At 37.6% G+C, this 54,553-nt stretch overlaps 1 protein-coding gene across 1 annotated transcript; it reads left to right on the top strand.

Annotated features, from left to right (window-relative positions):
• The first annotated feature begins 20,012 nt into the window (after positions 1–20,012).
• LOC145996308 (acid-sensing ion channel 1A-like) lies at positions 20,013–51,493 on the top strand. The gene is made up of 4 exons (XM_083132741.1): positions 20,013–20,086; positions 28,120–28,139; positions 29,114–29,259; positions 51,047–51,493. The coding sequence occupies exons 1-4, from the start codon at positions 20,013–20,015 to the stop codon at positions 51,491–51,493; spliced, it is 687 nt and encodes a 228-aa protein (XP_082988867.1).
• The last annotated feature ends 3,060 nt before the right edge of the window (positions 51,494–54,553 follow it).

The raw sequence follows: 54,553 nt of genomic DNA, 5'->3' as shown, positions 1-54,553 counted from the left end.
CCGCTGAAATTCACCTACTACGTCACGGATTTGAAAACGCCCTCTCCACAGACAGGAGGTCCTCTGACGTCATCACTTAGAAATGCGTGCAGGCGGGGCTTCTGCTCGTCCCGTCAACTTAGCATGAGCCGCGGAAGCGACAGCATATTCACTTGTTACTGTGTAAAACAAGTATCTTACAACTTCCAGTGCAAAAATCTATGCTCCATTTCTTGAAGATGAATTATGCCCTAGCAGTATAGTAGTATTTACTATAATTCAGCCACTCGGTAGAGGGTTTTCCCATTAGGGTGACAAAGCAAACCTTGTAACAGTCAATGGCTGAACACGTGAACAGCCTTGTTCATTGCGAATACATAGGTTAGTTCTGACTGGCAAGAACTTAGTGTTATAGGAATGTCTTTTCTGGAATTACAATTATTTTCTTCACACATTTTAAGATAATACTTTTAGAACACACTGGTTTACACGCCAATTTCTGCAATATAAGAGGTGATACGGTATAAAAAGGTACGGTGAGTTTTTAAATTTCCTGCAGTAAATGACAGTTTTCTTCAGTTAATATATATATATTGCAAATTAACAATTAACAATAGAAGAATCCCCCTAGCTGTCCCCAAAGTCTCGAGCAAACATCCTCCCATGTAACAATTTTCAGTTCAATGAAATGTCACTCACAAGGAAACAGTCATGTCCAGGTCGAGAGTCAAACCTGGAACATGCGACTTCCTCAGATAAATCATGAATTTTGTGTATAATAATTACAACGCCAGTTCATTCCTGGTAATTCTGAATCTGCAGTTTGGTTTGCATATATAAGCAGGATAATATTTAGTTTTCGAGGGCTGTACCGTCGAAACGAGGAGTCAATAATAATAATAATAATAATAAAAAAATATTAAGAAAGGTTTATTTTGTATTTATAATGATAAGCCTTTGCATATGTTGTTAATTCTATATTTTTCTAGACTCGAGACAAGAACGAGAATTGCCCTCCCAAACCGAGACGGATGTTTATAAATTGAGACTAGACTGTCAATGAGAGATTTACAAATAAACACGAGACAGACATTTACAACTCAACGAGAACGAGACCAAGGCTGCCATGTCTCGTCTCGATAGGATCCTTAGTGGTGAAGTTGTAAACCAACCATTTAATGCGTTCGGGGTAACGAGATGAGGCGGCTTTTTTCGCAGTACAAAATTCAAAATAATTATATCGTACCATTTCAGTATGGGCTATTGTTATACACATGGGCGTATACAGGGGCTGTTTTTAAACAGCTATTATATTCCTCATGCAAATGAAATGTAACATGAAAAACGTGTGTCTGCTCATTTGTTTTTTAGATAACAATTAAAATTTTTATTTAAAAGTAGGCTATGTATTTACATTAAGAGGCCAACATAACAGTTTTATGCCGGCCTCGGTAGCCGAGCGTGTTGGCTGGTCGGCTCAACTCGCTTTCATCCGGAGGTCTCGGGTTCGAGTCCCGGCAAGGGCATGGGTGTGTTTTAATGTCCGCAACAGACTTGTAAAGAAAGGACATGTGACGGGTGCAAAGAACTTTAGTGTTGACGTACCCATAAAAATAGCGAATATTTAACAGTTTTATTTAATTATTTACATAAATGCTAACACAAATCGCAGGCAAATAGTTTTACCTCTTTGTTCTTGCTACAATATTTTACTTTTTAAATTTAATTTTGCAATAATAAATAAACACATAGCACGCCGTGCTTTAGCAATAATGGTGCCTTTGATCATAGCCGTTCCCGCTTTCGCAATACAGACTTTTCATAAGCTTTCCTTGCGTACTTTACTGCAAGCCAGTGTTAAATAAACTCAAAGACTTTAGAATTATTTTCCGTTTATTCTTTGGACTAGAGGAAGAGATTTCGAGGATAACTAAATATCGTAGATATCAATATTGCCTGAAAGTCGTGTTTATTACCTCAAATTGTTCAGAATTCACTAAACAACATACTGGTATAATTGTCATATCACCTCGTTATTTTGAAACTCTTTTTAGTAAAAACGTTAACAATACTCATAATTATATACTTAGTATATAGTAATAAGTCATGTGTTTTGCTGTCTCCGTTTATAGCCCCCCCCAAAGTTGATGGTTTAGCGGTCTCAGCCCCCCAAATTTGATGGTCTAGAACAGTGGTTTCCAACTTCAAAAGGTCCGAGGGCCAAAATTATATCCAGCAGTTGATTGGCGGGCCGCATTTTTTTGGGGGGGGGGGTGTTAAAAATTACAAAAATTGTAAGTACTGAACTGAAAATGTAGTACTTTCGAATGACCTAAATTTCTAAAATGAGGCAATAAAAACAATGGAATCACAAAATCAAAATGGTATAATTACAATTTATTTCACAAAAACCCGATACCTATGGATGAATTGAAAGAAATGAAAAACACACCTTACAAATAAGAGTCCTTCATAGTAAGTGTTCAATGTGAGAATTGAGGCCGATCTGCTTCTTTTATTAAAGTTGGAATGTCCACTTCAATTTCTGTATTTGAAAGTCTCAGAAGGTGAAGCAGTGAAGAATCTGCCAGTCGGCTTCTGTAACGGTTCTTGATGAACTTCATTGAAGAAAAAACACTTTCACACGTGTAAGTGCTGCCGAACATCGATGTCATTCTTTGCCCAAAACTACGAAGGTTTGGAAAGCGTTCCTTTGAAAGGTATTTGAAAAACTCTGGCCCCTTTTCTTGCCTAGTTTGAAGGAACACATCGCCTTGCAAATCACACAATTCAAGTTGGAGAGAAGCTTCTTGTTCTTCGATGTTAACGCCAAGAGGATTGCTAAATAGCTGGATGCTGCTTTTAAGTTCTTCAAAATCTTTAAATCTGGTGTCAAACTCATCCATTATTTCTTTAATATTTGCACTGAATTCAGAAAAGTCCAGTGTTTCTTCATCTTCTGCTAGCCGCCGACAGCTTGGAAAATGGACCAGGTTATTCCTCTCCAAAGTAACGTTGAAAATCTTCAGTTTATTACGAAACCCATTTATGTTTCCCATTAAATCTGACACCAGCTGGTTTCTTCCCTGCAGTTTCAAGTTCAGTTCGTTCAGATGGCCTGTGATATCTGTTAGAAACGCCAGTTGTTTAAGGAAGTCCATACTCTGAAACTGTTCCAGTTGTCTTGCGTCCGATGAGGCAAACTGTTCAAGGAACGCAAGGATTTCATTTCTTATTGCAAAAAATCTCTGAAGGCACTTTCCTGCACTCAACCACCTCACATGGTTAAAAAGAAGTAAGTCGTCATATTCTGCCTCCTTATCCTCCAAAAACTCTCGTAACTTTCTATGTAGAAGGGCTCTGTTCCCCCCTCGAATCTTGTTTATTATTTGTATAACTGTTTTAAATACTTCATTTAGTTTCACTGATTTCCCACACAGAGCCATTTGGTGAAGGATGCAATGAAACGCTGGACAATTTACTCCACTTTCCTTAAGCATTCCTACAAATCCAGATTTATCTCCTGTCATCGATTTTGCTCCATCTGTTACAATGCATGAACACTTATCAAAACCTCCGATCTTATCTACCGACATTTTTACCGCATCATATATGTCCTTCCCTTTAGTGGTTCCGTGAAGAGAGCAGAGGTCAAATAATTCTTCGTTTGTTGAAAAATCGTCTTGCGTTATACGTATAAATATCAAGAGCTGACTCACATCTGTCTGATCTGTACTTTCATCCAGACACAACGAAAAATAGGAACTACTTTTAACCATGTTATACATTTTTTCTGTTACTTGTTCTCCCATATCCATAACCCGTCTTTGTACAGTCTGGATAGAAAGTGAAACTGATTCAAATTTGCTAGCAACGCTAGAGTCCCCGAAAGCCTTTGCCATTTCAATTGCGCACCTTTTCACTATGTTTCCATCAGAAAAAGGTTTCTTTGCCTTAGCAAGTTCAAGTGAAACTGCATAAGAAGCATGCAGAGCTGACGTCTGCCCCTTTGTAAAACTGCTAAACATACCTGTCTGCTGTTTGACTTTCTTCTTCAGGTCCACAATTAACAAATCCCTAGACTCTTCTTCATATTTTCCGTATCTTTCTTCATGCTTAGTTGTATAATGTCTCTTCACGTTATATTCCTTGAGCACTGATATAATTTGCAAACACACCAAACACTGCAGCTTTCCATTGTTGTTCGTAACGAGGTAGTCCTTTTCCCAACGTTCTTGGTAGGTTCTATTTTCATTTTCAATCTTACGTTTTTTGGAGATATTGCTCATTTCGATATTTGCACAAACTTTAACAATTAGTTACAGTACAATCGGAATTGGAACACTCGAACTCACTTCGTACTTCGTGCGTAGTAAAACAGATCTCTTTAGCGCCGCTCTGCAGTTTGTTTCTAAACACACAGAGTGAAGCCTTCGCGGAAGCGGACGAGTTCATTCCGCATAGCGAAGGGGTGAACTGCATGATGTGAAGAGAAAGTTACGTCACTTTAGATTCTTCTGATGATCATTATTGACTGCAAAATAAATTCTATCTGTGATATTGTCTTTCTTCACAGAGCTTCCGTTCCTTCAGTAAAAATACAACGTATTTTAATAAAAATACATAAAATTAATGTATTTTGCAAACTGACTTCGCGGGCCGCAAAAAAGGGCACCGCGGGCCGCATGCGGCCCGCGGGCCGCCAGTTGGAAACCCCTGGTCTAGAACATTTCAAATGTGTATTTCAAGTTAAGTTCATGTTGCACAATTCAGAGTAAACTTTACAAGAGAAGCAAAATAATACATTAGATCCTCTTAAGCAAAATTATTTGAGGGGCTCTGCCCTCACATCATTAACATTGGGGGGGGGCTCGAGCCCCCCCCCCAAGCCCCATGGAGTCGGCGCCTATGGGCGTGTATATAGTTCACGGGGGGAGGGATGGATCAACTTTTGGTATGATTAGGGTTGCTTTTTTTTCGTAAGTGAAAATCCAGGACACTGCTGGCCGGAACCTTGTTGGGGAGCATGGGGGAGGGGATGTTGGACCCGACAAAGTTGACTGTTTGTAATCACGAAGTATTGATACTTTTCTGTTCATCTTGTGTCACTACGTTTTTAAGAACCAAATTTCTTTAATATAATTCAAGGGGGAAAAAAATAACTGATTTGACAGTCTCAATTATCAGAAAATTGCAGATATTGGTCTGCAGTCCCATCTGGTGTGTGGAATTACGAAATGTCCTTCCCATCCGTATTCCGTTCTATACGTCTCTAATTTAAGAGAATGAAATAAGTCCGAAGGAATTTTTTATGAGCAAGCGGATAGAACAAGGAAACTGGTAATTTTATTGAACCAAAAAAAGAGGGGGGTTGGACCCGTTGAATCCCCCTTAAATAGGCCCATGGTTATACACATTATTTCCTTGTAATAATTATACATAAACTAAGTATAGATATGTACTGTGCAACTAATGTAATCTTCTCAGTGTATTTTCTCTTATCTGCACAAAAATATTTGATCATGATTTGCGCAACAGAAATGGAACACAAACTGAAATTACTTTATGGAAAAGAAAGTTAAATAGGCTTTATAAATAAAGTGAAGAATGTGAAAATTCCTACTTTGCACTACATGGGTTATGGTAAATATCGATAAATATAAGTTTAAAAAATATTTTTGAGTGTCTGGTCAGCAACCAATTTTATAAGCAATATTTTTCGCATGGCCTGAGAACACACACGCAGCTGAAACCTTTCATTTATCTTGCACGTGAGCAGCATGGATATTTCATAGAAGAATGATCATTACAAAGCATAGCTTTCCTTTCTCCTATCGCTCCTTCTTCCATTATTTAAATCGGTACAGATTTGTAAAACTGCTGCACGTGTTCGCTCACCGTGGGCTACCCATCCGGAACTGGACGCTCGAAGCAGACGACAAACGAGCTCTCCCTAAGGAGTGACGTAGTAACATGGCGGCGGCGTGTTTTCAGCGCAACGCTAGCCTCGCAACTTTTGAAGTCTCTTTTCTGCCTTAAACTGGACGCAGAAAAACGCGAGAACTGGCAGGGGTCATTTTTCCAGGGTGTAGTTTTTAAAATTGGTGGAAAAAAAAATTGAGTGGAAATGTCCATGTCCATACTTTATCATACGTCGTCATTTATTCAACATTGCATCAATAACTTTTCACAGATTAAAGATATCTGAAAACTGACTTCATATTCTTATTTCTGGTGCAATTCTAGCCTAAAATTATGTCCACACATATACCTTCCCATGTAAAAAATTTGACCTCCGTCCAATATGGCGGATACCAAGATGGCCGCCGCCATGGTCACCCACAGCAATCATGTTCCCCCTACCCATACAGTATTACTATATACTCAAATCATGTCAATCTCTGCACTACACGTCTCTAGGACGGCTGTTAAGGGATGTTTGGGACACCCTGTATTATTTCAATATATGCTTTAAGATTGATAAGGGAGTATTCCTTCGTATTTTATTTTTACATACTCTTGCCTATCTAATATTCACAATCCCTTTTTATTCCTTGTGAATATTACACGTACGTCACTGTACGAAAACTGACCTTCTTTGTTTCAAATAAGCTCTCAAATCCGCATAGACGGCAGCACTATTGTGCCTGGACCTTGTCGCCGTCATGCGGTGGTAATTGAAACTTACTTCCTTCTCCCCCTCCCCCTTTTTTTCCCGATGACTTCGATCGGAGTTATCAGCAGTTCGGCACGAGACTCCCACGCAACAACACAGGAAGCCATCTACAGCGCACCAGTCCCTTTGTGTGCCGTAAAGCCCGGATTTCTATGTAATTACATATTTTTTCCTTTATATGTACAGTCTTGGACACAGCTGGCTTGTAACGACCCTATTGAAGAAGCAGTGAAACAAGCCATCCATGTCTGACCACCAAGCGCCTTGTGACTAGACAACCCAAACAGCATTGCAATTTTGCGGCTTGTATACCAGTCACGGGTATACATCTCTGTAAATTGAGTAGTGATGCCAAAGAGAAATACGAGATGAAGATTGTCGATCGTAATGTCTCGTGTTCTCGACATGGAATAATACTCGGTCCACGTTACGTTCCATTATTTAATGTTGTTTGGGAACGAACCTGACGGACTAGGTTTATATTTTCACTCCTTGCATTACAGTAAATTCCATATTTTACAATTATATTAATGCTTTGAACGAAAATAATGCCCAGAAAAACATCGAACACACGTTCACACCATTCTTCTCACACACATGCACGTGAAAACAAACACACAAAGCTAAGTTTTGACTTCCAAGTGAATGTCCAAATAACAGTAAATGGAGAAGCACGATGTGCGAAACATGGGATTTTTCACAGAAAGAATGCGTCTATTTGTGACATACGTGGTTTCTATTAATAGACAATGAAAAAATTATGAGAGAAATTAACATGCATTTTCGTCTTCAGGTGCTGAGGAAGAAAACAGACTGACTGGAAAAAAGAAAGCATGTTGCTATTGATAGGGTGTTGGTTAGCGTACAAAGTTTTCATCAGTGAGGTCTAGGTTCGATCCCCACCAAGGACATTTTTTTTATTCTTTTCTATTAGTGAAGAAGTATGTAATATTGTTTTCTAGGCATTTTGACGAAAGGATACGCATCAAATTTGTTCGTTTAATCTGTATTTTCATTCTTCTAATAAGTTCTCTATCGCAATGGGATATAGAGATTCTCTATCTAGGCGATGGATATTTTCTCAATGGTTACGTAGCTGCGATTCTCCAGTCCCTTACACCCACTTGTCTTATTTATTTACTTCATTTCATATCTAACGAAAACACACAAATAAGTTATAGTTAGAACAAGAAACACACCTCGCGTCGAAGGTTTCAGACTCGAGTTCTGGCTTTCTTTTTCTTTTTTTTTTTGCGAGGGTGATTATTCTTGTGTGTCTGTTTATCATCTTTGTCAAAAAAATATTCCTCATTATTGCCGTGATTAACTTAGGGAGAGACCAAAGCGACTGAAGTAACAAAAGTACAGAAAATGCAAGACATATCTGCCTAGGCATGTTATACCTTGGGAATTAGCAATCTGAAAATTAACTTGCGTTTCAGTCGACTATTTGCGAAAGAGTTTCGTGTTGTCTCGTTTGGAGTGTTGGTTATCGTGTCGGACTAGCATGCGGGCAACCCGAGTTCGAGCCCAACGGAAGGCAAGTGTTTTTTTTTGTCTAATTTTATCCAACCTTATTTATAAAACTGAGGTTTCTGCAAAACCTTTTGAATTGCATGCCGCTTCGTATGTTGGTAATCTGAAAGCATCAAAGATGAAAATTTGATGTTTCGAAGCGACGATGTATTTGTGTATGTGTTGAAAAAACGCAGTTATTTAATAACGAAAAACATGCAGCCACGTGATCATTAAGAACGCTTCCTAGTTGTCAGTGCTAATATGGCAGTAACTACAGTCTGTCAACACACACCAACTTTCACGTTTCCCGTAAAACGATTACCTTTCCACGTTTCAAAATCATGAGTGCTGTCTAAAGCAATACTTTGATACTTGCGTTTGCATGTTCGAATCTAAAGTAATACGAAACTTTTTCCCCAACAAATGACATTGAAACCATTAATAACTGTTTGAAATATGATACTGATATCATATATAGAAAGAATAAAAATGGAGAATTTCGCTTAATACAACTTATAAATAGGGAGCGGAAGTTGATGAAATGTCATCTCTTTTCTGACATCTCGGACACGATGCCCATTAAATATACACAATATTACACTTCATCTAGAACCCAAAAAGGTAATTTTAAAGTGCATTTATTTGCATTTGTTGCCATTTGTCAGGTTTTAGGTCATTTTCCCGGATTTTAGCATTTACCCGTCATTTTTTGCAATATTCATCATATTTTGTCACTTCTTTAATTTTGGTAATATTCTTGAATCTTTTCACCAAGGTATATATATCTCGCAGGATTGCAATTTACGAGCAAAGGAAATGCCGAACTGGTGACAGTCTTTGTTGTGTCGGGGGAAACCACCAGGTGCCCGTCTGGGGCAAACTCAGATTAAGATCAGATAAGGGGAGGCTTGAAATACATAGCTAGACCCCGTTTGCACTGAAAATCCTCCTTGCATATTTTAATTGAATGTGCATGTGCTATCATTTGGTGCACTTCTTTTTAAAGCAAGAACGCATTTTGTTTAATTTCATTTTCATTTCAATTTTTAAACTGAAACTAACAAATTTGATGGTCATTTTTTGCATTTTACGTCATTTCCCCCCCATTTTTAGGATATTCTATAGGTCATATACCTATATTTTTTAGGTCATCAACTTCCGCTCCCTACTTATAAATATATTAAATTATGTGGATACCTGATGTGAAACGTACGATGCACGATCAGAGAGCCTGAATGTTGCATTGAAAACTGCAGAGAACAATGACTGACATATGAACAGTGAAAGGTTTTTCCATGCTCCAATGGGATTTTATTTATAACTATAATTAAACAAGGGAGAAGGACACAGGTGGGTATGATGAACTAAATTGTAATCTAAAAGTTTTAATTGAAGAAACAAAACACGTTCGCGGTTAAAAATAGGGCATTCAATTTCAGACACATTACACTAACTGAAAGAGTATTTTCAAAATTAATAGTATCCTCGTTCTTCATCTTTTTCTCAGTTGTGACACATGTCAATCCTCTATATTATCTGTATTCTCATTGGAACAAACATCCATGCCCGAACCGAGTATTGGTAATATCGCACGCTAGCCAACAATTCCAGAGGAAAAGTTTGATACGCGGTTTAGTGGTTCCAAGTGGTTAAAATCCCACTTTAAACTATAGATCCAGTTTTCTTACTGTGCATAAAGTGGATTTAAAAAGAAGGAAGAAATCGAGGAAAAGCGCTTGAAGGTTTCGATGAGTTCCAAGTGCCTTGATGAGGCGAAGCTATTACATGATTTTCAAGTGGCCCCGTGGTAGCGGATAAGTTTCACGTACAGAAGGCTTTGAGTTCGATTCCCGTTCTATTGCCCTATGTTTTTTTATATAACTCGAGCAACTAATTATTGCATTTTATTTAATAATTTATTTGAGTGAAAGTTAAATACATTTTTACTTTATTTTTGGGTGGAAATCTTTACTTTACCGTTTTAAATTTTATTTGTGAAAATTTTTTTGCGATAGTTTTTTCCACATATCTCATCATTTTACAAACATACTCAACAAAATGTTATGCCTGGCGAAAAGTATACATTTATTTCGAGAAAATGATCCAGAAATACATATAATACTATTCACAAGAAATTATCGTAATCGTTTGGATAACAAAATTCAACAAGTCGCACAGAAAATAAAATAAGAATGAATAAATTCAAATATATAGTCGCTCGAGTTAAGAAAAAAAATTGGAGGCAATCAAAGGGGAATCGAACCTAGTATCTCCTGCGTGTCAAACTTACACGCTACCAACCCACCACCTGGTCTTCTGTCAGTCGGACAATCTAATCGTCTTATGAGTAACGCTTGCTAAGTTTCTAATCTTTGAAGAGCTTGTAATTGTTGTTGTGTGTCACGGAGTTGTGTTTACTGCAACATTTGAGCACACAATCCAAACATACGTAAATTTTATACACAGAAAACATGGGTTTTCTGCACATAATTACGGAGCATGCGCTCTGACAAGGACTAAAAGGAACCTCGCAAAAAAGTTATTGAAGCTTGTCTTCGGTGCTGACAGTCACGTGGTCTATCTCGTTATCAGTCGACATGACCTTGAGCCTGCAGAAGCAGCACACTGAAGTGAACGAAGGTATTTTACGTGATTTGTAAACTGGAAGAAAACATGCCACGCGTTACAACAGACAGAGGTTTGTCTTCAGCTTTGGGACAAGCAAACCACACTAGGCATACAGACAGAGTATAATGTAAGATAGAAGGAAATTATTTCTCTGTCTCCTCACACTGACAATTTTATTGCCTTTTTTTGGAGGTATTTGGCCACAGAAACGGGATTATATCATTGAAGTCGTATCTCGTGTGATGGCTTGGTTCAGTATGCTGATCAGGTTTTCTGACAAAAGCAGGAAGAGCTACCCAAGAACAGTAATTGTCTATCTTTTATATCTGCTTCCTTCATCATCCGGTATAAGGCAAACAAGCACATACCACAAATATGTAAGAGAACTATTGCTAATTTGGTAACTTGTCTTGCAATTGAATTTCTGTCATGAACAGCTGCAAAGAAACAAAGGCTTTCCTTTTAAAGGATTACACTGAATAATTGTTATTTGATTAGGATACTAAAACGACTTCAGTATTTACATGCAGTACACAAGAGATTCTAAACACACTCTAAAACATACTACTGTTCGTTTCAACGTATTATTTCAACAATCAAGACACAAAATAAAGGGCATGCACAAGAAAAATTATGTTTCTTTGATTATCAAGTGCATTACGTGGTTAACATCAAGTTTGGATTTGCCGGTTATCCAAATATTATTAATTCTGAAAATAGTCTTTCAGTTAGTGTAATGTGCCTGAAATTGAATGCCCTATTTTTAACCGCAAACGTGTTTTGTTTCTTCAATTAAAACTTTTAGATTACAATTTAGTTCATCATACCAACCTGTGACCTTCTCCCTTGTTTATTTATCTTCTCCCTATTTAAAAGTTGTATTAAGCGAAATTCTCCATTTTTATTCTTTCTATAAATAAAATCCCATTGGAGCATGGAAAAACCTTTCACTGTTCATAAGTCAGTCATTGTTCTCTGCAGTTTTCAATGCAACATTCAGGCTCTCTGATCGTGCATCGTACGTTTCACATCAGGTATCCACATAATTTAATATATTTATAAGTAGGGAGCGGAAGTTGATGACCTAAAAAATATAGGTATATGACCTATAGAATATCCTAAAAATGGGGGGGAAATGACGTAAAATGCAAAAAATGACCATCAAATTTGTTAGTTTCAGTTTAAAAATTGAAATGAAAATGAAATTAAACAAAATGCGTTCTTGCTTTAAAAAGAAGTGCACCAAATGATAGCACATGCACATTCAATTAAAATATGCAAGGAGGATTTTCAGTGCAAACGGGGTCTAGCTATGTATTTCAAGCCTCCCCTTATCTGATCTTAAATCTGAGTTTGCCCCAGACGGGCACCTGGTGGTTTCCCCCGACACAACAAAGACTGTCACCAGTTCGGCATTTCTTTTGCTCGTAAATTGCAATCCTGCGAGATATACAGTATATACCTTGGTGAAAAGATTCAAGAATATTACCAAAATTAAAGAAGTGACAAAATATGATGAATATTGCAAAAAATGACGGGTAAATGCTAAAATCCGGGAAAATGACCTAAAACCTGACAAATGGCAACAAATGCAAATAAATGCACTTTAAAATTACCTTTTTTGGGTTCTAGATGAAGTGTAATATTGTGTATATTTAATGGGCATCGTGTCCGAGATGTCAGAAAAGAGATGACATTTCATCAACTTCCGCTCCCTATTTATAAGTTGTATTAAGCGAAATTCTCCATTTTTATTCTTTCTATATATGATATCAGTATCATATTTCAAACAGTTATTAATGGTTTCAATGTCATTTGTTGGGGAAAAAGTTTCGTATTACTTTAGATTCGAACATGCAAACGCAAGTATCAAAGTATTGCTTTAGACAGTACTCATGATTTTGAAACGTGGAAAGGTAATCATTTTACGGGAAACGTGAAAGTTGGTGTGTGTTGACAGACTGTAGTTACTGCCATATTAGCACTGACAACTAGGAAGCGTTCTCAATGATCACACGGCTGCATGTTTTTCGTTATTAAATAACTGCGTTTTTTCAACACATACACAAATACATCGTCGCGTCGAAACATCAAATTTTCATCTTTGATGCTTTCAGATTACCAACATACGAAGCGGCATGCAATTCAAAAGGTTTTGCAGAAACCTCAGTTTTATAAATAAGGTTGGATAAAATTAGACAAACAAAAAACACTTGCCTTCCGTTGGGCTCGAACTCGGGTTGCCCGCATGCTAGTCCGACACGATAACCAACACTCCAAACGAGACAACACGAAACTCTTTCGCAAATAGTCGACTGAAACGCAAGTTAATTTTCAGATTGCTAATTCCCAAGGTATAACATGCCTAGGCAGATATGTCTTGCATTTTCTGTACTTTTGTTACTTCAGTCGCTTTGGTCTCTCCCTAAGTTAATCACGGCAATAATGAGGAATATTTTTTTGACAAAGATGATAAACAGACACACAAGAATAATCACCCTCGCAAAAAAAAAAAGAAAAAGAAAGCCAGAACTCGAGTCTGAAACCTTCGACGCGAGGTGTGTTTCTTGTTCTAACTATAACTTATTTGTGTGTTTTCGTTAGATATGAAATGAAGTAAATAAATAAGACAAGTGGGTGTAAGGGACTGGAGAATCGCAGCTACGTAACCATTGAGAAAATATCCATCGCCTAGATAGAGAATCTCTATATCCCATTGCGATAGAGAACTTATTAGAAGAATGAAAATACAGATTAAACGAACAAATTTGATGCGTATCTTTTCGTCAAAATGCCTAGAAAACAATATTACATACTTCTTCACTAATAGAAAAGAATAAAAAAAAATGTCCTTGGTGGGGATCGAACCTAGACTTCACTTATGAAAGCTCTGTACGCTAACCAACACCCTATCAATAGCAACATGCTTTTTTTTTTTTTACCAGTCAGTCTGTTTCCTTCCTCAGCACCTGAAGATGAAAATTCATGTTAATTTCTCTCATAATTGTTTCATTGTCTATTAATAGAAACCACGTATGTCACAAATAGACGCATTCTTTCTGTGAAAAACCCCATGTTTCGCACATCGTGCTTCTTCATTTACTGTTATTTGGACATTCACTTGGAAGTTAAAACTTAGCTTTGTGCGTTTGTTTTCACGTGCATGTGTGTGAGAAGAATGGTGTGAACGTGTGTTCGACGTTTTTCTGGGCATTATTCTCGTTCAAAGCATTAATATAATTGTAAAATATGGAATTTACTGTAATGCAAGGAGTGAAAATATAACCCAGTCCGTCAGGTTCGTTCCCAAACAACATTAAATAATGGAACGTAACGTGGACCGAGTATTATTCCATGTCGAGAACATGAGACATTACGATCGACAATCTTCATCTCGTATTTCTCTTTGGCATCACTACTCAATTTACAGAGATGTATATCCGTGACTGGTATACAAGCCGCAGAATTTCAATGCTGGTTGGGTTGTCTAGTCACAAGGCGCTTGATGGTCAGACTTGGATGGCTTGCTTCAGTGCTTCTTCAATGAGGTCGTTACAAGCCAGAAGTGTCCGTGACTGTACATCCAGCTGCAATACTACCTTAGCGTTGGTGGTCACATCCAGGGTACAAATTCTCATGGCGGAGGGGGGATCTCACCTTCTCACCAACGACCCTGTTCTATTAAAATTCACCCTCCTCTCAAGATTTTCCGAGAGGAAGAGTTTCTTATAACAATAAAAATAAGCAATAAGTTTTGACTACATACATACTTTACTAAGTATAATATCAGAAACACATAGAAAGAAGGAAGAACAAAGAATAATGTCTATGTGTATGTGATTGTTGCATACATCTCTCTCTCTCTCTCTCTCTCTCTGTCTGTCTTTCTTTAGAGCTGGTGACAGCATGCGGTTGAAACGTATATCTGTAGTCATAGACAGTGGCGGCTATAAGGGGGCGAGGGATGCAGTTGCCATCCCCCCATCATTTGCCACTTTTACTCCCACTCTATGAAAACTTTATCTATCAAGATAAACTGAACTGACAAACTGTCCTTGCCCCTCCCCCAGTTTTGGCACCTTGCCCTCTTAATTTTGGAACCCAATCTCCGCCACTGGTCATAGACAAGCTTTTATAATTATATCAAAATGGACTACTGAGGAACGTAGCCGTAGCTGCGAAGGGGGTTGTCATTATAATCACCCTAGGCCTCTCGAACACAGAAATTAGACCGACCTGATATTTCTCCTCCATTTCTCTCACTTCCTCTCGTCGGAAATAAAACATAGCACTTACATGTTAATTTATAAGGAAACTAATGTGCAGTGACGTACACTGAGGAGTAGCTAGTCTAGCAGAGATAGATCAATCAATCTCACATCTCGAATTATATTCAAATCACAATATTTATTGTCTTGTTAAAGCCACAGTTCATACGCAACACTTTGTTTTCGACGCGCGTTCATATTGTTGTTGGTTTGGTTTATTTTACTTCGCTTTTCTGCCAAAATGAGGATGAAATTGATGAAGAGACCTCATATGAACAATCCTGGCCAGGATTCGAACCCGTGATGAGTGCGCATTCTTTTCCTATGTGTTGTACTCTGCAATGAATAATGAAATAATTTGGAATAAAAAATGTATCTCAGAACTCAAGAAGCAATATGAATATTATTGAAGAAACTACAAAAAAGTGAGGTTTGTTATCTGTTTTGTTTCTGTGCATAAAGTGGACTTAAAACACCAAATCAACCAACTATGGGGAGTGGTTATCACAGTGCGTTACGACACCAGGAGTTCTGGGTTCGAACCCCGACCTGGGAATGGGTGTTCTTTGTGTTTGTCCCTTCATTAATTTTATCGTATCATCTTCGCAATTAACCAAATGTGACAAAAAATCGACGCTAAGTAACAAAAATGAAATCAAATCATTGATTGATTGCTTGATTTGGTTTATTTTACTTCGCTTTCCGCCACTTTTGGCTAATCGCGAAGATAATACGATAAAATTTATGAATGGACACACACAAAGAATACCCATGGGCAAGCCGAGATTCAAACCAAGGATCTCTGGCAAGTAGTCAAATCAAATACTTCTTTATTTTCGAATGTGGGTGGGGGTTACGTGTACTTTTTTAGTACTCATTCATCATTTTGAAATCTTTTCCTGTTATTGACATTCTTTTTTTTAGGAATACTGAGCCCTAATGGGGGAGGGGTGTGACCCACACCAACCCCCCCTCTTGAGCACGCCACTGACTGCTACCCCAAGTGTCGACGTCACCGCACGCCACTGCTAATGTGTTCTCAAAGTGTCTTATTTTTAGCCCCTCCACCTAGTTACGCATATCAGATCTTTGATTTGCAATCGAATTTGCAGATGTTAACAATACCACACACTGCTTGAATGAAGATGAGGTAGGATGGACAACCGACTGTCCTTTTATTAGCCACATTTCTTGAATGCTAACTTTTATTTTCATCGGATTCAACGGAAAAGATTAGGTACATAAAATTTCTTCATTGTCTAAGTATGCGAGCCTCATCTAGGCAGGGGGTGTGTGCAAATTCGGTGCAGGAGGTGGGAAAACCTATTCTCGTCCTGGGCGCTGAAATCTCTAGACACAGCTCTGATAAGGAAATATTTCCTTCCGAGAGACCATTAACAGATTTACACCATTATACAAACATACCACAATGACAGTATGAAATATTATTGGCCATTAATTATAGAAAGCAATAATTAAATAAAATCTAACACTTCTTAAAAACATTTCACCTACTGTCTAATTTCTCGACATTTTGAACCAGTTGTTAAAGTAATTAATTTGCTAGTTTATAAATGTACCAAATTATTTTATTTATTTATACATGTTTAATTATATTAATTAATTATTTAATATTTGACATATTATTGTCATAAAATATATATTAATATATATATATATATATATATACTCACACGGTTTCGGGCTTCCGCCCTCTCAAGAAACTCCTGGGCACGGGCCTGCTTGGACTGTAAGAAGGATGTGGCAATAATTCGCAGGTGATATCGTGCAATGTTTGCATAGTGCGTTGAGTGGTATGAGGTCTTGCATTGTCCTGCAGAAACAGAATACCCTTCGTGATCAAACCAGACTGTTTCCTTCCTCAGATTCTTATGTACAACATGCACAACACGACAGTACTGTTGACTGTTGATAGTGACACCACGGGGTAATAATCCTATGTTTGTCCCAGAAATCACTTGCCATCACTTTACCTGCTAACGCAATTGTTTTTGGTGCTGCATGCTTCCACTCCTTCGATGCTCTTTTCGATTTCGGAGTAAAATGGAGAACCCATGTTTCGTCACATGTGATGAGGTGATCCAGGAAATACTGGCCTTCCCTGACATAGCCGTCCTTCAGTTCAGTACAGACTTCAACCCTTCTGTGCCGGTCAAAAGCGGAAAGCTGTTTTGGTGCCCAGTGTGTACTGACTTTTCGGAATAAAAAAATGTCATGAATTGCGTTTACTGTTCCTACCGAAAGATTACACACCTTAGCAATTTCACGACAGCTTATGCGACGATTGTCAATGATAAGCTGTTTCACGCGCTGAATGTTTCCAGGAATGACTGAGTGAGCTGGGAATCACCACGACCGGGACTGTCGGTGACAGACGTACGGCCGTCTATGAAGCGCTTGCACCATTCAAATGTCTTACTGCGGTTGAGTGTTTCATCACCGTACTGTGCTTGCAGTCTTCTGTAAATTAAAGCTGGTTTTATGCCCTCGTTCACTAAAAACTTCACCACACGCTGTTCCGTGTACACGTTCACACTGTTGTCCACCATCTTGAATACTGGTCTCTGGACTGGCGTGTGCAATGAACACCGCCTACCAGTAACAGGGCACAGTGGCCAGTTCCTACTGCATGCACTACCTCCACACTGGGATTTGTTTCTAAACCTGTGAAAAAGAATGTACCGGATTGACTTGGAACTCGCTTCGTATATACTATGCACTGGATTTAAGATTTAAAATGAAGTGTTCTCTTACAATATATTAATATCTGTTGCAGTTTTTCTTCTGGAATTATTCTCCAAGTTATGCATACAACTGAAATTTATATATAATTATATTTCTTCATTTCCTGTTTAATGTACAGTTTAAAGTGGTACATATTTATATTGTATGTTAGGTTGTTACATTATTTGCGTGTTCTTGCAGTTCTATGCACTAAATAACGACATTAAGATTATAAAACACTCATCTACCCTTATACACAGAAGGATGGAATAAATGGTTATCTTATGTATTTTTATCGAAGATTAAATTATTACAACATTGTCCATTGTTGGCAAATTTCTGATGCTAGACTTGGTTCTGAGTTGGTGTTTTAAGTCCACTTTATGCACAGTAAGGCTAATCGGGACTGGACCTACAGTTTAAAGTGGAATCCGAACCACTATGTGCCTCCACAGGGTATCGAACCCGGGACTCCTTGATTACAAGGCGACGACGCTACCACTGCGCCATCGGGGAGGCTTGATGCTAGAACTAAATGTATGTATTACTAATTTTGAACAACTCTTGCGTGAATAATAGAAATAATCCCAGTCATATTGGATTTGATAAATAAGCTAAACATTGCATATCGCCATGCGTGCTGACGGACCAAAAAATTTAAAATCAATTAATAAATCAATCATCAATCAAAAACCTATTTTGACGATGTTTTTGTTGTTCATCAATCCTTAATGGCTACAGTACAAAACTAGCAGAATTCAGGAAAAATCCGATTATTTGCTTAATTGGAAACACCAGCGTCCCATAAACTCGTAATAAATCGAGAAAAAACAACTTTTATGTGGCGCAAGCCCCCTCAACTTGGGGGGGGGTCTGCTTCCGACTATCGATATCCTGCAGTCAGCGACGGCGATGTAATTAATCATCTAGGGGCGCTGAGAGGGTGCGGAATGAAATTTAGTGGATGCGATATTGAAAATTAAGCATGCTTGCAACTTTTAACAGCTACATGAAATACCTATGAACTGTTAGTAGTTAATCTCAATGAAACTGAAGAATACTAGTGACTTGCTTCATTTTTGCTTGATTTTACAACATACCACATGTTTTAAAATTTAATTGATTGAAATAGATAATTTTACGTCGTCTTTCTGCCAGTTTGGAAATTTGAAAGCAACAGCTTATTGAAGGCATGTCCAATAGAATGTCTTGTGTGTTATACTCCAAGAAAGTGGTCATGGAATGTAAACATTTAGACACAAGTTACGAAGAGGCTATAATACGACATGACAATATGATACTGCAGTAGTTATAAACGAGGGTCGAGCGGCCACCTTCCCAAAATCTAACAATTTTTTAGTGAGCTCTTTTAGTGTAATTTAACTGAAAATCATGATTTTAGCTGATTTCTAAGTGTAAAAAACTGAAAATTTGTTTTACGCAAGAGCTTAAATTTCAATTTTATTGTATAAAAATTCTAAGATTTAGATAATTTCCCTTATGACACCCAATTTTTACGTAACACTCACACCCACCCACACCTATACCTATACCCACATACCCACCCACACCTACACCCACACCCATTTACTTACGGTCTACTTCTGGTCCACTTCCGGTCCACTTCCGGTCTACTTGACAAACACCTGTGGGTTTTTTCAGTTTTTTAAGTATATAAGTACATATATTTTGCCGGTTCAAAGCCATACTTGGTACGAGGCCTATTAATTTTATTAATTTAAGCACAATGGAAAACCTATATTGACGATGTTTTTGTTGATTTTATACTATTGCAAATCTGTGATTTTTTACCTCGTACTTGGTACGAGTGTCATAATTTCTTTCGAGTTAAAGTAGGTAACACCTACACCCACCCACACTTACTACAAAAGTGAATACTCTTTTCGGTTGAAAATGGGTTTTGAAAAAGGGTTGCTGGGTGCTGAAGGGGCGAGAACACCTTCTCACTGCCCCTGCCTGCAGTACAATAATTTAAGGTCCAAATTTTAAGGAAATAATTAGCTGTACTCACACAACCACCAGTGTTGCCAGCTCAGATCCCTGTCCTTCTTCACAGAATCCGGATGATGATAGAGACCGGTCTGATGCAGCGACAGCAAAAAATCTGGTACAAATAGAAGCCGGAGTGTCTGAGTAGAAACGCAGAGATCAAAGCAGTGACCATCGTGGACTTCTCCATGGCCATGCTTCTCTTGGGTGCCGGCATTGTCGTTTCAGGGATTATGTTGCTCGCAGAGATCTTCGTGGGGAGGTAAGTCTCTACACTAGTGGCGTATTCTGAATATTTGACCTTGTTTACCACAACAATTCTCTTTTATTCTGTATATTTATTACACTGTCCAACAAAATTGAAGTTTTTGTCTGTTAAAAGAGAAGTTGGGGGTGATTGCAATTGAATTTGATATGCTGATTTCAAATCTAATTACAGAATTTTTCCATCACCCATGAAATTTGAGTAACAGGGTACATACAAAATATCAGGTACATACAAATCTTATATAGCCTTATAGTGATACGATGCAATATTATTTACAATGGCATATCTAGAATGTCTTCGAACTTGATTCAAGGCTGTACTTTGCCTGAGGAACATATCTTTTTAGTGTCCAGCAATAATCTGCCAACATATTGGGAGTCCATTTTCCCTGGTAGCGCCTTTCCATTTCACCAATTTCCTGGTGGAAACGTTCTCCATGTTCGTCGCTCATTGTCCCAAGGTTTTGTGGGAACAAATCGAGGTGGAAGTCTAAAAAGTGTACCTTCAGAGACATATTACAACCCAGAGCATGATAGTTCTGAATCAAATTACTGACAAGTTCTCGGTAATTTTCTTAGCTACTTGTGGTTACCGAGGAAATCTATGCAAACTTCCCTGAAAGATTGCCAAGCAGACAATTCCAGCTCATTTTGGCTCTTTTCAAATTCATTATCTTTCATTAGTTTCCTGATTTGAGGGCCAACAAATATTCCCTCTTTTAGTTTCGCCTCAGTAATTCGCGGAAACTTCTCTTTGAGGAACATAAATCCACTACCCTCACGGTCCATTTCTTTTACAAAATTCTTCATCAGACCAAGCTTTATGTGGAGAGGAGACAGTAAGATTTTGTCTGAACTTACAAGTGGTGGATGAACAACATTCTACTGTCCTGCGATGAGTGACACTCTCTTCGGCCAGTTCTTTTTAATATAATGATTTTTTCTATCTCTGCTGTTCCATTTACACGGAAACAGCAAAATTTGGTGTAACCTAGTTGCAATCCTAAGAGGATAGCAATAACTCTTAAATCTCCACATCTCTGCCAAGAGTATTTACAGTATTGGATATTTGTTAATAACAGTTTCATGTTTTCATAACTTTCCTTCATGCTCCAGGAATATGCTACAGGAATGCTTGGATATTTATTTCCATTGTGCAGTAGCACTCCTTTCAAACTTGTTTCCGAAGAGTCTAAAAACAAACGCCATTCTTCACTTTTATGGACAACACATAATGACTCTAATAGACCATCGATGTTACAACAGAAAATAGGGTCCTTATCTTAAAGTTAATTGTTGTCAAATTTTTCAGTTGGATTGTTTAACAAGTTTAATTGTCATTCATGCAGACATCAATTGCCTAAAGTTACTAGTGTATTGTTGGAGCAAAGACATAAAAATATTTTAAATATTGCCTAACAATTAGCTTATTATGGACTGCATGCTGCAATAATAATGCAGAATTATATTTTTATTGTTACAAAGAAATGGTTTGTGATTGACAATTTCTGACTTCTTTTTCGGAATCAGCAGGTGGCAAAACATAAAGAACAGTTGACATTTTACTTTTAACAAAATCATTGTTGGACAGTGTTATTAGAGCTCGGAAGTTGAAGACCTTAAAATAGCCAAAAAATACCCATAAAAATACCTAAAAATATAAAAAAATGACCTAAAAAGAGAAAAAAGGACGTATAAATGTGAACCAAATTAATTAATAACTTCAGTTTTAATTACATATTTAATGAATAAAAAATACAAAATTCTGGTGGTATGGAAAACAGTGCGAAAAGAAAAACTGAAAGCTTCAAAACAAGAGAAAGTTGCCAGTTACAGCGTGACCTTCCAGACAAGTTACGCTTAAAGGACCTTGTACCGTACCTGATTCAGTCTTCCAAAAATACATGTATTTATCTCTTTTTTATTATTATTTCTTTACTACAGAAAGGTTGTTTAAGAGGTGATGAACTGATGATGATTCGAATTGAGACTGGGCAGTGAAAACGTAGTCGAAGGAAGGTGCAGTTGTAAACAAAAGTCGTTAAGACCTAAAAAAAGGCTAAAAAAGGACCAATAAGCCAAAAAACGCCGAAAAAGGCAAAAAAGGACAAATAAAACCCACCTTTTTCTGGCCTACAATGACCCAAAATGAACATATATTATGTTGGGCCTTGTCTTCGGACACTAGGAAGAAAAAGGATTTTTCCTTAACTTCCGAGCCATATTTATTATACATCGATTAATTAGAAGAGGGTGGGAATTATGTGTGAATTATTGGCTCCGGGAATTCTGCATGAGGCAAGTGTTTCACAGTTTAGTTTATAATTTTATCGAGGAAGGAGAAAAAAGCTGCATGGAAAAAAATATCCCAATTCGTTTACTTTGTTAGCCTTCTTTGCACAACAATCTCTGACAGACAGAAGATATCTTGAAGTTGATTACGTAAAGTTGAGTGTGAAATTCTTGTACAATTAGAATTTTTCGTAGATTAGTATATCTGTAAGATTTGTGACTTGTGTTTGTAGATATATTTCGAGTCTGAGTATGTTAAATGGCAAACGTAAACTCTGCACCTAAAACTAAATATTCTAAAAATCTATACTGTTTAATTGAATTGAAATAGAATTTCTGGATACGTTGGAATCACACAGACCCTTTATATTCTTAATATGTGTGTGTGTGTATATATAAGTGTGTGGTTGATGTAAGGTTGAAATAGAGAAAACACCTACTTGTAACCTTGAATTTTTGGAAAGTTCGCCTTGAAAAACCGTTAATTATACTTGAATTTTATCATGGTCCTAGAGTGGCCACCGAGCAAACACCACTGCAAGCATGCAAGTGAAACAAAGGCAGAAGTCCGACAACATCAAATTTTCAGACAATTTCTATATTTATCATGAAATTCCCCTTTTTACCTAACATTGGACATAGATTTCCCAGCACCCAGGGGAATTCCCTTAATGTGGCAACACTTCCTCTGCCAAGCGCAGAAAGCAGGGTGGAACAAGCAATCGGCAATGACATTCTAATAAATTTACACAGCTTGATCTTGTACAGGGTGTCCCAAAAAACAAGGAAACCGAAATACTGACTACTTAATACTTTCGGTTAGTTTTTGTGGTCGCCCTGTATAATGCCAGTGGAAATGGGAAGTGAAGTAACTTCTTCATGGCAAATTTATTTCAATGTTGAGATGAGATTGAAGAATGAAAGTGTAGTTAGTGCAAAATGTTGTGTACACTGTGTTGCACAAAATAATATATAAATTGTTGTTGCGCTTTAATATGTTCTCAAAATATGTTTTCTTTCTGCAGGAAAAGGATACAAAAATATCCAATGAGATGGAAAAAGAAGCCGACGATAAAGATAGCTCGACATTTTGCGACGCAGAACGACACCCACACATCTCGGGCAGCGCTCAAAAGAATCAACATTGCGGAGTATACACAATGAACAGGCAGTAGTGTGAACCCCATATAACAAGCATTTGATTTTCACAAGTTAATTTATTGAACTTCAAGAGATTGTAGTACTGCGTTTTTTAATATAATTAAGCCTTTTTTTGTTGCTGCAGCCATAAACCTCTGGTTTAGGGAGGCTATAGAGTTAGTTAATATAATATAATACATAAAACAATATATACCTGAATAATCACCACCATGTAGCATGTTGTGAGAACTAGGAATCGTAAAACCTGCCTGAGGAGCTTCTTGTTGCACTTAACATTTAGCAAACGTTTTTTCTTTTTAAAATCGAAGAAAGCTTGGGCTTGGCTCTTCACTACCTGTATATCATTCTTGTAACAGTTGTCTTCAGTAGGAGCAATACGCTGTGTTCCGATATTGAATGTTCCAGTGTTGCATAGGGTACTTTCTAAGTGCCATTCTTCTGGATGTAGCGACATTAGCAGGTTTTACTTCGTCTAGCTAGAAACTGAATTCTAACCAGTAATGCTTGAACTTGAGATGAGTAATCTTATTGGATTTTCCTCCTAGAGGAACTCATTAGAATTGTTAATATCATTTTCATTACGTAAATGCTGTTGTGTTACTACTTTGCATAAGATGGAAATGTTTCCAAGTCCTTAAGAATCTATGTGATGAACCGAATGTTGGGAATTTAGTATCTCAGGTAATGAAACAAACATCATAAATGTCATTTCGACAGCAAACTTGTGACAGAAGTCAATGTTATGATGGAAGATCAAATAATTCGATATTGATTTATAACTTGTAAGCCATTTTCATTTACCAAATAACCTCAAGTAATTACGAAAATTGTCACTTGAATCATGTTGTCTATACCGGAATGGTTATTCGTCAGATGAACTTGAACATATGATTGATTCGATAACATGGAATCATCTAGGCATGAGTGTTTTTTTCTGAGTGTCCCTTCTAGTGTTGCCCACGGGACGAGACGGAATAGACTTTTAAAAATTCGAGACGAGACGAGATTGATCATGTGTCCCGAGATAAACGAATATTTTCGAGACGAGACAGCATTTCACAGTATTTCCACGAGACGAGACAGGCCAAAGTCTCGTCTCGTGGGCAACACTAGTCCCTTCCTTAATTCTATCATGTCATCACTCACCTTCATCGTCGCGATTAGCCAAAAGTGGAAGAAAATGACGCTAAATAATGAAAATCAAATAAGTTGTAAGTTTTAGATATTGTGACAAGTTTAACAAATACGTACATGCAAAGAATTTCAATTACTGTACATCTCTACCAGCTTGCCGATTCCAAGCTATGAAAGATAGACAGATATACTGAAGACAAAATACGTAATTCAACACAATCTTTCAAAATCTGCATTCACACTTTTTTCAATAGTTAACAGTTACGATTGATCGATTTGGTGTTTTAAGTCCGCTTTATGCACAGTAAGCCTAATCGGGACTGGACCTACTACAGTTTAAAGTAGGATCCGACCCACTATGTGCCTCCACCGGGAATCGAACCTGGGACCTCTTGATAACAAGGCGACGACCTCACCGCTGGGCCATCGGGGAGCCATAAACAGTTTCGAGTTTTCAATTATTATTTGCTAATATAGTTGAGACAAGTTGTCAGCATCATATTCCATGACGTCACATAATGACAAGTTGTAACAGCGGACAATTAAACCATGCTTACTTTTAAAATAAAATTATATAAAATTTCTATTGTTTATTTGGTTTGCGATAATTAGTGGTTATTAAAAGTTGTATTGTGTTCTTAAATGTGAGAGTCCTTGGCATATATTAACTCTAGATGCTGATTAAAAGGCAGAATATTGAGAATTATTCGTGACGAATCAGCATATGTATACAGGGTGATAAAAGTATTACCACTATATTGGAAATAGAAAATGTACTACTCACCGTCTATGTTTACTTCTTTGATTGAATTATATTGAACAAATTTACATGACACTGTTTTCACATGCTCTCAACGTGTTTACGTGTCCCATGTAGCTGTATAACAAGTGTCATTGCAGCAAAGTATCTTGCTGCAATGTTTGTTTGTGTGTGTGTGTGTGTGTGTGTGTGTGCGTAGAGAGAGAGAGAGAGAGAGAGAGAGGGGAGATTGACATTGTTTTTTTCTCGTCAGGAGTTCAACATGTCGCTAACAGGACCATTGGTTGAATTCGATTTTCCGTGGAAGAAAGTATCATTGTCAAGTTATTGGCGGAAGACAACATACAAAGTATATGATATAGTTAATATGGCAATTTATTATGTAGGACAACATGGAACTGCGATTGAAGGCAAGTATCTAAATTAAATGCTAATTATATTATACCTGAAATTTATTTTACGATCCCTAGATTCCCTGCAAGAATTTTTATAATGATTTTATTTAAGAATTATACAGCTAAGTCAATTATGGCCACTGTGAAAATTGAGAGTCACTTCTTTCTTAATACGTTACAAGACGGATGAAAATTAATTACACGGAGTGGGTTGCAACCCCACCTAGTGGTTGTATGACCTTGTACAGCTCACCGCTCACGAGAAGATCCCCAAATGAGGGGAGAGGGCGTGCAGAGGGACAGGGGAAGAAGGAAGTCTTCCGCTGCGGTCATTGTCGTTGTGGAAACAAAACTAGCAGATTTGATAGTAGGACTTGTGATTAACTCCAAAAAGCAAAAAGACCAAGTCACTGATTATTAACTCCACAAAAACAGACCCGTTTAGTATTGGTGAAGAGATTATTGGAAATGCGGATAGCTTTACTTACCTGGGTAGTAAGCTGGCAAAAGACGGAGGGGCTGCAGAGGATGTTTCTCAACGTATCCAAAAAGCAAATGGCACCTTTCTGAGGCTCTATCCAGTATGGAAAAATAAGAAAATATCTATGAAGACCAAACTTCGTATTGTAATGTTAAGTCTGTACTGTTATGTGGGTCTGAGACATGGAAGGTAACAAAAACGATCACATCTAAACTACAGACATTCATCAATCGCTGCCTGAGAAAAAAATTGAATATCTTTTGGCCAGAAGTGATTCAAAACCAAGAACTTTGGAGAAAGACTGGAGAAACCGAGGTGTCCATATAGATAAAGCGTCGAAAATGGAATTGGATAGGGCATACACTGAGGAAGGAAAATGAGGCTGTTGATAGAGAGGCACTAGACTGGAACCCGCAGGGAAGATGGAAAAGAGGGAATCCTAGACAGACGTGGCGAAGATCTGTTCACGCTGAGGAATTGGAGGAAGGAAAGAGCTGGAATACAGTGAAGGAAATTGCCGTCAGTAAGACCAGATGGAGATGCTTTGTTGATGCCCTATGTTCCACAGGGAACAACAGGAATTAAGTAAAGTAAGTCAAGTGAGTTGCAGGGAAAAATCTTCAACTTAACAAAGTATATACACGGCAGAACAAAGCAATATTAATTTCTGTAACATACTGCTTTGCTTAATATTTTACAAGTAATTTTACAAGTTATAAGCATAAATCTGTTGATGAACCAAATGCATTTTACTTTATAAATTTCGATCACTATAACCTTGACAATATGTATACTTTAGGGGAAATTGTTAGCATGTGTAGGTTTATTGCAATAATAATTCAATAAGAATAATGCAATAATCTTGTTGGTTATGAAGATCGTTATATGAATAGAACACAATGAATTATTCTCTTACCTTTTGTCGTAGGGTATACTAACATATTTTAGCCGGTAATTTCTGTAAGACATGTATTACCACATTAGCATATATTTCATGTTGTATATGTATGTTTCTTTAACCAGTAAAAAGTTATGACTGAATTCTTCTACCAATTTGCTCCTTTTCAAGGTGTTAGAAAAATGCCTTAAAATTTGTTTAGTGAATGTATCCGATTAAAATCGTGTGCAATGGCATGCGAACTTCTCTCCCTAGACATCACTTTGATCTCAATTCATTACCGATGCGCTAAACAAATTTTAATTTATTTTTCTAACACCTCGAAAAGGAGCAAATTGGTACAAGAATTCAGTCATAACTTTTACGGGTTATAGATACGTCGAAAAAACATTCAGCATTGCATTTCTCGTGAAATTCTAGCCTGATTTGATATATCATATCACCCCCCTTCCCCTTTAAAATTCTGAAGATGAATTCAAGATGGCGGACATCAAGATGGCCGCCGATCGCGCGGGTGGCGTCAATGTGGTCCCCCCTTGGCCTGATAACGTTTGGTCATCACCATTTCCATGTTGCGCGCTGCAGTGGCCTTGTACCGTGAGTGTTAAGTGACCTTTTGAGCCACCCTGTACAGTCAGTAACTATTCTCTAAATTAGGACAAGATTAGGTTTATAAGACTCATTCCTTTATGTCGTAAAGAGTAACGAAGAGAAGCAGGAAAGTGAAGTAAAATAACCAAACACAAATTCTCCCTGTAGAAGCAAGAAGAAGAAGCACGTTCTCTCTGACTGCTGGAAGATGCGTCACTGTTTCCAGAAACTATAGTTCGGGCATCAAATTGGAACTCGCCTTGGGAAGCTATGAATCCACAGACTACAGGGCTGAGTTTTTCATTTTCCTTCACAGCTCTGTTGAAGGATGGACAGGTAATATGACTTTCTATTTAAATTTCCAGTAAATTAAATTAAAATTAATATAAATATTTATTGATAGAGTACTTACTGGTAATTTTCAGCATCGAGAAAATGTATAGATCATTTATCTGTATATATCAAAGATGTATGCAGATGCATAATACCTATATACGTATGTTAGTAGAAGTCTTTGTGTTAATTTTCAGAGAGAAAATAAGCACAAATATTTATTAACAGAATTCTTACTGTTAATTTTCATTGTCGAGAATATTAATATAAATACGTACTACAAATATTTATTAGTAGAATTCTTACAGTATCCGAAAAATTCACATAAATATTTATTATTAGAATTCATTCCGTTAATTTCGAGATAGAAAATTAATATAAATATGTATTAATAGAATTCTTACTGTTAATTTTCAGTATCGATAAAATTAATATAAATATTTATTACCAGAATTCTTACTGTTAATTTTTAATATAAAGTAAATGAATTTATATATCTAATAGTAGAATTCTTACTGTAGATTTCAGTCCGTCCAGTCCAGGTTAATGAATGAGTTATAATCAGTCCCGCAGCAAAATATTTTGACGCCCTAGATAGGGTTGTTGTTCGCCCCCCCCCCTCCTTACCAAGCATGGATATTTTATGTGAGTCCTTCTATATTTTCTTCCTATGCCACGGTTTGCGATATTTACATCCTTCACATTTTGAAATGAGATGACAAAGAATAACTTAAAAATAATATAAGTTATATTTATGGGGATGGGTGATGGCATGATGAAATTCATGAATGGACCAGTCACAAAAAACACGGGACTCCTATCGTCGTAGCACACTGTGATAATCACTCCATCACGGAGGTTGGCTCCCGATACTGAAAAAATAACAGTAATTACAACAGTTGTTGGCAATTTTATAATAATTTGAGTTACTTCCACCAGTTGTGAAGAATGTAATATTAATTGCATTTCTGTTGTAGAGAGAGATATCGAGTGGGTAGAGAAAATACAGTACAAGGCACGAGGCGGCGAGAGCCTTAAGTTCGATATAAGGAAGCAGATCTACCGTACCATCAACCAAAACAGAAAACCATGTGTGGAAGATCCAAATTATAGCATTCAGCAGGTTAGTAACATAAACTTTTGACGAAATAAAATTAATGTGAGCTACAACATATCATTCAGTTCTATTTACTCTTCAAATTTTGCTATATCCTAAAATATTTTATTATTAGTTGTCCTTAAGGATATAACAGTGAAGTGCACATTACCTAGAAAACTTAGAAGCCTGTATTTAACGCCCCTATCACACGGAACTGGATTTCTAGTAGGAATGCCCTAGTTGGTGCTGAACTAACTTTCTAGGTAGGAATCATGGCCGCCTGGCTGACTGCTTGACTGGTTTGGAGGAATAGGACAAGTTCTAATTGCTACTTGCTTTCCTCGACTGGATTCTGTGGAACAGCCAATCAGACCAAAGTTTCGCTATGTGAAGATAATCTGTGAGTGTGCAAACGAGCATTTTGTCTGTGGTTTCCGAGTGTTACTCCATCAATGTATAACGTATACAGCATGAAAGGCGCGTTGAGTTACACCATATATGCTGAGTGCACGGTGTTTACATTTGAAACAATTCTTCCATACCTGTACAGTAAACGTTGTAAGGTATGTATTTAAGCAGCGCCATTGTTTTGTACCTAATAACGTTTTATACAAAACGCTATTCATCTCGGTTGAATAGTTATCGGCTTTTAAAAATGTGAAATGATACATTCTTTACATCTCACGTGGCCGCCTTTACAACTTTCCTCGTATGGGAACAAAAGTCTATCGACAAGTACGCTGATAAGTATCGTGTGAGGCGAAAACTAGCAAATTGGTAGCCAGTGCAGCGCCAACTAGGGCTTACCTACTGGAAATCCACTTCCGTATGATGCGGGCTTAAAACATGATTTAATGTATGTATAGTTGCCAATAGTTAAGGCTATGTGCTCCTCCGAAACTCATGATCAGTGGGGGACAATACTCTGAACAAATGTAGATAGATATTTGCCAGTTTCTGGTTCCATTCGTAAACTTGATGGAATTAGATTCATTGATTGATTTGCTTTATTTTACTTCGCCTTTTGTGCCACTTTCGGCTAATTTGCGAAGATGGGGATGAGTGATGATGTGATGAAATTGATGAATGAACACTTACACACATCCATGCCCAGGCCAGGATTCGAACCCGGGACCCCTGGCGTCGTAGCGCGAGGTGTTAACCACTCTGCCACGGAGGCTGGCATGATTGATGTAATTGAGTAGCTATAGGTATTGATCGACGTATTGACCGAGCAACTCGAAGAAATCCAAAGGTCCTAAGCATTCAGTACATACTGCTGTGCAGAGCAGCTTTTATGCTTCTGCAGCAAGTAAAAATCTTCTATAGAACATTTTACAACTTTCCCTGATTATAGTGCTATTTCTCACCAAGTTTATCTTAAGAGAAGAAATGCAAGACATATCTAAAGCGTTGTAGATTAGGCACACACAGGAGATGTACTACGTAGAAATTTTTCAGCGAAAAATGCAGGCTCGACCAAGGTTCGATATCTGAAGAGTGCATTGAAAAATCGACATGGTAATTTGCAAAAACTTAGTATGTATGGCACTTTATCACTTGAAGGACAAAATTAAATTAGACTTCACTTACTGTGCATGACACCTGGCGGACTTTCAAACGTTTATGAGATAAATCCGTTACCCATTCCACGCGCGAGTAAGCTAAATGAACTATAGAGGATAAGTTGCAACTCTTGCAGACACCTACAGTCTGGAAGGCAAACGAGATTTGTTAGCCAAGAGGCAATTAAATCCTTAAAAACTGGTAAAGCACCCGGTTGGGATAATATACATCCAGAATTTATAAAATATGGAGGAAAGGAAATAGAAATATGGATATGGGACTTATACGGATTAATATGGGCAACAGAGAGAATACCAAAAGATTGGGAACAGAATGTAATAATTCCTATACATAAAAAAGGAAGTACCCTCGATTGCTCAAACTATAGAGCAATATGCTTAGCGCCAGTGGGCCAGAAACTATTTTCACACATTATAGAAAAAAGATTAAGGCAACTAGTGGAAGATAAATTGGAAGAAGAGCAAGCAGGTTTCAGGCCTCATCGTCAAACTCAAGATCTAATCTTCTCCCTGAGGAACGCAATAGAGAAGATACTAAGCAGAGGAGGGGAAATATTTACAGCTTTTATTGACTTAAAGTCTGCCTTCGACAGAGTACCAAGAGGACAAATATGGAAGGCCCTTCATCAGTTCCAAGTAACATCAAAGCTGACTAGAATAATTCAAAGTCTATATAAGAACGTTAAAGGAACTGTTAGAATAAATGGACAATCCTCCAAGGAATTTAATATGGGAAAAGGTGTAAAACAAGGTGATGGACTTAGTCCTCCTCTTTTCATATTATTCATGGATCAAATTATAAAGCAATGCAAAAGAAGAACAAGAAAATGTAAAATTGGAAATTATAAGATGAAACCGGTATGGGTACAAACATTAGTATACGCTGATGATATTGTTCTTCTAGCAAAAGATAGCAACAGCCTACAAAATGCTGTCCTAGAGTGGGGCCGAGCATTTAAAGAAGGAAAGATGGAAATCAATGTTAGCAAGACGATAGTCATGCACTTCACTAAACAAGAACCAGCAAGGATGTGCATTCATTGGAATAATAAGACCTTAGAACAAGTAGAACAGTTTGAATATTTAGGAACCATAATAACTGCGGACGGGAAAATGGACTCTGAAATTAATCACAGAATTCAGAAAGCAAATAATCTGTACTATAATATTAGTAACACCATTATAGGTAAAAAGGAGATTAGTAAAGAAACAAAAATGAAAATATATAAAACAGTCTATCTCCCCACGCTATTATATGGATCAGAAAGCTGGTTAATGTAAACTAAATTGGAGAGCAGACTTACTGCTACTGAAATGAAATTCTTAAGAAAAACTGTAGGAAAGACAAGGAGAGATATGATACGAAACACAACAATAAGAAGAGAATGCCTGAATCAGGAACCACTGATTGAAATCATCGAGAAGAGGGAATTAGGCTGGCTGGGACATCTTATTAGGATGGAGGAAGAGCGTAAACCGAAACAAATATTTGAGGCCCGACCAGAAGGAAAGAGAGGAAGAGGACGACCCAGGTTGAACTGGAACCAGTACATTTATGGACTGGCACAGAAGAGAGGGAAGACACCGGACGAAGTGAAAAGACTGGCACAGGATAGAACTTCTTTCAAGAAGTGGCTGAAAGGACCCGACGCCTAAGTGGGCATAAGGGAGAAGAAGAAGAAGAAGAAGAAGAAGATTTGTTTTATTTTACTTCGGTTTTTGTGCCACTTTCGGCTAATTTGCGAAGATGGGGATGAGTGATGATGTGATGAAATTGATGAATGAACACTTACAAACATCCATGCCCAGACCAGGATTCGAACCCGGGACCCCTGGCGTCGTAGCGCGAGGTGTTAACCACTCTGCCACGGAGGCTGGCATGATTGATGTAATTGAGTAGCTATAGGTAGGGACAATGATTTATGGTAAATAAAATTCATGAATTTCGCATTTCAAAAGTTACAATTTCGGTATATAAAAGCGGTGAAAAAAGATCATTTCGTTGGAAAAGCGGTAAATAAAATTCAAAGTTAAGTAGTCTGCACTTACCTTTTATCAGTTAAAGTGTACACTTAACATAAACTCTGCATTGCATGGTTTTAAGTTGTATCTCTGGTTGGTCATTATATTACCATAACCTGAAAAAATACGCTCACAGTCAACATTACTTACAGGAAACCACAACACTTGCACAGCTAGTGACACAAAGCTTTCGTGATCTTTAAGTGCTAGCAGCATATTAATTAAATTCAAAGATACACCTGACTCCTTCACATCCCTCTTTACCATATCCTGAAAAGCTTTGTACCCTCTCAAAAAATTTAATTGTGAACATGCTCTTAGAATAGGCACATTCTTGCAAATGTCGTACAAGTCTTCATTGACAATATTTCTTGCATACTAAATAAAACATTAACATTTAAAAAAAAAAATATTTCCTGGATCTTCGCGGAGCAAGTCATTTAATTTTGTACAAGCCTTGTTGCCTCGAACTCTCGAGCACGTTCAAATACTGAAATAACTTTGGGCATTGTAATTCGCTAAAGAAACTATGAGCAAGCGCACAAGAAGCACGGACACGAAAATCCTTGAAACTCGCATTTTTGTGTGGCGCGTAATGGAGACACAGACTACACACGATCTTCTGTAGGCCTTTGATTGGAACTTTTTGGACCGCAAACTTTGACTGAAAAAAAATAGTCCTACAAAAACATAACATTAACAGCAGAAAACTAATTTCCGTATTTTCTGCATGACAGCAACGTATTTACGCATTACGTTGGAGCGAGATAAACTGAGATGCAGGAATGTAGAAATGAACGAACGGAGAAGAAAGAGGCTAAATACTTATCATTGACACCGTTTGCACTGTGCGACATTGCGCTTCTGATGATGTAAAACTACTTTACGCAGTCATTGTCACCTGTAATGAAATGTTGAACTTTCACGAGCAAAATATCATTCCAATGTTATGAAAGAAGGTAAATTAATGTGTTTTTATTTGTTTTGACAACTGAATTTCGGTGTTATTTCGTGAACTTCGACACTTTTCGTTTCATTTCGCATTTTGATTTGTATTTCGCGGAACTTCGTGAATAAATTGGAGCCGAAAATGGTCATAACTCTTATCCACATGTTTCGAAACAAAATTATACACACTTTAAAATAATTTCGCGTTTAAAGCGTTCGCGAAATTTCAGTGTCCCTAGCTATAGGTATTGATCGTCGTATTGACCGAGCAACTCGAAGAAATCCAAAGGTCCTAAGCATTCAGTACATACTGCTGTGAAGAACAGCTTTTTATGATTCTGCAGCAAGTAAAAATCTTCTATAGAACATATTACAACTTTGCTTGATTATAGTGCTATTTCTCACCAAGTTTATCTTAAGAGATGAAATGCAAGACATATCTAAAGCGTTGTAGATTAGACACACACAGAAGATGTACTACGTAGAAATTTTTCAGCGAAAAATGCAGGCTCGACCAAGGTTCGATATCTAAAGAGTGCATTGAAAAATCGACATGGTAATTTGCAAAAACTTAGTATGTATGGCACTTTATCACTTGAAGGACAAAATTAAATTAGATTTCACTTACTGTGCATGACACCTGGCGGACTTTAAAACGTTTCTGAGAGAAATCCGTTACCCATTCCACGCGCGAGTAAGCTAAATGAACTATAGAGGATAAGTTGCAACTCTTGCAGACACCTATAGTCTGGAAGGCGAAAGAGATTTCTTGGTCGCGTTTGAACTGGTCAGAGCCCTGCGTAAACGTATCAGACGAAACGTGGAAGAACAACATAATTTCACGAGGAGTAGGTTGCAAGCATTGACAAGGCAAACGCGAACAGACAATCGCGTAGAACAAATGCGGTCGAAAGGAAAGCAGAGAAGCATTCTGAGTAGAATCGTGGCTCTTTTCATAGATCATGCAGAAAACAACACATACATTAAACATTCTTTGAGAACTTCGCTACTGGTATGAAGTTTATGTGCGGTCAACTTTATACATAAAGGGTTTTCACACTTTTTGCTGTAGTGGCTTCCCTCAGCTGCCAAAATCTGCACGCGCCTCCTCCCAATAACAATAGATAAATACACGTGACCATGAAAGACCAATCTGTTCATGTGTTTATTTATTGTTGATACACATAGAAGTAATGAAAATACAAACATAATGTGTGATTAATGCAGATTATGTATAATTTTTAATGTTTATAAGCTGGTGTACGATTATATTAGTAAAAAGGATAAATACAGGCAGTAAGAAAACCTAGATAATAGATGTTAATAACAGACATATTAAGTAGTGGGGTTTACGGGGGGGACAGGACCGGAAAGTATGAACCCCCTCTCAAGCAGATTTGCTATACTTAAAACTAGGTTAACATGAGCATATGAGCTTTTTGCTCAAGTGTGGAACTCTGATTAATCCAAGATTTTTGTGAAAATGCCCTCGGGAATTTCCTCAGAAAGTATGACCCCCTCAGATTGATGAGGCTACGCTTACAAAAGGCACTTCTGTGAGATTGATGTCTATAATTCTGTCAAAAATATGCCCCTCTTGAGGCCACACTTAAAACTTGGCCAAGACACACACACACACACACACACATACACACACATACATATTTATTTCTGGTTTAAGTTTAATTGGATACCAGGCTCAATTTGCATATCTAGTATTAAAACAATATAATTCTTCTAGAACTGCTCTGTGACCCGCTCATTTCTTACATCATAAATATATGATTTCTCACCTATGAGAATGACACTACAAATGGTGTCTTCAGGTAAAGCCTCATGGAATTCACAGATAATTTTAATGTTTGTTCTGTCATTAACCACAACTTGTTTTCTTTTTGAAGCGTTGATGACAAACATGGGTCTCCGTGCTTTGAATTCATCTGGTGTGTAATACATGTCAGTACTGCCAGTAGTGACCCTCTTGAAAGCCGAAAAAGCTTCATATAATTTGAGGAAATCATCCTTGGACATGTCTAAATTATAATTTTCTCTAGGAAAGACCTCATTTCTGCCATTTTTAAGATATATGTTCTTGATGTTGCAGTTATCAAATTTACTCGAATTTTTTTCCTGATTGTTGTGTTTCCCAGTTTGAAACAGTACCACCACAAAATCAGGCATGTCATATTGTATACTGGAGAATGAATTTGTGGCATCAAATTCATAATAAGTACCAGCGGCAGGCTTTTGTACGCATTGATATGTATAAAATTGTAAAGGTATTTGTGGATTTTTTAGGATATCAGCTTTGTATTTAAGAGCATAACTGGCCTCATATTCAACAACAGGGATTCTTAGCTCCATAGTCTGAATAATGCATTTGCCTGCCTCTGGTAAGGTATTAGGCATAGCTTCTCCTGTAGGGTTTAATGTGCTGTACCTCATCAAAGCATTATTATCATTTGCAGCTCTTCTAAATGTAATTCTTAAACCACCCTTCCACATAATATCTTTGTAATCTGAGAAGAATCCTGGCAACAGGCGCATGGGGAACAGCACTGTGTGGCTCTTGGTTAATATTTTATCACCAGCCTCAAATCCACCGATTCTGTAGTATGAAGCCTCGGTTTTGGATAATTTTAGTGTGGCCAAAGCTGTGGAGGTAATGCCGGGATAATCTATTCTGTTTATAACAACACCATGCTTTCTAATCTCAATTTCAGAGAACAGATGCGGCACAAAATTGTCCACCAATCTTATATTTGAATTTGCTGCATAATCTGTACCATCGAGCTTTACAACATCAAATTTGATGTATAGATCTGCTCTGTGGGGGTGTATAAAGCCGTCCCCTACATCAAGATCAACCTCTATTTCCGTGTTGGGTTGATTTAAATTTGCAAATGTCCTCCTGTTTGGAGGGAATGATTGTAGCTCATAACTCTCAATATTTTCCATTGTATGTATTTTTATTTAAATGTTAATCTCTATGATTGCAGTTGTTGTGGCTCCAGCAAAATCAACTAATTCTTCTTTTTCATTAGTGACCATCAATTCAATGTAATCTATTCTGTTGTGGCACACAGGAAAATATAATGTTGGGGATGGATTGTAGATGATTGGCTCCATAAATTCGGAATTAGGTTTGAATGTTGCAATGATGCCAGTTTGTTTGTGAGTGCCTATGCCATTTGATTTGGTGATCATACCCTCGGCCACATTACAGTGAATATTCAGAGTCTCTATGGCTAAGAATTTAGGTATATTCATAGCAGTGTGTTTGATGCCTGCTTCAAGTTTTGTGTTGTTCTCAAATCCTAACAGCTCTCCTATAGTACCCAGATCCACTGTTTCTGTAGCAGATACAATCTCTACTCTGTGAGTGACAGAATTTTGACTTAGCACTACACCTCTGGGTAATTGAGCATTTAGAGTGGACAGATTATATTGCCCTGGAGTGATGACAATTTTTTGATCCCCTACTGCAATTGTGTTGTTGTGGTGTGTAATATTAGGGATCAGGTACATGCCGTAAAATGCTCTGAGAGCTATTGTTTTGGGATACACTATGTCATCATGCAATTTGAGTTTCAATATTGAATTTTGGCTGGTGAGATGGAATACCCCCATGATGTTTCAAATACCACAAGGCTTTTTGAAAATTTTCAATTGATGGTTTATTTATTTGAGACATATATCTGAGAACAGATAAACACAAATGTCCGCAATTAACATCTTTAAAGTTTTGAACACGGGCATTATTGTAATAAAGATTAGGTGATTTTAGATATTTTATTAAATTTTCAGGTGGAACACCTCCAAATGAATCAAACACAAATGCCTCATTGTTTAAATATTTAAGATAACAGATCCAGTGAGTGCCCTGATTTTTGTACTCATCCAAATTAACAATGCCACACTCTTTGTTGAGTGGTTGTTCTGGTAAAGAATCAGACATGTACACACCTCTAAAATGTTTGATGCCCAGTGGCTTGATTAAAGCTTCAATATCTTGGTTTGTAAGCGGCTCTTGTTTTTTTTAAACTTATTCATGGCTCTCTTAACACCTTTGCCTTTTTTCTCCATGGCCAGGTTATGGCGCCTCTGCTCATCTAATTCTGCCCTATTTTTCTTGGCATCTATTACTGTTTTTGCTATGGCAGCTGATCCCCCAGCCAAGCTCCCAACTGCCCCGAGAGCAGCTAAGATGGCAGGGATGGTAAATATGAAACCCCCAGTATGTGATTTTTTTCTTGATTGCTGTAATTTTTTTAATTGGGGGGTACTAAGTAACAATTTCATACCATGTCCCTTTGCAATACAAGAGCTTTTTTTCTTGCGCTGCTTTTTGGTCAAAAGACTGTCAATAGTTTTAAGAGATTTAAGACCTGCATAAGGTATTTGATACATAACACCCTTGGCCTTCATCCTAGGTTTATTATATACATATTCACAGCCCCCACCCCAGTTTTTGTTTGGTGCTCATAGCTATGGTGGTTCCCAATGCTGATATTCTCTCACTCAAAGAAGCATCTTTGCTTACAAATCTACCAAATGCAGCCTCTTCTAATTTCTTGTCTGCAACATGTCTCTTGTCAAGATCAGAATGTGTGTTGTATGCAATATCATGGTCTCTACAAGCAGCATCTAGGGGATTTACACCAGGATTACCTCTGTTTAATCTATGATCCAATTTTGTGCCTGGACCACAATACTGATAGCCTGGAATGTGTAGTTCAAATGGCAGCTTGTTTATAATGTCATTAACAAGCCCCCGACCCTCAGAAACATTCCAAAATTTAGGTGGTAGAGTATTAATAATTTTTATGAGATATCCAATCCCCTTAGGGTCATTCACTATAAAATTAGATAATTTTGTGCTTATCATGTCCATAATTCCAACCTTTTCATTGTAAAAATTGTGGTTGCCAGCATTTTCCTCCCCAGCTATCACCAATAACCTATCTACAAGTTTCCTGACATCATCAACCCACACAAATTCTTTGGGCAGGGTGTTGTATTGTTTGATTCCACTGCCAGTCTTAATTTGTGACCATATGGGCTTGATTAAATTATTGTATTTTGCCCCACTGCTAGACTTGACTCTTTTTTGTGTGGGATCATTGTTCTGGTATAGAGCATCTGATTTTATTAATATTTCTTTGTAATGTTCATAATCTTGATCTGTATAGCTGCCAGGCCTTTTCCTAGTCATCAGTTCCCACAACCCAGGTGTGCCGGGATATTTAACAAAACCACCTTTTTCTCCGAGACGAGATTCTGAATAAACAATTATATCATCCCCCATAAATGTTACTCTGAAATTGCCAATTCTATGAATGATGCTCCCATCAAGCTCTGTGTCAGCATATAAGCCAAAGACCTCATCTTTGTTGTCTTTAGGTGTAGTTAAATATTTTTGAGCAAGAAGACCCAATTCAATAGGATCCTGAGTAGCTTCAATTCTTCGAGGAGCAACAGGACTAGGTGTATGAATACTGGAAAGTGGGGTGAATGGATAATCTAATATGTTCCTTGCAGCTACAGGTACAAGCTCCGTGATCAAATCTTGATTCTGCTCTGTAACAGTTTTGATATTCTTACCTAAATTATTAATAGCATCAATTACAGGCTGTTCTGTTTGTTTGTGTTTTTCATAAATTCCCCGGTTCTCTGATTTCCATCCCTTAAATCTTTTTACAAGATAATCTCTTAACTTAAGATCGTCAATGACTGGTCGTTTCATGGTTATTTATATATGTTTCAACGTCTAGAAAATCGTTGATTTTATTTCTGTATTTGCCACTACTGGGTGTTCTTGTCATATCAATTGTGACAAACCCATAACTGTCCTGGTTCCAGCACCTGCTGCAAAACTTGGAAAAATCATTGTAGCTCAAGTCCCCACCTACATATTCATCATGTATGTGTTTGAGGTTGGTATGATCTTGATGAAACACACATATAAAATTGCTGTTGTCTCGGATCAGTTGCTTCGGTATTTTTGAAAAAGTCTGTGCAAGGTAGAAGCAATCAATGTTTTTGTGCCGGCCCTGTGTAAAGAAATTTCTAACCTTGTTTTGATTATCCAGTATAATGTCATCAAATACAACAACAGAATTATCGAGACATTCGTGAAGTGGCTTAACATCTGTTTCAAAAGTAGCAATATCCAATCCATCATATAGCTTCATCAGCTGCTGATATTTTAATTGTTCCAAGCTCTTAGAGAAAACATACAAGTGCCTGTTTTTCCAGTCTAACCAGTTGGGGGCTAATAAAAAATTATCAACCATTAGTGTAGTTTTACCACAAGCTGATGGCCCAACAATAAGACACCTAATATTATCAGGCAGCAAGTTGCCATTTCTCTTATTCTGCTGTTCAGGTTCTGGCAGCCTTTTTATAACATCCCAGGTGCTCATATTATTATTTTGTCTGCATCGATCCAGCTGTTTTCCGGATGACCCAGCCATTTGACAAGTAACTTGTTGCCTTTTCTGCGGATGACTTTTTCTATGAGATATGTGTCAGGCTGTTTAGTTTTGCTGAGCTCTTGTTCATAGAACCTGCCTTTGAGAATTTCTCCTCGGTGATCCTTTATTATATATGTGTTAAGGGTCCCGGGTTTAACTTGAACCACTGTAAATAATTCAGTACTCCAGTTTCTTGTAAAGCCTCTTTTGAATAAGTGCTTATATTTACTGATTCTTACTTGATCACCCACCTTATATTTGGCCCTTCTTGTTGTTGGCTGGTATCTAGGATAATAAACAGTCCTGATCAATTTTTGCTCATCAGATGAAGTTACTTCGGAGGGTTTCATGTTGATTGTGGAATGGACCGAGTGGTTATATTTATGTAGAAGTTCTGGAAGAATATTAATCCATTTATAATTACCTTGAAGTGTAAATTGTTTATACATAAGATTTTTTAAGGTTCTGTTGAATCTCTCTACAATTGAGGCTTTGAGATCACTGTAACTCGAGTAATGTTTTATTGCCTGGCTTTTAATAAATTGTTGAAACACTGAATTATAAAATTCTTTGCCATTATCTGTTTGCAAATAGCGCGGTGATCTTCCTGAATGATTGATGATTGTCCTGATGGCTTCTGTAACACATGTTCCAGTCTTGGATTTGAGTGGCACAGCCCAGGCAAATTTTGAAAATGTGTCTATTACAGTGAGTAGATACTTGTAGCCCTTGTTGATTTTGTCTAAGTTTTTCAACTGCCCACTTGCCATTTCAATCAAGTCGCTCTGCCATAAATCATCTATGCCCTTTGTGACTACTGGGAGTCTCTTATAATTATGTCTGGCCTGTCTGTGTAGTTCATCAACTATAATTTGTCTAGACATAATATGTAAACAGGAATATTGCAACTATGGGGTGTTCAGCAGCTGATACTGCAGGATTTTCTAAATATAATTTGTCCCCTATTTGTATTTTAAATTCCAAAGTGCCATCATCTTCAGCATAAGATGTTTCTAATGTATTGGGGTCTGTAAAATCTTCTAACTCTACACTGGTGATTTTTACTTTGTTATCAGCATTTGTTATTGATAAGGTAGGGTAGTGGTGTGCCTGTGGCTGATGCCAATATTTGATCTTGATTGGTCTCAATGTACCCCCAACAAAAAATTGGTAATAAAATTGTGCAGGGGACAGCATATATATTTTGCCACCTGGTGTAAATGGTGAATCATATTCTTTGTTGGGGATGCTGTACAATTCAAGAATTACTGTATGTTTTGGATTCTCGATTATGCCCGTTATTTCCTTTTCTGCTGTAAGCAATCTGCTTGTTACAGATTCAAGGTGCTCATTGATGGTCCTAACAACATCATCGTGGCCTGGCTTGATTTTTATGTCCACAATAAGTTTTTTGTATTGTTGCACAATTTCTTGAAGCTGGGTGGCAAAAACAGACAGAGCATTTGCTTGATTGGATTCCATGGTCCCTAGCTGTTGCTTGATATTGGCTACAATTTGTTGCAAATTTTCAACAACTGCCAATTTTGAATTTTGAGCAGTAAGATCATGGACCTGTCTTCTGATATCCTCAAACAGGGCATGCAGTTCATTAATATGTTGATTGGTTGGTAGAGTGGCCACTGTCTGAGTGAGTTGTTTGATCTCTGCCTGGATATTCTTGATATCTTCTGATTTCAATATCCTATTCACTGCCCTCTTAATATTTTTAAGTTCCTGTGATGTGGGAAGATTTGATACAGTATTTTGCAAAGATTCAAGTGCCAATTTCACATTGTTTAATTCAGATGCATCAGCCACATTTTGCATCGCATTTTGGAGCAGGGCTATATCTGCCTGAGTGGGTGTGGATTGTTGTAAAATTTCAAGCTTTGTTTGGATATCATCGATCAAGTGATGAAAATGAGATAGCTCAGATTCAGTATTGAGGTTTTCAAGCTTTGTAATCTGTTGCTGGACACTAACAAGTGTGTCTACAATCCCAGGCAGGCGAGTTTCTTGTACATTTGCCAAATCACTTTGCACTGCTGCTATTGTACCTTCAAGATGGGTTATGGTACTTTGAATTTTTCCAAAATCTTCATATGTTTCAAGTTGCAGCTTGATGTTTGCTACACTCCGAGTTATTGCATTCAAAGCATCAGAAGATGGCAAATTGTTCATAAAATTTTCAAGTGTCTCAATTTTTCCTTTAACCTCGGCTATGGCATTGTTCAGAGGGTCCAGATTAGGTATCTGGAGTGACTGAATCTGTTCTTTTAGAGTGGAAATCACTAGATCAAAATCTTCCTGTGATTTTATGCTTTTGACAATTGTTTGGAGCTGTGCCTGGACATTATTTATCTGCTCTTCCAATTGCTGTTTCAATTGCACAGAGTTGGTGGCCTGGGTCTTAAATTTGGCTTGAAGAGCTGCTACAGCTTCTTCTAAACTTTGAAAATTATCTAATGTTGCCAGATCAGTATATTTTTGAAGCAGCACTTTGAGTTCGGAATCAATTTTAAGAAGAGGGTCCATGCATTGTGATTGTAAATTTGTAATTTCTAATTGAAGACTGGCATTGAGTGTGGTTTGTAAAGCTTGTAAATCACTTCTTAATTTCTTGACTCTGACATCAAGCATCAGAATCTCATCACTGTGATCTTCATGCCTTGTATGGCCAAATATATCATTAGGCATTTTCTTTTAATGGTTATTTATTATAGAGTATCTGATTCTTAATTCTATAAAAAAGGGTATAAGCTTGTCATAGGATCCAGGGACCTCAACATATAAGCAGTCACCAGCAGAAACAGTATATACAGTGCCAGAAACCATGTTTGAGTGCTTAATTCTGTAAATATTTCTCCCTATTGAAATCTTGACTTCACCCTCAGGGGTTGTAATAAATTGCAATTGCCCACCTACAGGTAATTGGTAATGATTTAAATTATTGTTAAATATGTACAATGTTTTGCCTGTTTCATCATCATTATCTGTAAGTATGCTGTTCAGATGAATAATTAACAAGCCACTCAGCTTAGATATTATATCAGGAGAGGGTTGTGGTGTGGGCAGGTCCATAATAGCCTGTTTTTTGAACCCAAATAAGTTCATAGGCATGTTTATTTATTTCAAATCATGCTCTGGAATTGGGCATTGTTTCCCACTTTTCAAATCACAATGCCCCCAAGGTAGAGTATGTATGCCACATGACAAAATGCATCTCTTGTCATCATGTGGGTCTAGGGCTACTTTTGTTACAATATTTGAAGTCAGCAAGTGATTCTCACTCTGAATTCTATTTTCTGATGTTCTAATTGAATTCTGTAATTTGATGCAATTTTTATAATCTTCAAATTGGAGATCTTTTTCAACAGTTACTCTGCCAATGCCCTTGGCCTTTTTGACAACAGCACTACATGTTTTAAAACTGTACATCTTGGCACTTAACCCAGCAAATTCCACAATAACATCACCAAGTGTCTCATCTTTTAACTTGCCAGGCACCTTTTTGTTGTAGTGGTGTTGAATTTTTGTATGTTCACTGGTATCAAAGTATTGAAACAATTCAGGCTGTGACATATCTTGATAAACATCTTCTGTTTGAATATCAAGAATAAAACTATCCGTGTCCATGTACAATAATTTTACACGATCGCCATAAAAAGGCTTCAGCACCTCATAATATAATGTTAACATATGTAATTTGGACAATTCCAATATCACAGCCCCTACATAAATAGGTTTATCAAATTTGATCTTTGTTTTCTTCATGTTGAAAAGTGCCATGTGCTCATCATAAATTCTTCTGTAATTGAAGTTGGGCTTTGCAACCAATTTTTTGCTCCGGCCGGGGTCAGTATTTATTTTAACATTGTTATGTTTTCTGACATTTTCAATTGTTTTGCCAAATACAGAATTGATCATCAATTTAAACAAGGCCTTATCAAATTGGCTCTTTGCAGATGTTCGAAGCTCTGTATTTGTATCAATATATGGTTTCAACCATTCTGAGTGCCTGAACCTCAAAACTTTTCCAACTTTGGTTACTTGAACACCATGTTTCATCAGGAACTGGAGGTTTTTGTAATATATGACATAGCCTTGTTTTGGCTCCAGAGTCATCATGAGCTTCTTCTGTTTAGAGCCAGGTGAGCACTGAACCTCGGGAATTGGGGACAGATCAGAAAATTTATTGTGCAAATGATCAGGAATTGTCAGATCAACCTCTAAGATGAGGCCATAGTCACTGTCATCAAAATCCTGAAGATCTTCAATATTGAAATCTTCAACCCATTCAAGCTCTGCATATGGCAGTTTATCCATCATGGCATGACCATAGAGGCTATTGGCATCTACATACACTATATAATTTGATGGCCGTGCTGGATCATAATCAGGCATATACTTGTTATTTGCTCTGGCATATCTCTGAGAACATTGCACCATCCCTCCTCTTATACACTGCTCCATAAACAGATACATATCTTGATCGTGGATCAGATCCAATAGCTTTTTGGTGTTGAAAAACATTGCAGCCCATGCTAGGCCCGGGGCACTGTAAAAATACACTGGGTCCAGTCCATAATTTTGCATTGAAGATTTTCTGAATGCTTGCAATATATCAGCTAAGAGGGTTACATCAAGTTTTAAATATGCCATGTGATAATCACCAAATGTCTTGCATTTTAAATTGTTCCACATCAATTTGGCATGGTGATAATCTTCATCAGTGATTCCAGATCCTCTGATTCTGCTATAAAACTCTTCTTGTGGTGGCAGGGAACACTCATCAAATTTAGAAAAATCTGTGACATAGTCATATGGATATACACCCTTCCGCTTAATTAATTTCAGGTCCTGATTTGGAAACAATGTACGTGTGATTTTCAAGTCATCATCAGATAATTGAGAGGCCAGTGTAGCCAGGCTAGCAGATAAAAATCTGTAAGAATCAAGAAATCTTATGTGAATAGGAGCACCATCAACTTTAATTATCTTGCTAATAGATATATATTTTTCATCATTTTCAGCTAAAATGTTTAAATTCTGCTTGTCAAACCCCTCGTACCTGATCAGATGATGGAAATCATAATTGGATGCTCCATGGCAAAATATGGGGATAAATTTTGGTCTCTGGATCTTAATATTACAGCTTTTACACAGGGCCATTAAGAATTTACCATCTGTATGAGAATGGTGATGAACCTTGATATTTGTATCTGAAAATTCAGAATCACATACCGGGCATTTTTCTGCATTGTTGAAATCCTCAATCTGTTCCTCTGTTAAAGGCAACATGGGTTTTGATTTTAATAAGTTGTTAGATGCTATGTCACGGCACTCATTTTCTATTCTATGTGCAAATTCTTTGATGGCATTTGGTCCCTTGTATGAATATTCTTTAATAACAATACCATCCCGTATAACTATATAACAAAAGCTGGAAGGCTCATGTTGCTGGTATGGTGTACTTGAAGATTCTTCTGGATCTGGGCTACAGAATGCAAGAGGTTTGAGGTTCGATTCGAAATCACAGACAATATATGCTGGGTGTTCCAACAAGGCTTCATACTTTTTGAATTTGCAATTTTCACTTGGATTGGGCATCACCATATGAACAGGTTTATGGTTCCCACAGTATTTCAGATGCTCAATTAACTTGTTTTTAGCAATTTCTGCACTCTCTTCCCGAACCCCCTTCACCATTTTTTGACCATCAAATACAGTTAAACATCTTCTGCACAACTTGAATATGTTTTTATATTTATCTAGTTGCGTTCTCACTAAAGCTTGAAGATTATGTATTAGAGTGTAATGGTATGTATCATCTCCTTCAATTAAGAGCAGATCAATCGGAATTGCAGATTCATCATCAATTGTACTGATTCTGAGAGGTGCTATCGGGCAATTGCCAGTGGAACAAATAAATACATTAATAGATAATTGTTTGCCATTGATGTGCCTGGCCTTTTTTTCAAATTTATCAATATTCTGAACAGACATTGGATATTCCAAACCCTCTATTGCATCGTCAAAATCGTGTTCATACTGTTTGTAATAAGTTATTCTCTCAGGATGGTCTGAAACTGGATACAAAGCAGCTAATATACACCACAAAAAGCATTTCTGGTCGGCATTTTTTATATTGACCACGGCTCTTTTGTTTTTGATATTGGCGGGTAGAGGCACATATGTAGATCCTTGTAATGGGCTGAATTCAGAAATATTAACATAGAGCTTGTGTGATGAACCGCATAGGCTCCATCCGGACTCTTTTGCTGCAAATTCAGAGTGTTTAATGTTCAGTTGATTTATCAAGCTGCTTATTATTGTATCTGAATTTGCATTTGAATATACAGGTACAGTTTCTGTTATGTGCGGCTGTGTAAATTTTGTGCCGTTTGGCTTCTTATATTGTACAAACAATTTGAGGGACAGTTTATAAGAGCCATTTTGTGCATTTAGAATTGCCTGTACATCAAGTTTTTTACTGTTCAAAAAATTCTCAATGCCACATCTTGGCTCTGATACAAACCGGTAATCCCTTAATTGTCCGTTAAAACTGCTACGGATAGGTTCATAGCGTGGCTGTTTTGCTGCTCTGGCATTAAGAGGTGCTTCGTGCCTTCTTTTCAGACCAGATGTGGATGGTTGAGGGGGCAATGTTGATGACTGTGCAGAGCAAGTATTTTTATGTGTATATGTGAAGTATTGCATGCTGTATTTTCTATGGCATTTGGGGCAAATTATTGTGGGAGTTCTGCTTTTGTCTGGATTACAAATTTTTTGATGCTTGGCCCAATTGGGGCTAGATATATTCTTATTGCATTGATTACAATGTTTTTGATTTGGCATTTTTGTTGTTGTTTATTATATACAATTTCCTGGGATTCAAATCAAAACTTTATACTGGATAAAAATATCAGTTGGGTTCAGCACTGTGCTTTGTGTGTGTGTGTATGTGTGTATGTGTGTATGTGTGTTAATATTTTTGGCTTTGGTATTTATATACAATTTCTTGGGATTCAAATCAAAACTCTATGCTGGATCAGTTGAGTTCAGTGCAGACAAAAAAACTGCATAGCTCTATGTCAATTAGTTCTTGAGTTTTGTATTTAGGAACCACTTTGGCCCCCCTGCCAAAAATTGGCTTTTATTGCATCAGTGTATATTGTCTCTATGACCTTACTTAGGTTATTCCAGTGCAGACAAAAAAAACTGCATAGCTCTATGTCAATTAGTTCTTGAGATTTTGTATTTAGGAACCACTTTGGCCCCCCCTGCCAAAAATTGGCTTTTATTGCATCAGTGTATATTGTCTCTATGACCTTACTTAGGTTATTCCGCCAAATTATATGCTTCAAGTCTCCTATACTTTGGTGGAGCCTGTTCAGGTTCTATCCCCCACTTGTGGGTTCCACTGCCGATCCAGCAGTGGTGAAGAATCTGCACTGTGCCCTGGCTTTTATAGATTTGCAGAGCCAATCAGAAAACACCACACATCGCATTATGTCGTCTAATATTAATTGATTAAATAGTTACAACATGATGCAATAGAAGTGACCGGGGAGTAAATATGTATGGATGTGGGTGGGTGTGGGTACGGGTGGGTTAGGGGTGGGTAGGTGTGTATATGGGTATGTAGGGGTGAGGTGGGGGAGTGTGGGGGTGGGTTGGGGGTGTGTGGGGGTGGGTTGGGGGTGCATCTTGGCTTAGTTTTAAGTACTGTGTTCAAAATAAAAATTAGTGGCTGGTAGCTGTATCCAAGCCCTATTATAATTTTTGTTTCTGCATTCTGTCACTAATTTTGATCCTAGGCCAGTAATATTTTATGGGGTGACTCTGCATGGCCCCCAGAGCAACATACTGAAATTTTGAAAAAATCGATTATTTTATTTTTGCTATTTTCATTAATTTTGATCCTAGGCCAGTAATATTTTATGGGGTGACTCAGTATAGCCCCCTGAACAACATACTCAAATTTTGAAAAAATCGATAATTTTTTGGATTTTGATTATCTCTGGAACCATGAATGTTAGAGACATGGGGTTTGTTGCTTTAGCCTGGGCATGGCAAGATGCAACTTTTTGATCTCTATAATTTTTCAAAAATCTCTTGCCGTTCTCTAGATCTTGAATAACTTGCCTATTTTTCAAGATAGGATCATGGGGGTTGCATATTTGAAATCTAGAGGCTGTTTAGAAGTTTTGTTAAAAAATCGATAATTTTTTGAATTTGTGATTTTTTCAAAAACTATCAGTACTGGAGACTTGAAATTTTGTAGGCATATTCTAGGCATGATTCTCTATATTTTTTGTCTCTATAATTTTTCTGATATATGCAATATTTAAGCTGTAAATCTCTGATTTATGTCTGTTCTATAAATAGAATTTTCTGAAAAGTACAATATTAACAATTTTGTTAATATTTTGAAATCTATGCATGCTCAGACACTCTAGCAGTCAGGTATAGGCTTATTAGGTCCCACTGAGCAACATACTGAAATTTTGAAAAAATCGATAATTTTTTGGATTTTGATTATCTCTGGAACCATGAATGCTAGAGACATGGGGCTTGGTGATTTCTCATGGGCATGCCGAGATGCAACTTTTTGATCTCTATAATTTTTCAAAAATCTCTTGCCGTTCTCTAGATCTTGAATAACTTGCCTATTTTTCAAGATAGAGGCATGGGGGTTGTTTATTTCAATTCTGGATGAGATTTAGAAGTTTTGTTAAAAAATCGATAATTTTTTGGATTTGAGATTTTTCAAAAGCTATCAGTACTAGAGACTTAAAATTTTGCAGGCATATTCTAGACATGATTCTCTACATTTTTTGTCTCTATAATTTTCCTGATATATGCAATACTTAAGCTGTAAATATCCAATTTTTATAAATAGAATTTTCTGAAAAATACAATATTAACAAAATTTTGAAATCTATACATGCTAGGGCACTATAACAGTTACTATACTTAAGATATCATACAATATCAAGAGGGGCATATTTTTGACAGAATTATAGACATCAATCTCACAGAAGTGCCTTTTGTAAGCGTAGCCTCATCAATCTGAGGGGGTCATACTTTCTGAGGAAATTCCCGAGGGCATTTTCACAAAAATCTTGGATTAATCAGAGTTCCACACTTGAGCAAAAAGCTCATATGCTCATGTTAACCTAGTTTTAAGTATAGCAAATCTGCTTGAGAGGGGGTTCATACTTTCCGGTCCTGTCCCCCCCGTAAACCCCACTACTATATTACAATGTCTGAGATTGCTTGCCGTCACACACTTTATTGAATCTGCGTATATGTATTTCGAAATGGGCAGGCGCATCTCATTCTGGATATTTACTCTAGATCTGCATTTGGAGTTGATCAGCAACATGGCTTAAAATCCAGTTCACACACAAAGGGAAGCAGAATGAGCAAGGATCTCTTGCTTAATGGGGCCTCCCGTTGGTGCAGTGGTACCGTCGTCGGCTTGTAATCAAGGGGTCACAAGTTCGATACCCTATGGATGCACATAGTGGTTTGGATCCCACTTGAAACTTTAGGTCCAGTCCCGATTAGCCTTACTGTGCATAAAGTGGACTTAAAACACCAAATCAATAAATCAGTCAATCAAATCTCTTGCTTAACTTGATATGTTATTTATTAATATATTTTAAACTTTTAAATATTTTTCGGAAGTTTCCACGCCTCCCCTGCGAAAATTGGGCAGCCTCCCAAGCTATTTCAAGGATATTTCAGGTGTGTTTAAAAAAGGCACCCCACTCGTTCTCGTCACGATCTTGTCCACCTCGTGTAAGCCCATGGACAATTCGGGTACACGTATCTTTCAACTTTACTAGAAATTTTACACAAACATCTCTCTTCTACAGACTTTCCACATAACATAATGATGGACTTTCTCGATGGCGCAGTGGTAGCGTAGCGTCTTCACCTTGTAATCAAGGGGTCCGGGTTCGATACCCGGAGGAGGCACATAGTGGTTCGGGTTCCACTTTAAACTGTAGGTCCAGTCCCGATTACCTTTACTGTGCATAAAGTGGACTTAAAACACCAAATCAACCAACCAACCACCACAATATGATGACCTCCCATCAAGTGTCGATATATTTTTCTCGGAGTATGCCTTTCGGTTTTCCATCAGAAAAAAAAAGAGTTAGGCGATACCACTTTGAACCGATATCGATATTCGCACCGATTCCCACCGATACCGATATCGATTTTTGAAGATCATAATCATTAAAGGTCGTTCAAAATATTGATTAATATTAAAGTATCCATTCTAATTATATGCATTAATTTACCATATTTTATACTTTAAAATATTCAAGGATTATATCAGAATATTCAATTACATGTTATGTAATCACAAAATTCCGTTATTTCACATAAAAGTTGTGCAAAATAAAAAAGAAACTTCGAATTTTGCATAATTTCCAGGATAATTAGACTCCGCAAAAGTGTTGCGCGGCATTTGTGAGTCAAATTGTCGGAAAGTATCGGCCAGTATCGGTAAATCGGTATCCGATTCAGCGGCATCGGTATCAGCTCAGCTATAGGAAAAATGCTTGTAAATAATATCAAAAAGTGTCATCCTTTACTAATTTTTGTGAATTTGTTATTGATATTTGTGCTATTTTGTTGTTATTATTATTTTTTATTTTTTTTTTACTTTTTTCATTGTTGACAGTTTCAGTGTTGCAATCTGTGCTGTATCTTGAATTTTCTCAATAAATAAATAATCATAACAATGCTGTCTTACAGTGTTCAGAAGATTGTCACCGAAGGATCCTAATCGCGAAGGCTGGATGCTGTGAACCTTGGGTTTACCTTCCTGGCTGCAAGGAATGCACAGACTACAACTCCCACCAGAAACTGATACATGCTTACGATACCTTCGAATGGATCAACCCTGGGAAGTGCTCCTGCGTGCCTCCGTGTCAGGTTACAAGGTTCATCGTGTCGCTCTCGAATGAGTTCTCCACTCCGTTCAAAAGAGAGCACCAGGCCAGGGTCGTTGTCAGGGAGTCTTCAGGGTTGTCGGAAGTGATCGAGGAATTCTGGTCCTACGACGAAGCTCAGCTTCTTGCAGATGTCGGGGGCTCTCTTGGGTTCTTGTTGGGGTTGTCGGTTCTAGGGATTTACATTCGTTTAGAGACGGCGCTGATAAAAGTCTGGTTTTTCTTCAGAGACCGTCTGAATAGGATATGAATCACGTGTCTGCAAACTTCACACAGTATAATAGCCATATGTAATACGAGGGGCGTTCAAGTCAATCGGGGAATTATTTTTTTTCCAGGGTTAAATAGACTCCTAGGTTGGAGGTTTTGTATGCAGTAGGAACTGGCAACTGTGTGCTGTTACTGGTAGGCGGCGCTTATTTCCCGCGCTTCTGCATAGACCGTTATTCAAGATGGCGGACAACAGTGTGGATGTCTACATGGAACAGCGTGTTGTGATGAAGTTTTTTAGTGAACGAGGACTGAAAACCTGCTGAAATTTACAGAAGACTTCAGGCTCAATACGGTGATGAGACACTCTGTCGCAGTAAGACATTTGAATGGTGTAAGCGCTTTAAAGATGGCCGTATCTTTATTACTGACGATCCCGGTCGTGGTGGATCACAGCCCACGCCAGTCATTCCTGGGAACATTCAGCGCGTGGAGCAGCTGATCATGGACAATCGTCGCATAACCTGTCGTGAAATTGCAAGTATCAATACTATACTATCAATAGTGAGTATTACTGCAGTGTTCTGCGTGATGTGCATAAGAGTTTATGGAAGAAACGTCCGGGTTTCATCACAAAGGGTGTTCACTTTTTGCAAGACAATGCACGACAGCATACCGCTCAACGCACATTCCAAACATTCCAGGAAATCGGCTGAGAGATATTACCACACACCCCTATAGTCTTGACTTAGCGCCAAGTGATTTTCACCTGTTTGGACCCCTGAAGGAATTCCTTAGACGAAAACATTTCAACACTGATGATGAAGTGAAGAATGCTGTCGTACAATGGTTCCGCCCAAATGATAAATCTTTCTATGCCGAAGCATTCCAGTCGTTAGTTAAACGCTGGGATAAGTGTATAACTGTAGCAGGAGGTTATGTGGAAAAAGAAATCCAGTTACCACACTTTGAAATTTGTTCTTCCCCGATTGACTTGAACGACCCTCGTATTAAACTAACACGTTTATGTTTTGGAAGAAGCTACACGAGTTTCCAAAGGTTCAAATTCGGTTCAATGTACAATTCAACAACACAACAGACACACAATGAACACCTTAACGGACAAAAGAAATAACTTTTCTAAATAACGTTTTTCTTGTTGAAGAGAAAGGGGGAAAAGCACTAAGACATAACTAAAAAATTATGAAATGCAAACATGAATCTTTAAATATAACCCACATTATTACATTGTAGGATGTAAATAACACATAGGTCTCACATAAAATATCGGTACTTGGTAGTACGGGGGAAGGGCGCCAAACCACGATCCTGCTTAGGACTCCAAAATATCTAGGTACGGGGCTTAAAGCAGTAGTATTCTACAGATAATATGCAACACCAACATAATAGAGTTGCTGAGTTTAATCCACCTACTTTAATGCTGATCATCACAATCACAATCAATACACGTGTTGCACATTTGGAGAAGAGTTTGTCCAGAAATATTCACACTCAGGAAAACAGCCCTAGACTTAATTTGGTTTACACAAGTGTTCGTATAGGGTAATGACATTTTTGTCATTTCACAACAGAAAACAGTAAGTCTCAGTGGCAACGTGAATCTTTGCAGTGTATAGTTGTATGTGTGCAGGATCAAAATGACGTGTTTTGAGGATGCGTAGCGTTGAAAGGAGGCCTCAAAGATCAAAGCTTTATGGAGAAAAGTTCATTGCCTTTATGTCTTGTATGCACTGTGAAATTTATTGGCGCTTCACGACAACACCTTATGTGTTCACACACATACACTTGTATGATCATGTTTGAATTAATTGGAAATGTTTGCGTATTACTGGAAGTATATTAATTTTATCCGTTTCATGTGTCCTAGTAAAGAAATATACCTCTGTGACATGATTATTTTTTTCCCTTTTGGTGTAAAGCCTCGTGACTGTATATAAAGCTTTTCAAGTTTCATCTCTCATACTGGTTGATTCATTGATTTATTTCATTTATTTTACTTCGCTTTTCAGTCACTTTTTAGCTAATTGCAAAAATTAGGAAGAGTGATGATATGATGAAATTGATGAAAGACACTCGCAAGGAACACACATGCTCAGGCAGGGATTCGAAGCCTAACCACTGGGGTCGCAGCATGCTGGCAAACCTCTGCGCCACGGAGCTCTGTCATCTCTCATGCGTACCGACAAATGTATCCTCACTTGCCTCTCTCTTCAGCAGCAAAGTTATTGCGAGGTAGAAATGCTTGTTTAAACCTGCCTTGCATTCTCGAAAATATAGAAGAGAATATATTACTATTTCACTTAAGCGTAGAACTGGAAAATGATGACTGAGTGTGGCAAGTGATTAAGTGCCACTTACCAAGTATCGAAACGATGTATACACTGTCTCAGATAACTGTGGAGCAAGACCGCGCACAACGTCAGAGAAGCGAAGGAGATCGAGTGGTCAGAGCGTAGCAGTACACGTTGCTGGGAAGGCTGGTAACTGCAGTCGCATTCCCCCCTTCCACGTAGCCCCGTTCCCTCTCACGTGTTCATTGGTGGAGCCGTCTCGCGTCACTACTTGTGCAGAGACTTGTTTCGTTTGCCAGCTCCACAGTTAGCTGGGACAGAGTATAGGCGCTTTCGGTTACGTTTATATAATCACGTCTGACATTCATTCAAGGTTACTCTTACGATGACAAAAATTGATTACAGAATTACACATGAAATTAACATTTAGAAGTTAATTGTATTAGGAAACTTGTTGGAACGTGAGTAGGCAGAGCAAGGTTGTGAATATTTTCTTTAGAGCAGTCACATTTACTAAAGGCTACGCCTAAATACCATACAAATTTGCACTAAACATATATTTATTTGTGTAGGTTTCTTGTTTTCTAGGTAGCGGGGGTCTCACCCCTATTACCTATAAAAGGTAACAAAGTATTAAGTCATTATACCCTGTCCCAACTATCTATGGAACAAGGCCGCGCAAAGTGGCAGAAAAGAGGGGTGGGGGATCGAGTGGGCAGAGTGAGCAGTACACGCTGCTCGAAGGCTGGTAACCGCAGTCGCTTTCCCCCTCCATGCAATACCGTTTC

This window comes from Lepisma saccharinum, chromosome 12 (assembly GCF_977018435.1).
Source record: "Lepisma saccharinum chromosome 12, izLepSacc3.1, whole genome shotgun sequence".
NCBI classification, from domain to species: domain Eukaryota; kingdom Metazoa; phylum Arthropoda; class Insecta; order Zygentoma; family Lepismatidae; genus Lepisma; species Lepisma saccharinum.
Note: the sequence above shows the minus strand (reverse complement) of the source record. Positions and strands in the feature narration are given on the sequence as shown.

Bases quoted from the DNA above. Each gene is read 5' to 3' on its own strand.
- LOC145996308 (XM_083132741.1), top strand. From the start codon at position 20,013: ATGGCCATGCTTCTCTTGGGTGCCGGCATTGTCGTTTCAGGGATTATG. The intron at 20,087-28,119 runs GTAAGTCTCTAC...TTTCCTTCACAG, and splicing joins GCAGAGATCTTCGTGGGGAG to CTCTGTTGAAGGATGGACAG. The intron at 29,260-51,046 runs GTTAGTAACATA...GCTGTCTTACAG, and splicing joins CAAATTATAGCATTCAGCAG to TGTTCAGAAGATTGTCACCG.